Source organism: Anopheles gambiae, chromosome X (assembly GCF_943734735.2).
Source record: "Anopheles gambiae chromosome X, idAnoGambNW_F1_1, whole genome shotgun sequence".
Taxonomy (NCBI): Eukaryota; Metazoa; Arthropoda; class Insecta; order Diptera; family Culicidae; genus Anopheles; species Anopheles gambiae.
The window spans coordinates 3,587,433-3,659,521 of record NC_064600.1 but is presented as its reverse complement, the minus strand read 5'-3'; the positions used below and the strand labels follow the sequence as shown (position 1 = coordinate 3,659,521).

General features: G+C 50.1%; 1 protein-coding gene across 2 annotated transcripts; it reads right to left on the bottom strand.

Moving 5' to 3' along the window:
• Positions 1-41,740: 41,740 nt before the first annotated feature.
• Positions 41,741-70,883, bottom strand: LOC1272051 (homeotic protein ocelliless). 2 transcript variants are annotated; one of them, XM_061650233.1, is made up of 4 exons: positions 69,448-70,883; positions 51,083-51,427; positions 46,077-46,231; positions 41,741-43,126 (listed from the first exon to the last, which is right to left on the bottom strand). In XM_061650233.1, exons 2-4 carry the CDS (start codon positions 51,261-51,263, stop codon positions 42,002-42,004), a joined length of 1,461 nt encoding a protein of 486 aa, XP_061506217.1. In that variant the 5' UTR covers positions 51,264-51,427; positions 69,448-70,883; the 3' UTR covers positions 41,741-42,001. The 2 variants fall into 2 exon arrangements, with proteins under 2 accessions (XP_061506217.1, XP_061506227.1); XM_061650243.1 differs by having other exon boundaries at positions 51,092-51,427.
• Between the last annotated feature and the right edge of the window lie 1,206 nt (positions 70,884-72,089).

Below are 72,089 nucleotides of genomic sequence, written 5' to 3'. Positions count from 1 at the left end.
AAAGGAACGTCTCCCCCGCCTCTCGCTCGATGCTGTAAGCAAGGAAGACCCCGCCTCGACATGGCTGGCGCACGCATCGCTCGCTCGCGTTGCCTGGCTTGCTCCTTCTCTCGCCTTTTTTGGAGACGCATCATCGTTGCGGATGGTGCGGCGCGGCCATGTCGCTGCCTGGCGGGTGGCATAGAGAGTTGTGTTCTAGCCCGTCGCTGAACTCGCCATCGACGCAGCATGCGTAAGTGACGTTTATGCTGCATGCATTGTCGATAGCGCTGCGGCTGCGCTCGGGGATAGGCTGTGGCGACCGGCCCTCGGGAGCCTCACATGCCGGCGATGCAGCCGGACCTTTCACGCGCCAAGGTGCTCCACGCGTCCCCGCATTCTATGGATTGCTTGGTTGGTTTCGGCGGTCCCTCGTTGTCGTGATACCCGAACACAATACCACAACATACCAGTCCTAGGTTCAAGCCCCGTATGGTGCTAGTAGCTCAGGACTGGCTATCCCGCTATGGGTAAATCAATTAGTAACGTCAACTCGCACGACTTAACAACATGCTCGTCTTCGGTTCAATCCTCGTATGGGCTGACTATCCGGCTGCCGGCATGAACGCGCAGGGCGTTACGCCAAGATGAATAACAAAAAAACAGGAGATCCGTGCTCAAGAGTGGTTGAGGCAGGTAGAAAAACAATGGTTGTTGTGTAAAATAAGAAAAAGATAAATAAACTTTCTACGATCCTCCGCTCATAAGATTGATGTAGACAATACTTTTGATTTCATTTTTAACAGAAATTTCTTTTCACAGTGTGGCGGGAAGGAAGAACATTTACTTACAAAAAATGCATGTTGCTTCCTTCCTGTATGTCCTTCCCGCTCCCCCTCCAGCTCGCTTCGCTCTCGTTCCCTATTGTTTAGAGACCATCGTCGCTCCGGAACAATGCGCGCTGCTGCACGCAATCCACGCATTCATCTTCTCATCTCACCTCTTCGTCTATCACCCTTCCCGCTCCTCCTTCCGCTCTTGTTTGCCCACCATTTCCTTACTTTCTTCCCTTTTCTTTCCTTTTTGATTCGTGTTGGGTGGGGGGGGGGAAGGGGGGGAGGGGGGGTCGTATTGGCACTGTTTGCTGTAGGGATATTTAACAGTACACGTTAAAAAAATGGGGGGGGGGGGGGGGTGCAAATGATTCGCCAGCCTCGGGGCCTCAACGTCCAACCTTTCGGGGGCCCTTGTCGCTAGTACTCTGTCCATAGGCATACTATAGACTAGCGAACTACGGAGCCCCTAAACCGGCGGGGCCCCAGGTGACCACCTAGTCCGCCTACCGTTAGATTCGCCACTGCCAGTACGCAAATAAAGCGGCCGTGTGGGGCCCCCACTCAAAAGTAACATTACTTCGCAAACCTTCTCTGGTTTAGCATTCCTCATATAACTTCTCGCTCGACACATTCGTGTGACCGCTTAGGGCCTCTACACCTGTTAATCCGCCACTGGGTTGGGGGTCGACCTACCGGGTGGGAACCATCCGTAAACGATCCGGATTATTTGAGCCGACTCGAACTCGTTGCTCCCACGGGACGGGATGGTGGCTGGCGAACTACATACTGCACTCGCTGACCACATACCAGCGCTTCGTGGAGCCACGTGATCGATTGCAGTCCGTGGCCGATAAGACCCCACAGCTCCCTGCCATCTTCCTGATCTCTTTGTTGTACAGGTGATCTTGCCTCCCTTACGAGCCGAGGCTGAGCGCAGCAATTCAAGCTACATCCTCCCGTACAAAGTTTCTTCTTCTTTGACGTAACGACCAATACTGTGGACCGGGCTGTAACAGCTTCTTCTTTACCTTACTAAAACCACGTTATCGGATAGTCAGTTATTCATACCTGAGGAATGGTCCGGATGAGAATCGAACGCGTATAGCCTCGTAGGAAACGGTTTAATCACATCATGCGTTCTATGAGTCTGTGTGCATGCCAAATAGAGCAGCAGAATGACGTTTAAATCGCATTCTGCCGCTTAGTTTAAAGGGTATACAATATGCGGCATTTTATTGTTGCCCGTCCGTGTAAAATGTACCAAATCTACACACAACATCATACATGTGCTTTAGGTTCTTTTTAATTCAGGACTAAAGCCAGGGCTGTGTTGCTAAATTGTGTTGTTGTGCTAGCCAAAACGTTGTCCGTACAGTGTGGCACATAAACGTGCACGAATTTGTGCAGCATTGGGTGTGCCAGAGAAATTGCTTCTAACAATTTACATTTAACTAACTAACGGATCAGGAGGATGACGATCGTTCCCAGCCGATGCCACACATGGGAATAACAAGGAGAAAGAAAACTCCCTCACGTGCGAGAAAGAGCAGCAACAACCACAGCTTTGCGCCTATAACATGGTGAGAATGCGACGGGACACCATCGTTTGTGAGCGTGAGCGAAACAGAAGTCAGAACCATAATCTTCCCATCCATAATCAGCCACCATAATTTGTGTGTGTGTGTTCGCCCCATACAAATGGTATAATTTTTATTTTCGCTTGGTCGTAAATCGCGGCGAAAACCGCCTTTTGCGGGTTGGGATCAAGAACCGAAATTATAAGCTACGCAAACTGCAATATTTCAAACACGCATACAACACCCCAGCCGCAAAATCGGGTTTTCGCCGCGATTTTCGACCAAGCGAAAATAAAAATTATGCCATTTGTATGGGGCGAACACACACACACAAATTATGGTGGCTGATTATGGATGGGAAGATTATGGTTTTGTCTTTTGTTTCACTCTCGCTCACAGACGATGATGTCCCGTCGCATTCTCTCCATGTTATCGGCTCAACGGTATGGTTGTTGCTGCTCTTTCTCACCCATGAGGAAATTTTCTTTCTTCTTGTTTTTCCCATGTGTAGCAATGGCATTGGCTGCGAACGATCATCTTCCTCACGATATTTTAGTTAGTTAAAGGGAAATTGATAAAAAAATGGCTCTGGCACACCAAATGCTATACAAATTCGTGCACGTTGATGTGCCACACAGTACGGAAAGCGTTTTGTGACTAGCACAACCACAAACACAGTATCTTTGGGACACATTTTAGTAAACTTTTTCTGCGATCGAGCAACAATTAAATGCCGCATATTGTACATCCTTTAAATCAAAAGGCAGAATGCATTTTATCATAATTGTGCTACTCGCTTCGACATGCGCCCCGACTCATTAAACGTATGCTGTGATTAGATCAGTTCCTACGAGGCCAGACGAGTTCGATTCTCATTCGGACCATTTTTCAGGGATCAAGAGCCGACTATCCGATAACGTGGTTTTAGTAAGGTAAAGAAGCCGTTACAGCCCGGTCCACAGTATTACTCGTTACGTCAAAGAAGAAGAAATTTTGTACGGCAAGATGTGGGCTTGAGCTGCTGCGCTCGGCCACGACACGTGGGGGATGCAAGATCATTTGAACAACTAAGAAAGTAGGGAGTTGGCAGGGAGCTTTGGGGTTGTATCGACCACGGGCTGCAATCGACTACGCGGTTCTACGGAGCGCTAGTATGTGGTCAGCGCGAACGCTAGGTAGTTCGACAGCCACGACGACAATCGTGGGAGCATCGAGTTCGAGTCGACCCAAATGATCGGGATCGTTTACGGATGGTTCCGACCCGGTAGGTCGACACGCACCCAGTGGCGGATCAACACAAGTGGAGACCCTAAGCGGTCACACTAATGTAAGCCATTCGGATATGTCGAGCGAGAAGTTGTATGAGGAATTTTAAACCAGAGAAGGATTGGGAAGCAATTTTACTTGTGAGCGAGGGGGGGGGGGTCCTTTCCACTAATGCGGCCGCTTAGTTAGTGTACTGGTTAATCCACCCCTACCCGCACCTCACTATTGTTTGCCTTAAGGCTTACGGCAAATACAGTTTACATTTGTTATTCTAAACTATGCTAGCGGAAGTGGAAGGGATCGGGGGAGCAGGAAGGGTAATAGTCGAAGAGGTGAGATGAGAAGATCATAGCGGGGATTGCATGTAGTAGCGTTGACTGTTCCGAAGCGACGATGGGTTCTAAACAATGGGGGACGAGAGCGAAGCGAACTGGAGGGAGCATACAGGAACGGGGAAGACATACAGGAAGAGATCAACATGCATTTTTTGAAAATCGATGTTCTTATTTCTGTATTGTCCACATTGTCCACATCAATCTTATGAGCTGCGGATCGTACAAAGCTTCTTCATCTTTTTCTTATTTGACACAGTAACCATTGCTTTTCTGCCTGCCTGCCTCAGTCATGCCGGATAGTTAACCGTTGCTACGAGAGACGGTCCATACGAGGCTTGAACTCATGGCGAGCATGTTGCTAAGTCGTACGAGTTGACGTGACCTGTTACTAATTGGTTTACCCATAGCGAGATAGGCAGTCGTGGGCCACTAGGATCAAACGGGGCTTGAACGCAGGACGGTCATGTTGTTGTGTTGTGTTCGGGTAGTGCGACAACGAGGGGCAGCCAAATCCAGCCAAGCCTTCCATAAAATGCGGGGACGCGTGGAGCAGCTTTGCGCGTGAAAGGACCGGCTGTATCACCGGCATTTGAGGCTCCCGGGGGCCGGTCGCCACAGCCAATCCTCGAGCGCAGCCGCAGCGCTATCGTCTATGCATGCAGGATAAACGCCACTTACGCATCCTACGTCTGGCGAGAGAAGGAGCAAGCCAGGCAACGCGAGCGATGCGTGCGTCAGCCAAGCCGGGGCGGGTCGCTCCTCGCTTACAGCATCGAGCGAGAGGCGGGGGAGTCGTTCCTTTTTCTCTTCCGAACAGTAGTCCCCGGTAACTAGGATTAAAAGGGTACACCATGGTAGGTAAATCCTAACCTTCAATCCGGTGGGAGGGAGGGAGGGAGGGAGGGAGAGGTGGAAGAAGATTGAAGGGTTGTACATTATTAAAGAAAAATATAATGGAAAGACAATATGTGTTCAATGTTATCCCTCATTTTAATATTTGACCTTCCGTTGACTGTACCTAAGCATTGGTTGGTTTAACATGAGCGGACTAGTGCATTGAATGATCTTTTGTTTGATTTTTTTTTTTTTTGCACAAGTGCAACTAACTGCACTAACAAATAACATAAAACCAGAACGAAGCATGCATTCAATCGATCTGGAAAATAGCTCGAACGGTAAATCGATTCCATCCACACGACAACTTGCGCGTTGATCAAATCCAGATTCGAACGACGGCGCTCTAGCCAACGCGCAATACATCAGCGGCCAAAAAAAACGGGAAGGAAAAAAACAATCACCCCAAGTCAAGCACGCTCACACAAGGTCAAGCATTCGCCAATAACTGCTGGGAGAGTGAAGGAGGTGGGGAAGGACGTCAATGAAAACGCGTATGATCTGGTAGAACGGATAAAGAAGACAGCAGATAAGCGATATCACTCCCACCACTATCATATGAACAGCTGGTGTGATCGCAACTACCGACCAGGAAGGAGTAAGGGGGAGGGCAAGATTTTTTTTCTTGCCATCCATAAAATTTATTTTTTTGTGGCTGCTATTCGATACAACAACCCTGGGAAATCCGCCACAATTTTTGCCATAAAACCCGTCTAAAAAAGTTCGCTTGGTCGAGTAACCTCTTAAACCGGACGTCGTGTGGACGTCGGGTGGACGTCCACACGACGTCCACACGACGTCCGAAATCTTCCATTTTGCGGCTAGGGCATGTACCCTAGCCGCAAAATGGAAGATTTCGGACGTCGTGTGGACGTCGTGTGGACGTCCACCCGACGTCCACACGACGTCCGGTTTAAGAGGTTACTCGACCAAGCGAACTTTTTTAGACGGGTTTTATGGCAAAAATTGTGGCGGATTTCCCAGGGTTGTTGTATCGAATAGCAGCCACAAAAAAATAAATTTTATGGATGGCAAGAAAAAAAATCTTGCCCTCCCCCTTACTCCTTCCTGGTCGGTAGTTGCGATCACACCAGCTGTTCATATGATAGTGGTGGGAGTGATATCGCTTATCTGCTGTCTTCTTTATCCGTTCTACCAGATCATACGCGTTTTCATTGACGTCCTTCCCCACCTCCTTCACTCTCCCAGCAGTTATTGGCGAATGCTTGACCTTGTGTGAGCGTGCTTGACTTGGGGTGATTGTTTTTTTCCTTCCCGTTTTTTTTGGCCGCTGATGTATTGCGCGTTGGCTAGAGCGCCGTCGTTCGAATCTGGATTTGATCAACGCGCAAGTTGTCGTGTGGATGGAATCGATTTACCGTTCGAGCTATTTTCCAGATCGATTGAATGCATGCTTCGTTCTGGTTTTATGTTATTTGTTAGTGCAGTTAGTTGCACTTGTGCAAAAAAAAAAAAAATCAAACAAAAGATCATTCAATGCACTAGTCCGCTCATGTTAAACCAACCAATGCTTAGGTACAGTCAACGGAAGGTCAAATATTAAAATGAGGGATAACATTGAACACATATTGTCTTTCCATTATATTTTTCTTTAATAATGTACAACCCTTCAATCTTCTTCCACCTCTCCCTCCCTCCCTCCCTCCCTCCCACCGGATTGAAGGTTAGGATTTACCTACCATGGTGTACCCTTTTAATCCTAGTTACCGGGGACTACTGTTCGGAAGAGAAAAAGGAACGACTCCCCCGCCTCTCGCTCGATGCTGTAAGCGAGGAGCGACCCGCCCCGGCTTGGCTGACGCACGCATCGCTCGCGTTGCCTGGCTTGCTCCTTCTCTCGCCAGACGTAGGATGCGTAAGTGGCGTTTATCCTGCATGCATAGACGATAGCGCTGCGGCTGCGCTCGAGGATTGGCTGTGGCGACCGGCCCCCGGGAGCCTCAAATGCCGGTGATACAGCCGGTCCTTTCACGCGCAAAGCTGCTCCACGCGTCCCCGCATTTTATGGAAGGCTTGGCTGGATTTGGCTGCCCCTCGTTGTCGCACTACCCGAACACAACACAACAACATGACCGTCCTGCGTTCAAGCCCCGTTTGATCCTAGTGGCCCACGACTGCCTATCTCGCTATGGGTAAACCAATTAGTAACAGGTCACGTCAACTCGTACGACTTAGCAACATGCTCGCCATGAGTTCAAGCCTCGTATGGACCGTCTCTCGTAGCAACGGTTAACTATCCGGCATGACTGAGGCAGGCAGGCAGAAAAGCAATGGTTACTGTGTCAAATAAGAAAAAGATGAAGAAGCTTTGTACGATCCGCAGCTCATAAGATTGATGTGGACAATGTGGACAATACAGAAATAAGAACATCGATTTTCAAAAAATGCATGTTGATCTCTTCCTGTATGTCTTCCCCGTTCCTGTATGCTCCCTCCAGTTCGCTTCGCTCTCGTCCCCCATTGTTTAGAACCCATCGTCGCTTCGGAACAGTCAACGCTACTACATGCAATCCCCGCTATGATCTTCTCATCTCACCTCTTCGACTATTACCCTTCCTGCTCCCCCGATCCCTTCCACTTCCGCTAGCATAGTTTAGAATAACAAATGTAAACTGTATTTGCCGTAAGCCTTAAGGCAAACAATAGTGAGGTGCGGGTAGGGGTGGATTAACCAGTACACTAACTAAGCGGCCGCATTAGTGGAAAGGACCCCCCCCCCCCTCGCTCACAAGTAAAATTGCTTCCCAATCCTTCTCTGGTTTAAAATTCCTCATACAACTTCTCGCTCGACATATCCGAATGGCTTACATTAGTGTGACCGCTTAGGGTCTCCACTTGTGTTGATCCGCCACTGGGTGCGTGTCGACCTACCGGGTCGGAACCATCCGTAAACGATCCCGATCATTTGGGTCGACTCGAACTCGATGCTCCCACGATTGTCGTCGTGGCTGTCGAACTACCTAGCGTTCGCGCTGACCACATACTAGCGCTCCGTAGAACCGCGTAGTCGATTGCAGCCCGTGGTCGATACAACCCCAAAGCTCCCTGCCAACTCCCTACTTTCTTAGTTGTTCAAATGATCTTGCATCCCCCACGTGTCGTGGCCGAGCGCAGCAGCTCAAGCCCACATCTTGCCGTACAAAATTTCTTCTTCTTTGACGTAACGAGTAATACTGTGGACCGGGCTGTAACGGCTTCTTTACCTTACTAAAACCACGTTATCGGATAGTCGGCTCTTGATCCCTGAAAAATGGTCCGAATGAGAATCGAACTCGTCTGGCCTCGTAGGAACTGATCTAATCACAGCATACGTTTAATGAGTCGGGGCGCATGTCGAAGCGAGTAGCACAATTATGATAAAATGCATTCTGCCTTTTGATTTAAAGGATGTACAATATGCGGCATTTAATTGTTGCTCGATCGCAGAAAAAGTTTACTAAAATGTGTCCCAAAGATACTGTGTTTGTGGTTGTGCTAGTCACAAAACGCTTTCCGTACTGTGTGGCACATCAACGTGCACGAATTTGTATAGCATTTGGTGTGCCAGAGCCATTTTTTTATCAATTTCCCTTTAACTAACTAAAATATCGTGAGGAAGATGATCGTTCGCAGCCAATGCCATTGCTACACATGGGAAAAACAAGAAGAAAGAAAATTTCCTCATGGGTGAGAAAGAGCAGCAACAACCATACCGTTGAGCCGATAACATGGAGAGAATGCGACGGGACATCATCGTCTGTGAGCGAGAGTGAAACAAAAGACAAAACCATAATCTTCCCATCCATAATCAGCCACCATAATTTGTGTGTGTGTGTTCGCCCCATACAAATGGCATAATTTTTATTTTCGCTTGGTCGAAAATCGCGGCGAAAACCCGATTTTGCGGCTGGGGTATTGTCCTACCCTTGTGAACAGTGTTAAATGAAAGATGAGAAAGAAATTATAAATGTTTGTAGTTTTTTCAACGAAATATTGTAAAACACATTTCTCGAGACATGTTATGATTTTCTAGTCGGTACGACTTTTTCAACCAACGCGTCTTACCGTCGTTTCAATCGAGATCGATTTTCCATACGATCGGGCAGCTCGGTTGGTTTAAATTGGTGTGGCTTTGAGCACATCCTCGATATATTTTTCATTTTGCGAAATTCGGCTGCTGTTTACTCACGTGTAAATACGGTATACGTACGTGTAGACGCCACTACAGATCGCATTGAAACGTATTGAAATATTTCACATACCGCTCACGAAAGATTGCATGCAAGAGCCCCCTAGCCGCAAAATGGAAGATTTCGGACGTCGTGTGGACGTCGTGTGGACGTCCACCCGACGTCCACACGACGTCCGGTTTAAGAGGTTACTCGACCAAGCGAACTTTTTTAGACGGGTTTTATGGCAAAAATTGTGGCGGATTTCCCAGGGTTGTTGTATCGAATAGCAGCCACAAAAAAATAAATTTTATGGATGGCAAGAAAAAAAATCTTGCCCTCCCCCTTACTCCTTCCTGGTCGGTAGTTGCGATCACACCAGCTGTTCATATGATAGTGGTGGGAGTGATATCGCTTATCTGCTGTCTTCTTTATCCGTTCTACCAGATCATACGCGTTTTCATTGACGTCCTTCCCCACCTCCTTCACTCTCCCAGCAGTTATTGGCGAATGCTTGACCTTGTGTGAGCGTGCTTGACTTGGGGTGATTGTTTTTTTCCTTCCCGTTTTTTTTGGCCGCTGATGTATTGCGCGTTGGCTAGAGCGCCGTCGTTCGAATCTGGATTTGATCAACGCGCAAGTTGTCGTGTGGATGGAATCGATTTACCGTTCGAGCTATTTTCCAGATCGATTGAATGCATGCTTCGTTCTGGTTTTATGTTATTTGTTAGTGCAGTTAGTTGCACTTGTGCAAAAAAAAAAAAAATCAAACAAAAGATCATTCAATGCACTAGTCCGCTCATGTTAAACCAACCAATGCTTAGGTACAGTCAACGGAAGGTCAAATATTAAAATGAGGGATAACATTGAACACATATTGTCTTTCCATTATATTTTTCTTTAATAATGTACAACCCTTCAATCTTCTTCCACCTCTCCCTCCCTCCCTCCCTCCCTCCCACCGGATTGAAGGTTAGGATTTACCTACCATGGTGTACCCTTTTAATCCTAGTTACCGGGGACTACTGTTCGGAAGAGAAAAAGGAACGACTCCCCCGCCTCTCGCTCGATGCTGTAAGCGAGGAGCGACCCGCCCCGGCTTGGCTGACGCACGCATCGCTCGCGTTGCCTGGCTTGCTCCTTCTCTCGCCAGACGTAGGATGCGTAAGTGGCGTTTATCCTGCATGCATAGACGATAGCGCTGCGGCTGCGCTCGAGGATTGGCTGTGGCGACCGGCCCCCGGGAGCCTCAAATGCCGGTGATACAGCCGGTCCTTTCACGCGCAAAGCTGCTCCACGCGTCCCCGCATTTTATGGAAGGCTTGGCTGGATTTGGCTGCCCCTCGTTGTCGCACTACCCGAACACAACACAACAACATGACCGTCCTGCGTTCAAGCCCCGTTTGATCCTAGTGGCCCACGACTGCCTATCTCGCTATGGGTAAACCAATTAGTAACAGGTCACGTCAACTCGTACGACTTAGCAACATGCTCGCCATGAGTTCAAGCCTCGTATGGACCGTCTCTCGTAGCAACGGTTAACTATCCGGCATGACTGAGGCAGGCAGGCAGAAAAGCAATGGTTACTGTGTCAAATAAGAAAAAGATGAAGAAGCTTTGTACGATCCGCAGCTCATAAGATTGATGTGGACAATGTGGACAATACAGAAATAAGAACATCGATTTTCAAAAAATGCATGTTGATCTCTTCCTGTATGTCTTCCCCGTTCCTGTATGCTCCCTCCAGTTCGCTTCGCTCTCGTCCCCCATTGTTTAGAACCCATCGTCGCTTCGGAACAGTCAACGCTACTACATGCAATCCCCGCTATGATCTTCTCATCTCACCTCTTCGACTATTACCCTTCCTGCTCCCCCGATCCCTTCCACTTCCGCTAGCATAGTTTAGAATAACAAATGTAAACTGTATTTGCCGTAAGCCTTAAGGCAAACAATAGTGAGGTGCGGGTAGGGGTGGATTAACCAGTACACTAACTAAGCGGCCGCATTAGTGGAAAGGACCCCCCCCCCCCTCGCTCACAAGTAAAATTGCTTCCCAATCCTTCTCTGGTTTAAAATTCCTCATACAACTTCTCGCTCGACATATCCGAATGGCTTACATTAGTGTGACCGCTTAGGGTCTCCACTTGTGTTGATCCGCCACTGGGTGCGTGTCGACCTACCGGGTCGGAACCATCCGTAAACGATCCCGATCATTTGGGTCGACTCGAACTCGATGCTCCCACGATTGTCGTCGTGGCTGTCGAACTACCTAGCGTTCGCGCTGACCACATACTAGCGCTCCGTAGAACCGCGTAGTCGATTGCAGCCCGTGGTCGATACAACCCCAAAGCTCCCTGCCAACTCCCTACTTTCTTAGTTGTTCAAATGATCTTGCATCCCCCACGTGTCGTGGCCGAGCGCAGCAGCTCAAGCCCACATCTTGCCGTACAAAATTTCTTCTTCTTTGACGTAACGAGTAATACTGTGGACCGGGCTGTAACGGCTTCTTTACCTTACTAAAACCACGTTATCGGATAGTCGGCTCTTGATCCCTGAAAAATGGTCCGAATGAGAATCGAACTCGTCTGGCCTCGTAGGAACTGATCTAATCACAGCATACGTTTAATGAGTCGGGGCGCATGTCGAAGCGAGTAGCACAATTATGATAAAATGCATTCTGCCTTTTGATTTAAAGGATGTACAATATGCGGCATTTAATTGTTGCTCGATCGCAGAAAAAGTTTACTAAAATGTGTCCCAAAGATACTGTGTTTGTGGTTGTGCTAGTCACAAAACGCTTTCCGTACTGTGTGGCACATCAACGTGCACGAATTTGTATAGCATTTGGTGTGCCAGAGCCATTTTTTTATCAATTTCCCTTTAACTAACTAAAATATCGTGAGGAAGATGATCGTTCGCAGCCAATGCCATTGCTACACATGGGAAAAACAAGAAGAAAGAAAATTTCCTCATGGGTGAGAAAGAGCAGCAACAACCATACCGTTGAGCCGATAACATGGAGAGAATGCGACGGGACATCATCGTCTGTGAGCGAGAGTGAAACAAAAGACAAAACCATAATCTTCCCATCCATAATCAGCCACCATAATTTGTGTGTGTGTGTTCGCCCCATACAAATGGCATAATTTTTATTTTCGCTTGGTCGAAAATCGCGGCGAAAACCCGATTTTGCGGCTGGGGCCCCAGCCGCAAAATCGGGTTTTCGCCGCGATTTTCGACCAAGCGAAAATAAAAATTATGCCATTTGTATGGGGCGAACACACACACACAAATTATGGTGGCTGATTATGGATGGGAAGATTATGGTTTTGTCTTTTGTTTCACTCTCGCTCACAGACGATGATGTCCCGTCGCATTCTCTCCATGTTATCGGCTCAACGGTATGGTTGTTGCTGCTCTTTCTCACCCATGAGGAAATTTTCTTTCTTCTTGTTTTTCCCATGTGTAGCAATGGCATTGGCTGCGAACGATCATCTTCCTCACGATATTTTAGTTAGTTAAAGGGAAATTGATAAAAAAATGGCTCTGGCACACCAAATGCTATACAAATTCGTGCACGTTGATGTGCCACACAGTACGGAAAGCGTTTTGTGACTAGCACAACCACAAACACAGTATCTTTGGGACACATTTTAGTAAACTTTTTCTGCGATCGAGCAACAATTAAATGCCGCATATTGTACATCCTTTAAATCAAAAGGCAGAATGCATTTTATCATAATTGTGCTACTCGCTTCGACATGCGCCCCGACTCATTAAACGTATGCTGTGATTAGATCAGTTCCTACGAGGCCAGACGAGTTCGATTCTCATTCGGACCATTTTTCAGGGATCAAGAGCCGACTATCCGATAACGTGGTTTTAGTAAGGTAAAGAAGCCGTTACAGCCCGGTCCACAGTATTACTCGTTACGTCAAAGAAGAAGAAATTTTGTACGGCAAGATGTGGGCTTGAGCTGCTGCGCTCGGCCACGACACGTGGGGGATGCAAGATCATTTGAACAACTAAGAAAGTAGGGAGTTGGCAGGGAGCTTTGGGGTTGTATCGACCACGGGCTGCAATCGACTACGCGGTTCTACGGAGCGCTAGTATGTGGTCAGCGCGAACGCTAGGTAGTTCGACAGCCACGACGACAATCGTGGGAGCATCGAGTTCGAGTCGACCCAAATGATCGGGATCGTTTACGGATGGTTCCGACCCGGTAGGTCGACACGCACCCAGTGGCGGATCAACACAAGTGGAGACCCTAAGCGGTCACACTAATGTAAGCCATTCGGATATGTCGAGCGAGAAGTTGTATGAGGAATTTTAAACCAGAGAAGGATTGGGAAGCAATTTTACTTGTGAGCGAGGGGGGGGGGGTCCTTTCCACTAATGCGGCCGCTTAGTTAGTGTACTGGTTAATCCACCCCTACCCGCACCTCACTATTGTTTGCCTTAAGGCTTACGGCAAATACAGTTTACATTTGTTATTCTAAACTATGCTAGCGGAAGTGGAAGGGATCGGGGGAGCAGGAAGGGTAATAGTCGAAGAGGTGAGATGAGAAGATCATAGCGGGGATTGCATGTAGTAGCGTTGACTGTTCCGAAGCGACGATGGGTTCTAAACAATGGGGGACGAGAGCGAAGCGAACTGGAGGGAGCATACAGGAACGGGGAAGACATACAGGAAGAGATCAACATGCATTTTTTGAAAATCGATGTTCTTATTTCTGTATTGTCCACATTGTCCACATCAATCTTATGAGCTGCGGATCGTACAAAGCTTCTTCATCTTTTTCTTATTTGACACAGTAACCATTGCTTTTCTGCCTGCCTGCCTCAGTCATGCCGGATAGTTAACCGTTGCTACGAGAGACGGTCCATACGAGGCTTGAACTCATGGCGAGCATGTTGCTAAGTCGTACGAGTTGACGTGACCTGTTACTAATTGGTTTACCCATAGCGAGATAGGCAGTCGTGGGCCACTAGGATCAAACGGGGCTTGAACGCAGGACGGTCATGTTGTTGTGTTGTGTTCGGGTAGTGCGACAACGAGGGGCAGCCAAATCCAGCCAAGCCTTCCATAAAATGCGGGGACGCGTGGAGCAGCTTTGCGCGTGAAAGGACCGGCTGTATCACCGGCATTTGAGGCTCCCGGGGGCCGGTCGCCACAGCCAATCCTCGAGCGCAGCCGCAGCGCTATCGTCTATGCATGCAGGATAAACGCCACTTACGCATCCTACGTCTGGCGAGAGAAGGAGCAAGCCAGGCAACGCGAGCGATGCGTGCGTCAGCCAAGCCGGGGCGGGTCGCTCCTCGCTTACAGCATCGAGCGAGAGGCGGGGGAGTCGTTCCTTTTTCTCTTCCGAACAGTAGTCCCCGGTAACTAGGATTAAAAGGGTACACCATGGTAGGTAAATCCTAACCTTCAATCCGGTGGGAGGGAGGGAGGGAGGGAGGGAGAGGTGGAAGAAGATTGAAGGGTTGTACATTATTAAAGAAAAATATAATGGAAAGACAATATGTGTTCAATGTTATCCCTCATTTTAATATTTGACCTTCCGTTGACTGTACCTAAGCATTGGTTGGTTTAACATGAGCGGACTAGTGCATTGAATGATCTTTTGTTTGATTTTTTTTTTTTTTGCACAAGTGCAACTAACTGCACTAACAAATAACATAAAACCAGAACGAAGCATGCATTCAATCGATCTGGAAAATAGCTCGAACGGTAAATCGATTCCATCCACACGACAACTTGCGCGTTGATCAAATCCAGATTCGAACGACGGCGCTCTAGCCAACGCGCAATACATCAGCGGCCAAAAAAAACGGGAAGGAAAAAAACAATCACCCCAAGTCAAGCACGCTCACACAAGGTCAAGCATTCGCCAATAACTGCTGGGAGAGTGAAGGAGGTGGGGAAGGACGTCAATGAAAACGCGTATGATCTGGTAGAACGGATAAAGAAGACAGCAGATAAGCGATATCACTCCCACCACTATCATATGAACAGCTGGTGTGATCGCAACTACCGACCAGGAAGGAGTAAGGGGGAGGGCAAGATTTTTTTTCTTGCCATCCATAAAATTTATTTTTTTGTGGCTGCTATTCGATACAACAACCCTGGGAAATCCGCCACAATTTTTGCCATAAAACCCGTCTAAAAAAGTTCGCTTGGTCGAGTAACCTCTTAAACCGGACGTCGTGTGGACGTCGGGTGGACGTCCACACGACGTCCACACGACGTCCGAAATCTTCCATTTTGCGGCTAGGGAGGGCCCAACCCGCAAAAGGCGGTTTTCGCCGCGATTTACGACCAAGCGAAAATAAAAATTATACCATTTGTATGGGGCGAACACACACACACAAATTATGGTGGCTGATTATGGATGGGAAGATTATGGTTCTGTCTTCTGTTTCGCTCTCGCTCACAGACGATGGTGTCCCGTCGCATTCTCACCATTTTATAGGCGCAAAGCTGTGGTTGTTGCTGCTCTTTCTCGCACGTGAGGGAGTTTTCTTTCTCCTTGTTATTCCCATGTGTGGCATCGGCTGGGAACGATCGTCATCCTCCTGATCCGTTAGTTAGTTAAATGTAAATTGTTAGAAGCAATGGCTCTGGCACACCCAATGCTGCACAAATTCGTGCACGTTTATGTGCCACACTGTACGGACAACGTTTTGGCTAGCACAACAACACAATTTAGCAACACAGCCCGGCCTTTGGTCCTGAATTTAGATTTGGTACATTTTACACGGACGGGCAACAATAAAATGCCGCATATTGTATACCCTTTAAACTAAGCGGCAGAATGCGATTTAAACGTCATTCTGCTGCTCTATTTGGCATGCACACAGACTCATTGAACGCATGATGTGATTAAACCGTTTCCTACGAGGCCATACGCGTTCGATTCTCATCCGGACCATTCCTCAGGTATGAAGAACTGACTATCCGATAACGTGGTTTTAGTAAGGTAAAGAAGAAGCTGTTACAGTCCGGTCCACAGTATTGGTCGTTACGTCAAAGAAGAAGAAACTTTGTACGGGAGGATGTGGCTTGAATTGCTGCGCTCAGCCTCGGCTCGTAAGGGAGGCAAGATCACCTGTACAACAAAGAGATCAGGAAGATGGCAGGGAGCTGTGGGGTCTTATCGGCCACGGACTGCAATCGATCACGTGGCTCCACGGAGCGCTGGTATGTGGTCAGCAAGTGCAGTATGTAGTTCGCCAGCCACCATCCCGTCCCGTGGGAGCAACGAGTTCGAGTCGGCTCAAATGATCCGGATCGTTTACGGATGGTTCCCACCCGGTAGGTCGACCCCCACCCAGTGGCGGATTAATAGGTGTAGAGGCCCTAAGCGGTCACACGAATGTGTCGAGCGAGTCGATTTTACTTTTGAGCGGGGGCCCCACACGGCCGCTTTATTTGCGTACTGGCAGTGGCGAATCTTACGGTAGGCGGACTAGGCGGTCGCCTGGGGCTCTGCCGGTTTAGGGGCTCCGTAGTTCGCTAGTCTATAGTATGCCTATGGACAGAGTACTAGCGACAAGGGCACCCGGAAGGATGGACGTTGGGGCCCCGAGGCTGGCTAATCATTTGCACAACTCCCTTCCCCCTCCCCCCAGCAATTTTTTTCAGGTTTACTGTTAAATATCCCTACAGCAAGCAGCGCCGGAAACCACCCCCCCCCCTAGAACACCATTTACAGGGGGCCTCAACTCGTCTAATCGCCTAGAGCCCCCAATACCCTTTATCAGCCACTGCGTACTGGTTAAGCCGCCCTGCCCGTACCTTGTATACTAAACTATGCTAGCCTTATTAATCAGCAACACGAATCAAAAAGGAAAGAAAAGGGAAGGGAGTATGGAAATGGTGGGCAAACAAGAGCGGAAGGAGGGGCCGGAAGGAGCGGTTCGACTATCACCGAAGAGGTGAGATGAGAAGAAGAATGCGTGGATTGCGTGCAGCAGCGCGGATTGTTCCGGAGCGACGATGGGCTCTAAACAATGGATCGGAATGGACGAGAGCGAAGCGAGCTGGAAGGGGAGCGGGAAGGACATACAGGAAGGAAGCAACATGCATTTTTTGTAAGTAAATGTTCTTCCTTCCCGCCACACTTTGAAAAGAAATTTCTGTTAAAAATGAAATCAAAAATATTGTCTACATCAATCTTATGAGCGGAGGATCGTAGAAGGTTTATTTATCTTTTTCTTATTTTACACAACAACCATTGTTTTTCTACCTGCCTCAACCACTCTTGAGCACGGATCTCCTGTTTTTTTTGTTATTCATCTTGGCGTAACGCCCTGCGCGTTCATGCCGGCAGCCGGATAGTCAGCCCATACGAGGATTGAACCGAAGACGAGCATGTTGTTAAGTCGTGCGAGTTGACGTTACTAATTGATTTACCCATAGCGGGATAGCCAGTCCTGAGCTACTAGCACCATACGGGGCTTGAACCTAGGACTGGTATGTTGTGGTATTGTGTTCGGGTATCACGACAACGAGGGACCGCCGAAACCAACCAAGCAATCCATAGAATGCGGGGACGCGTGGAGCACCTTGGCGCGTGAAAGGTCCGGCTGCATTGCCGGCATTTGAGGCTCCCGGGGGCCGGTCGCCACAGCCAATCCCCGAGTGCAGCCGCAGCGCTATCGACAATGCATGCAGCATAAACGTCACTTACGCATGCTGCGTCAATGGCGAGTTCAGCGACGGGCTAGAACACAACTCTCTATGCCACCCGCCAGGCAGCGACATGGCCGCGCCGCACCATCCGCAACGATGATGCGTCTCCAAAAAAGGCGAGAGAAGGAGCAAGCCAGGCAACGCGAGCGAGCGATGCGTGCGCCAGCCATGTCGAGGCGGGGTCTTCCTTGCTTACAGCATCGAGCGAGAGGCGGGGGAGACGTTCCTTTCTCTCTTCCGAAGAGTAGACGGTAATATACAAGAATACAGTACAAAATGCATCCTTACTTGTAATCCCCGTTAGGAGGGAAGGAGGGAGGGAGAGGGGTAGGGGAGGATTGGATGGGTTTGAGCATTATTGATAAAAAAGTAATAAATGGAAAGACAACATGTGTTCAATGATAACATTCGTCATTTGAACATTTGACTTTCCGTTAAGTTTATTTAAGCATTGGTTGACTTCACATGTGCGTACTAGTGCATTGATAATTGTCCTTTGATTGCTTCTTCTTTTTTTGCACAAGCGCAACTAACTACACTAACAAACAATTTAAACCCCGTACGAAGCATTTATTCAATCGAACCAGCAAATAGCTCCAACGGTAGATCGACTTATACATCCACACGACAACTTTGAGCGGTGATCAAATCCGGATTCGAACGGCGGCTGCAGGCAACGCACAATGCATCAGCAGCCAAAAAAAACGGGAAGGAAAAAAACAATAACCCCAAGTCAAGCGCGCTCACACAAGGTCAAGCATTCGCCAATAGCCGCTGGGAGAAAGAGGGGAATGAAGGAGGTGGTGGGAAGCGACGTCACACAAAGCGACTGTGATCTGGAAGAACGGATAAAGAGGACAGCAGACAAGCGTGTTATCACTCCCACCACTAGCAGCCTATGAACAGCTGGTGTGATCGCCACTACCGACAAGCAAAGAAGTAAGGGGGGGAGGGCAAGATTCGTTTTTTGTAGCCATCCATAAAATTTATTTTTTGTGGCTGCTATTCGATACAACAACCCAAAATCAGCAAAACCACCCATAATTTTGCTGTTTTTCGCCGTGAAATCTATTTCAAAAAATTCGCTTCGTCGAGTAACCTCTTATAAGCGACGTAGCCCCGACGACGGGTGGACGTTCACACGACTTATGCACGACGTCGAAAATTTTATAGCATTGCCGGATTTTGCGGGTTGGGGGGAATTTTGAAATCCTTCAATTTTATGTCAGCTTTCATGAGCTTTAAATGCAATCCACGGAGCTTTAAAGCGCGACGTATATCAAACATTTTTTTTTTATTGCAGTTTAAGCTTTCGATTCCCAATGAACAATTTTGCCTTCGTTGTGTCGTAGTTTTCCACCGTACGTTTAGTGCACACTTGCCTGTACCGAAAAAGGGTCGACAATCAGCCATTATTTGGACTACGGAGCGAGATTTAGTCCAATTCGGCACACTTGCGCATGAAGTTACTTCCAAATTAGTAGTAAAATGGGTTTCGTTTTAAAGTTTAAGGATAAAAAGTTTAACATTTAAACGCATTAATATAATACCCAAAACAGTTATCAACAAAAACAATCAATATGGAATTAATTGAGCTGGAAACTTTGAAAATGCTTTGAAATTAAGATGACCAATCTTCTACATAAACCAGGATAAAGCGAGATTCTTTCACTCGGAAAAATCCCTGTTCCTCGCTTGGCACACAAAAGCGTTACATGCAGCAAGCAGCGCACTCGCCTCCAAACGACTTTCGAGCACGCAATGCGACGCAATGCTTTTTACCACAGTTACTGTTGGCCGGCCCACGGTCGTGCCACCTAGTCCTTGCCGGACGAAAAGTGGATATTGATTTTTCCCTCCCAAGCAGCGCCGGGCACCGGTAAGTATGTAGATGCAGATGCTAAAGAGTTTTACAACGTTGAACCGACAAAATGAAGATTGTTGAAACGAACGGTAGGTTCGTTGTCTGCAAACAATTTGTTTAGGATATGGTAGGTTGTAGAAATTAAAAATATCAAATTTATAAGGGTGTCGAGTGCCATGGGCATAGCGATTTTCTTTGTCTTGCATCAACTACTGGCTGGTTTTTTTTTGCTAATACAGCGATAGAAAAGTGTAAGAATTTGCTAGAGGTGTAAACTTTCTGTTTACATATTGGTCTGTTCTCCTTTCCACTCGACACAGCTTCGGTACGGCACTCACCAGCTCATCTGCAGGTGGTGTGGGCTCACAGGCAAACAGACCGGGGGAAGGCGATGAAAAACATTACTTTAGAAATGACAAAAAAATAGCACATTTTCCTCGACCACCTCCTCAAGACAGTCCCAGTGGAGCGCCGCGGTACAGGGAGGTGATGTCGAGTGCGGGCACGGGGTAGCTATTTTTATTCGCCCGGATGAGTTTTTCGTCCATGAGCTCGAAACTCGTTGGCACATGGCAGTGGTTGTGTACACAGGTCCCCGAGAAAGAACCAACTACTTGGCTCCTGCAGGCTGGCGTGGCGGTAGGACCTGAACCAAGAGGGAAGTCCTAACGTGAAACAATCGCACCCGGTGTCAATTCCATTTCGCTCCATCAGCGTTTTCCCGAGAACCTTGTCTTGTCGACGGTTCCCACCTAAAGCCCATCAAGTTTGTATCCCCTTCTTCCTCTTTTTCTAACACACACACACACTGTGGGTTGTTGCAGGTCTGTGGCCCGGGTCTGCCAAGAAATAGCGAGCTATACTGTGCACACGTGTGTGTGTGTTTGCTTGACAACAACGGCACAAAAACGAAGCAGTAGCTCAAAAAGGTCTCCCGCTGCTCGCGTGTGCCGGAATGTTGCCACTGGGGAAAGCGGAAAACCAAAACCTTTCCAGGCGGCTTCTTACTTAACCCTCCACTGTTGCCATTGTGTCCCTTTCCAGGGTACGCCGCGGTCGAGGAAAACGCGCACGAAAAAGTCCTTCGCCCCAGCACTGGTGAAAGCAGGACGAGTTTAGTGACAAGCTCCTTGTGTACCACCGCGAACCGTCGTGAGCGTATGAGAGAGACGGGGACAAGACAACCCATCCGCACTCCGCGCGTAATAGGTAATGACGTTCGGTGTGTGTGTGTGTTTTTTTTTCTCTTATTACTTTCTTATTTCTTCGCCTGGTGTAATCGAGTCTCAACACTGGCGAGTTGTCGCCAACAATAGTAACATCAATGACAGCAACACCAACGGGCAAGAAGACGAGCAACCGAGTGCCAAGTGCGCCACTGCAGAGCACAAGCGCCGCGGCCGCAAGAAGCACCCAGCAAGACCGGCGTCACCGTGTCCATCGGTGCTGAGTGGTTTCCCCTTGCGGCTGTGCGGTCCACCCAGGGTCACCCTGTACCCGTGCGTGGGCACTCGGCAGGGGGCGTGTCGAATGCGGCAGCCAATCGGAGCCCGTCGAGCAGCTGTCATCTTGGTAATGCTCCGCCCACTTCGCCAAACCGCACGAAACCTATCGACGGCTCCGCCTTTCCGGTTCCGGCTGAACACACACACACATAGCCACACTCGTTGGTGGGGCGGCGGGAGTTGGTATGACCCCAACCCGTACGCCTCAGCATCGACAGCAAGGACATTCGGGCGCTTTTATTTATGTGTTTTATTTCTGGAAGGATATGGCGTGGCCCAGGTATGCATCAGGTGAGGCCTGGGGACGTGGCGGGGGAAGGGTTGGGGATATATGCTGATAAGGCGACCATCACGATACACCTTTTTGTTTGTGAGTTTTTTTTTGTTTTTTTTTTGGCTCTCGCTTCGAAATTGTCAAAGCGGTGGGACGGTTTTTGGAAAACATTTGGAAACGAAAAATAAAAAAAAAAGGTGGAAGGTCTTATATTTGAATATTTATGACAAGTCCACCACCCCCAACTTCAATCTTGCCAACACGTCCAAGGTCCTGCTGTTACGGGGTTGGCGGGGTTTGTTTGCTTTTTTTCCCCGTTTCCGTTTGGAGCTCGCTCCACCGCGCTGCCGCTGCCGCGTTTCATTTTCCCTACCTAAAAGGTCCTGTTTTATATACATTTTGCGAAACAGACTAATGATTTCAATGAACTGAAAATCCAATTCAGGCTAGCTGACTCCCGTTTCGGCAGAAAGTATTACGAACGGGTATGTGTCTCTTTTTTTCCTTTCTTTATATAGCTTCCACTCGTTGGAAAATGTTCAAACCGTAAACGCTGGAGGGAGCAGGACTACTAGGAGGAAAAGAAGAGGACGGTTTTGCCGGAACACTATGGGCAGCTACAATTTAAAGCGAATCGTTAGGCTTCGTTCGTTGCAGCCGAATAATCTGGATTTCTGCAAAACAATTCTTTGTGGTATTTGCAAAACAACGTGACACAGGCTGCCAACAGCCCTGGGCTCAACGGTGGATTGACTGGATGATGTTTTATTTTAGTATGTCTGCACTGCAGCCTTAACTTTTAATATAATGTGATGCAGCTTTCTACATTTCTTTCTTAAATTTCTTTCAAGATATTTACACAACAACGCTCACAGTGCTGAGTAGTTACAGTGTTATGAAGCAGCCTCACCTCATGTGGGCCTATGCCTAAATATATGCAGTGGCGTGGGGACATGTGGCGGAAATGTCATTTCATGTGTTCTGTAGTTTTTGGCAAAATCAATCAAACATTCAATGTAGATAACCTAGACATTCATATCATTTAGTTTCAAATTCATTTAACATGATGTTTCTGTGTAGTTTTCCCCAAAAACTTTTTGAATATCGATTGATTTCAAGTTACTGTGTGGCGTCGAATCGGTGGAACAAATGTTTAAAAAGGAAAACAGACAACCGAAAAGCGTGGAAGAGTGTCGAAACTCTTTGAAACCCCCAGCGCCGCTCACGTAACGCTAGTTTGAATCATACAGTTGCATTAGCCTAATAAAGCCACCAGCGTTACGTAACGTCAATGAGATTGAACCCGATTTGGGAAACAGTGTTTGCTGTTTGCTCGCTTTACACGGAAATTTTAAAACACTTCTATGGGAGCGAGAGGGCGTTGTGACGTCAAAAAAAAAAAAACAAAACGCAACGTTCTAATAATAATTAAAGTGCACGAGAAACCTGTCAAAAACTGTTCGAAAAGTTTCTTTCTTCCTTCGTTTGCCTGTGCAACTCACTTTAAAAACCAGTGCTAGCGCGGGGGGGGCCGGCCGTGCAACGCGGCGTCCGCTGCTCGCGCCGCTCTTTCGCTGTAATTAATCCGATTTGAACTTTGACCTAGAATTTTAATCATCGCCCGCTCCTTCGGTGGCGACGAACCTCGCCTGGTGGTAATCAATAGCCCGCCGAAAGTTGCAAATTGCGTTGCGGCATGGACGTGCTTTTATTATTATACTTTTATTCTTTTTTTTTTTGTGTTACTCCCATCCAACACGGGAGCGAAACGGGAGAAGGAAAAGCGCCTCACTGTGGCGCGATGGGCAGATTATTGGCGGCACACGGGTGTAATGCGCTGGATAAGAAAGGGAAATGATTAGAACGGCAGGAGCGCAAACCGATAAGGCATCGCGTGCGGGAAAGGATGTATGATGTTCGTGAGCGGGTGATAGTGAAAGCGTAAGGAGGAGGACGAAATGGAGAGAAAGAGATAGAGAGTTGAAAGGAAAATTGCTATAACCACAACAGAAGTATGTCTGCTTTGCTGCGGCGCAAGTAATAACTCCCTTCAAACTCGCCAATATTATTTTCTTTTCGAAGGAACAAGCGGGAAAAACGGGGGTAGTGCAGAGCTTTATGAGTGTTTATGTCCCTCGTGCGTGCGTACGTGCGTACAAATGCACCTGCAGTGTGTGTTGGGAGCGGGCGGCGCAGCCTGGACAATTGCTGAAAGAACATGGACTCACTGAAAGGAACAGAATTTTCCCTACCATTCTTGTCAGCAACAATGTGTGGTTTCGTTCCTTTTTTCGGTTTAATCTGGAGGGAGTTATACTTTTTCTTCTTCTTTTTTCCTGTGCATCGGTTGCGGAGCTATTGTCCAACCATGAGCAGGCCAATAAAAGAAAAGACTACTCATCCTTAAAACCCACAACCCTCGAAGCCTCCCGTACAAATAGTGCTTAAAATACGTTTTAAGAAGACACACACACACACACACACACACACACACACACACACACATACACACTTGGTGACCATTTTCATTCCCGTCAACGAATGAACCACTATTAGATAAATATTGAACGTCAGGCTTTGCATTGTTTCGGGAACGAGCTGTGCGCCCGCGGCGACCATTCGTTCCGCTCACTTAGCGCAGCAGAGTAGCGGGCCGATGGAACGAGAAGGACGAAACAAGCAGGACCCTTGCCCTCTCGGAATTGTGATGCAAATGTCTCCGAGCCCAGCACCGGCAGCCGGCGGACCATTTTTTCACCTGTCCCGGAGGTTTCGCGGTCCTTGTCGGCTGCCAATGCTCGCGCGGTTCGTCGCCTGCTTTACAAAGCTACTGCGGCGAGCGAGCGCACGGGTTTTGAAGGTGCAACACGCTTTCAAAACTAAGAAGTTAAAAACAAAAAGACAGCTTGGAGAAAAAAAAAAACCTCCCTGGCAAAACGAAGGATGGAACGACCTACCTTTCGCTGGCTGATTAATGGCATCAATGCTTAATCAAAATTAGAGCGCTTCAAAACCGTTTCGCCTTTGATCGGGCCTTAGCAACTCGCAGCTAGATTTCCCACCGCAGCGCTGGACCGCTGGAAGGGGGGGGGGGGGGGGGGCCCGGGCCGAGCGGGCAATAATATGCGGTGATTTGATTTTCCGCGCTCCGGGCAGCGCAATCGACGGATCTAATTCGCGCAGCGGGCGGGAAATGGTCGCGCGGGCTCGCCTTTCTTCCGGGCGTTCTTCTGATTTCTCCTGATTAGGTTACGGGTGGGAAACCGAAATCAAACCGTTTTTTGTTTTTTTTCATCCCAGCGGTTTCTCGCCGATCCGATGGGATGGGTGCGGGACCATCTGACTTGGGAGGATGAGCTGACTACTGAGCAGCAGCAGCAGCAGCAGCAATGGTTTAAATCGAATTATTGTGTTACGGCCCCGCGCTCTGTTTGCCCGCAGACACACGCACCAGGCAAATGATGCTCCAACAACGTATGCTCCTCCTTTGCGTGTTTCAGAAAACATCAAAGCCAGAAAATCAGAACCAGCCCTGGGTATCGAAATCCGCGGGACGACTGTGTTCCGACCGAGCAGAAAGAATTCGATTTTCGAAGTATTTTACAGTCAATTTAATTTAAACAGGAGGGTTTCCTCTCTCTCTCTCTCTCTCTCTCTCTCTCTCTCTCTCTCTCTCTCTCTTGCGTTCCCTAGCCAGCTCGTTTGGCTTTGTTTCAGGTTGCTGCTGGTATGATTGTATGATCAGAAATGTTCCCTTTTCTTCGCGTACTTTCCGTCTTTGCCCGCCTGCTTGTTACGGGCTGGGTACGCAACGAATTTTCGACCCTAACTGGGCTAGCCTCCTCCCGCTACACATTTGCCACTGGAGGGATGGGGGGGGGGGGGGGGGGGGGTGGGAGACAGAGATACAGACCGAACCGAAACTGTTCAATTCGATTCGCAGCGACCTAATGAAGCGAGCTGAATTGCGATGAAAACAAGGGAAAACAAAACCGGGCTACAGAGTGGGGGAAAATGGAATTTGTTTGAAAAAAAGGGAGGGCAACCGCTGCCTGGCGCCTGGCGGAAGATGGGCACCACCGCTAATGAGCACGCCTCCCGGGGAGACAGACAGCAGCAAAGGGAGAGACAGAGAGAGACATTTTACAAGCTCTAAAGGCACGATTGGCGTACACGGCAGTACATCAAAGCCTGGACAGCCTTGGCGACGGAGAGGCGCAGCAAAGGGTTGTGAAACAGTTCCACCATCCATCTTTGCCAGCATTAGACACAGAGTGCTGTGAGAAGCCTGGTGCCGCACCTCCCGGAGCTCGTCTGGCCGGGCTGTAACGAGTGGAGCAGATTTGCTGCTGGTTGTTGCCCATGTTGCGCTGGTTCGATTACGCATGGAGGTTCCATATTTAGATCGGCCGTGTTTTGCCTAGTGAGCGTTCCCACTCAGCAAGCGCTTTTTCCCCAAGATGGCTTATTGCAGTATCTTGGCTACGTTCTTTGATCAATTTCCGGCTAGGCTAAAGGTAGGTTCTAATGGAAATAGTTTGACTGTAGCCTAGGAAACCAATTCAATCAGGTACATTTGTGATATCTTGCCTATATTTAGGTTATATGTTGAAGTTAGGACCTAAATATTACTTTAGACATGAAGTCGTAATCAAGTCCCCGTTAGGTTATGTGTCTTATCTTGACTAAGTAGAATAAGCACGAAGAATAAGTGTAGAATACTTTCTTCGAGAGTGATTGTATACTCGAGCCCTCTTCCTGTCATAGATTACACTTGTTTAAGCAGTCTTATTATCATTTTTGGTTATGATTTCAACATCTTTGTCGTTCTCAGGCTCTATTCACTATTATGGTATCGTGATCCTGCGAAGTCATCTTCTCTCCATCTTAGGTTCAGTGAACTTCTATGTTCTCGGCTCGATCTATGTTGCAGATGCGTATCTCAGTGTGGTGATGATGTATGTTTGCCGGGTTCTACACTTCAGGTCAATTCTTCTATATCTTCGGTTTTATCGTAGAACCCAATTCAGCTATTATATCAGATATTGTGTGATGCTCCGAGCGTCAACTTTATCCCTTCAAATTATTTCAGTGTTGTCTCCAGTGTCCAGTTATTCTTGCATACTTGAATTTCTGAAAAAGTATCCAGCGTACTAATGTTTACATCAAAAGATATCTTTTCTTTCAAAGTATGTGACCATGCTCTTCGCTTACGGAACAAATGTAAGACATCCAAGCAATTCCATCGGTTTTACATTAGTTCAACAGCTCCATGAAATCACTCAGTACATTCAAGAGAATCTTCGAGTACTTTCAGTAGAAACAGAAGGCACTTTGATAGAAGATCTGAACATTAACAATATTTGTCTAGAAATATATTAGTCTATTCTTATATTCAATAACTGGAAGTTTGACTTCAATAGATTCTAGTGCGTCTATTCGAATGATTGATTTGCTTGGGTATGCTACCATTCCAGAGTTCGCTGGGACTCTGATGTCATAAGATTCTTAAGAACTCACCGAAAGCCTTGAAGATAACTGTCCCAGATCGTTACGTAACCGGTAAAGCATACGAGCTTGCTGCTCGTTAAAATTAAATAACAACACTCCGATGCGAACGCACTCGTGCGCCTGGAGCGCATCAGCCGGATGCCAGAAGGATGCAGAGATAAACCAAACCATCTCACTAATTAGTGAGCAGCAAAGCGCAATGCCCTCCGCCCACCGGTCCGCTAATGTCGAATGCCGCATGCGATAGCAAATCTCGCAATCATTTTTCGATCTACAATCAAAATCAATGCATCGCCCGTTTGCATGCGTCACTTAGCGATTAGCCCCTCGTGGCCCCTCGGCTGCGCGTATCGCCGGCAACTCCGGTCGCCGGTGGCAACTGCAGCAGTAACTGCGGCAGATGTTGCACATTAATTAGCGACGCAATTTTCAAGCTTCTCAATCCGAGCTCGCCCCCGCCCCCTCCCTCCCTAGGGCCTGGTCGCAATCGTGCGGCAATGTGCGTTCGAGTGGGCCGGCTCGATTACACCTCCCATGCAAAACAGGTGATCCCCTAGCGGGTGGATTCTAATTCTGCAGCAAAATTCAATTCGTTACGCTCATTTCCGAAAAACCCATCGGCCCATCCCACCGGACGAGAAAGGCGGGAGGAAGACACCAACAACAACAACAACAACTACAGGAAAGAAAAAAGATAGTTTACGCAACTCTCCTTTCGCTCTGCCCGAATGGCTAGCTAGCTCTGTGGTGCTGCGTTGCCTGCCAGCCTGTGGGTCCCGGGTGACGAAATTAAATGAGTTTCCAGCAGCACACACACACAAAAAAAGGATCAAATCGGTGAGCGCACGCAACCAACGGTTACCGGCATCGGACGGTTTCCCTGCCCAGGAGACGAAGGAAGACAAAAAAAATAACAACAACCTTTTATCCTTTACTTTACTCAACCAGGCTTTTCTGTGTAGCACACACACACACACACACACACACACACACACACACACACACACACACACACACACACACACACACACACACACACACACACACACACACACACACACACACACACACACACACACACACACGTACACAGAGCAAGCGCAACTTTTCCATTACAGCCCTCCGCTGGCTGCTGGCTGCGGGACTGATTGGCAAAACCTGGAACCTGGCGGTGGCTGGTGTACTTTGCCGCGCACTTTTTGCCGCGCCTGCCACCACGCAACCGGCGAGAGCCGGGCAGGCGGGGCAACCCTACCGGGCTTTTTGCGAAGAAGAAACAAATTGATAGTCGCCTCCGATAAACTGGCAGGCAGCGGCACTGGCGACGGCCGCAACAATTGCTCGCTTCCCATCGGCCGGAGTTGAAGCGTGTCCCAATCCTAAAGCAAACTATTTGCGCCCCGTACGCCGTGACGTTTTTCCTTCGCACGATGTGTCACACAGCAGCACACACACACACACACACACACACACACACACACACACACATGGGAGGATGTGTCACTGTTATCCTGTTTTCAGCCCTGGCGCTTGTTGTTATTTCTTGCTGTGCTGCTGCTGCTGCTGCTGCTGCTTTCAGCGCCCAGCATTTTCAACATTCCTGGCGCGCTTCCAGCGCACCCCGCCAGCATCGGGGCTGATGATTCGATAATTGAAAGCAAACTCAAGAGGGGGAAAAACCTCTCTGTATGTGTATGTGAGTGGGCATGAGCGGAATGATTTTGATATTTATAGGATTTTCCGGAGGTTTTCCGGCAAGGGCAAGGTAGTGGTAGTAGTTTTGCCGCACCAAATTGGGATGATGAAGTGAGCTCGGATGGTTTTCACCCACCCCGAGTAAATAACATTATTTTTTTTAACCCATTTCCATCCTACCGGCCGCACTGCCGACGGTCGGACCAGGGGGCGGAAAGGGGAAGGGTAATGTGAATTCCCTGCGTGCGGTGTGTGGCTGTTGGGCCCCCGGACCCCGATAAGGTTGGCCTGATTTGACAAATATTTGACTAATAAAGACGATGATATGGTCGATGATAGTTTCTTTGCCGGCTTTTCTTTTCCCCCTGCTTGGAAAAGCGTATCCCTGTGTGTGTGTGTGTGTGTGTGTGTGTGTGGGAGAACAAATTTAGGAGGGCGCTTGTCTCGGCGGTGGATGCTGCAGTTTTGACTTTTCGAGAGGGGTGTGTTTGCCTTCTCGAGGCGTCACCGCCTTGTGCTAATGATGATGTTTGACGATGCTACCCGGCGGAACTAATCGATAAAGGCTGTTCCGATTTTTGTTATTTTTCTCCCTGCCTCAGCTACTCCCACGCACCGTCACACCCTTTTTGTTGTTGGTGGTTTTGCTTTTTATCACGGCTCCGGGGTGAGCCAGGTGGACAATGAAATTGGCACATGAATATTAACCGGCGGGCGCGGGAGTGGTAATAATAAATGCGTAAACACTTTGGAATTACTTTACTCCCCTTTGCTGAGGTATTTGATGTATATTTTCCAATCACTCTCTCTCTCACACACACACACACACACACACACACACACACTCATTGGAGCAAATGGTCAGAGCGAGGTTTGCAACAGCAGCATTAAATAAAGCCATTCCCGTCACACAGGCACGCAGGCACCATGAAAGCCCATCTGATGGCATTTCGATCAATAATCGGGATGTAAATTGAATCAAGCTTGGATTAATTTTTTTGCACCCGGTACGGGAATGCTTTAAAGCGAGCGAATTCGGTCGATTGCAAATGGTTGATTCGGTTTGGGCTTTGGGCCTGAGTTGGCGAGTCATCAAGACATCAAGAGCCATTTTTGTTGGGGGGATTGGCGATGCTGAGTCGCATGTGCCTTTAGACGAGAATACATTCCAACCAGGAACGCTATTGGAGCTGGACGTTCATTTCCTGTTTTTTTCTTGGATCTTGTAGAATTGGAAATACCGAAAGTGAGAGGCATATAAGATCTATAAGAGGCTGTCAGCACGCTAGTTCTGGTTGGTTGTGTACTAGAGATGGGTATAGTTGGCACCAATCCGCAGTCGACTCTGATCCAACTCCAACTGGGAGGTAGGTCCGCCTAGCATTATCCAGAGCTTATTGGAATCGTCTGGAGCCGTCCGGAGTCAGAGTAATCCGGAGTCGTCCGGAATCATCCGAAGTTATCCGTAGTTGTTCAGAGTTGACCGGAGTCCTCTGGAATCGGATTGGAATCTGAGTCGTCTCAGAGTTGTCCGGAGTCCGAGCCATCCAGAGTCCTCTGGAGTCTTAAAGAGACGTCCTGAATCGGTCGGAGTCTGAGTCATCTGGAGTCGTCCAGAGTCAGCTGGTGTCGGGATCGACCGGAGTTGGCTAGAGGTGACCGGTACAATGTTATTGGCTCGCTTATTTAAGAAGTGCACGAGCATTACGAAAGAGGAAAAAAGATTGCCATAATGTTAACTACGGCGAATGCCAGGCGACTCCGGACGTCTTTGACACCAGATGACTCCAAATGACTCCAGGCCGTGATGCCGATTTGGCCAGCGTCGAAATCGGAGTAGCAATAGCCATTGTCGGATCGGAGTCCTGAATGCGTTCCAGAAAGCACACAGAAAGACACAAGCATTCGACATAAGATGCTTCCCTTGTATGTAAATGCAGCCGTAAATGTAAAATGGAACAAAACAATCGTTGAGTGAAGAATAGCAAAACAACTTTCAATTGCAAGAAAACTCTGGTGAACACAAGTCAGCTCAAGCGCCTTTCAATACGTTCCAATCGTTCGTGAACATTTCATTTCTTCAAACATCCTGATCATCACTACTTTATGGCAGTTAGGTTGCTGGTGAGCTCTTTTTTGGATGAATTGGACGTGATCATAATGTATCAAAATACTGTCCATGGGCCTTGCAAGGAGTTTCAGTACGTTAGATTTTAAGTCATGTGTTGTAGGGGATCCTCTCCATATTATTTAGGGAGCAACTTCTACTGGATTTGTGTACCACAATGTCACAAACAGGATGTTTGATCGATAGGAAGCCATCGTCCAGCTTAAATTCATGTGGAATATGAAAACTATACTCAGTATAGAATCCAGATACTATCCAGATATATCCAGATATATAAGAAAGTATAGAATCCAGATACTTCAATGTGCTGATAAATGAGAATGTGCTTTAAGAAATGTCCGCCACTTTTACAGAGATATTTGCATCTAATGTAATATATCTACTGTAATTCTGCCTATTATGTATCTTCAAATCAATCGTTAGGTCTTCTCGCCGAAAGCAAGAATAGGAAGCACTACCGGTGCCAACTACCGTTGTCACCTTATCTGCTCTTCATCTGCTGCTGCTCATTAAGGAAATTTGTATGCCCTACCGGAGGACAACAAAGCATCGCACGGGCAAAACCCGGGCAAGATTTATCTCTAGCTCGTCCTTATCAATCTTTGGTTCGCAACCGTGCCGGGGTTTCCGAGCTTCCCGAGCTTTCCCGAGCTGCACGATAATCGGGAGCCAAACGAAACCCGTCCCGCCCGCAAGAGACATCTATTAATTAATATTCCAATTAGGGAAATCAAAAATGGAAAACATCAATACAGCGGGGGAAAAAAACAGAACAAAGCTCATTGTGCTGTGTGTCGTTGCTCCGTTTCCTTCTTGCTGTGTGATAGAGCTGTCACTTGAGCGGCGTCGCAAAGAGAACAACGCAAACTGTGCCACGTGCCGGCAGCCGCCGCCGCCGCCGCAACCTGAAACGCATTCGCCCCCCTCCTTCACACGCACGCCAAAAATAAACGAGCGCGCTAATGGGCACGGGAACGGCACCGAAAAATTGGAGAGGCGGTGCTGCTGGTACGCACGCCAGGATACGTTTTCAATTTGCTGTCGCACTTGGCGGTTGACCAGGGACGACGACCCACGGGGTAGGCGTAACCGGAAGCCCCGTAACCTGGTAGGACGGGTCGCGTGCCGGGCCTTAAAGTAAACGATTAGCATTTTTGCCGTCAGATAGTGAGGACACACACACACACACACGCGCGTTTTGTGGGTTATAGCTGGGCCGAGGGAATGCCGTGCGGGTTGGCAAAAATTAATCATAATCGTATTTCTTATCTGCTAAGGCGGAGAGCAGCGCGCATCCACCGCAACACGCAAAAAGGACCGGAAAGCGCAAGGGGAATGATGATGATGATGATGAGCCTCGACACGCGCCCGAACGGCTGCCGGGCCTAATAATCAAGTGCTACCATACAAGTAGGCATAAAACCACCAGGCCACACACACACACACACACGCGCACAGATGAAAAGTGCACAAACAGTGGCTTCCCGTTGGAATTTTTATCCCAACAATCTTCTCTATTAAAAGCCGAAAAATAACTAACTCCCAACGACTTCATTCGACTTTTTGGCAGGGAGCCCTCCTCAGCCATATCATCCCCGACCATGCACACACACATACACCGGCACAGGATAGTGGCAACAACAAACAGCTCATAAAACTTAATCATCCGAACATCATTCGGCCAACCAACCCTTGGTAAAACGCGGGGCGTGTGCGGAACCGCCTTTTGCTGTGTTTTGCACTGCAACCTGGGGCGTGTATGTTGCGTATTTGAGGTTTTTGGTCCAACCCGGCTCACTGAACTTGCCTGGGAGTTAATTATCCTTCCCATTGATGCGCCGGTTCAAGAAGCGCAATAAAGATGTTGGTGGGAGTTGTCATTTCTTTCGCTCCTTGCTGGTTAAACGTCTTCATTAAGCGAAACGCAATTAGTGTGGCAACTTATTGCCAAACAAAAAAAAAAACGGAGGTTGCGCCGCTTATCAGCCAGCAACCAGCAACCCTCCAGTGGGTTGTACAGTGTGCTTTAACGGCACTGTAAACTTCTTAGCGCATTAGCGACTCGAATATGACCTCGTAACGCGTCGAGCGCTCTCCTTACAGCGTCACTTAACACCTACTTCTCAACGCACAAACGCCCGAAATAGGACCTCCGAAATAGAGAACGATCCGGGTAGCAGGGCCTCTTCAGCACGAAACAATAAAGGGCACACACTTTCAACACGCTTGTTTGTGTCCCGTAAACACACACACACACACAAACACATTGTGAACTGTCAAAATTGACGATCCCGAAAGAGATGCCTTTGTGGTTTCAAGTTACTTGCTTGCCTTTTTTTTTATTGTTGGTACTTCTTTTTGCGCCTTCTCCAAATTGGCCATATGGCTAGGGGTCTCGATGGCGTTCGAGCAAGTCATCTCAAGAGCACCTCCTGGTGCTGGTGCAATAGATGCGCAGTATGCAACGGTGTGGCGCATTGGCGCTGTGTACTGGGAACCACTTGAAGAGCCGCATTGTGTCGATTGTCGGTTTGGGAAGTTGGTCTGGTCTGGAGTCGAAGGGGATTTCAGATTTTCTGGAGTTGCTGAGAGTGCTCACTCAAGAACTGGCTGTTTAATTTCTTCAAGCGCGTTCACTTTTTGGCATTAAGATTGAAGATATCACTGCTCCAAAAAAAAAAACCACGAATTCTCCGGAATCTTCCGATACATACTTTTCCGACCATCACCACCCATCAGAACATATCCTTGCTACCCGGCCCTACCCATCTGAACAGCACCAGGAGCTTGCCTTTGCCATCGGCTACTGCTTAGCTCACTTTTCGGTCAATTATGCAACAATCTGCGCACAAGGTGGCCATCACGGCGGTGGGTCACCCGCGATGCCACAGCTGCTGCTGCAACTTCCAGTAGCCAGCCTCCCGAGCCGGCTACCGTTGGCGTTAAATCCTCTAATTTATCACCTCCGCGTTAAGCTAGACTTCCGATTTGGCCTGCGGTTTTGACGCGCTCGGTTCGTCGCTTGCTTCGCTACGTTTTTACTTTTGTTTAGCTTCCTCCTTACTGTGCAGCTTCCTTTTTACAGATGACGTGCGCGTGTGTGTGTGTGTGTGTGTGTGTGTGTGTGTGTGTGTCATACTGATTTCTTTTTTATGTCCCTTTTGTTCAAACTATATTATCGAATCGGCTGCTATTTGTAGCGTCAAAGGGTCCAACAGTTCGGAGTAATAAAAAAACACACACACACACACAGCTCGAAAACCCTTCCCGGCGTCCCACGGCTGCCGAAGCCGGAACTAGTCACTCTGGTATCGCCACCCGGGGAAGCAAAAAATAAAGAAACAACCAACCTCAACTTAAACGCTCATGATTGTTGATTTATTGCAAAATCTTTTCCCGAACGGTTTTTTTTTTCTCTGGTCGATGTTTTGAGACGCGTTTGCGTTCGCTTTTGTTGCGCCCGTTCGTTATGATTAGTTCCTAAATGGCCGGGCACCGCTGGGTTCCCTATCGCGTCATAGGTATGTGTCATTCCATTTCTCGTGGTCGTGCTTGTTTTTCTTTTTTTTTGGGTCTTCCTTTGCTGTCCTTCCCCCATTTAACCGCGTCCATCGCGATTGCGGTGGCACAGTGTGTATTCATCGTGCGCTGCTGGAGGTGGCGAAGGTGCTGCAGGAAATTGAAGGAATATTTTACACCCTCAAATAGCCGACCGAGCCCGATCAGGGTAAATATTAATAAAGCGCAAGACGCGCTGCCAACAACAACGACAAAAAAAAACGGAGCAGCATCGGACGGGATCGTCGAAGAATGGCGTAGAAAATGTCTTAAAAAACGACCCGTAAAATGAACCATCTAGCGACTAATCGTTTCGCTTTATCAAAACAGTGACAAACGATTTTTCGTCACCATTGAGACGATGTCGGGGAATTTTTGGGATCTGAGGAGGGTTTTTTTTTGCTTTTAAATGTTTCATTTCGGGCTCAATTCAACCGCGCTTCCTCTGCCCCCCGGCCAAGCGTCATTTCGTTTGCCGGCGATATGAGGCGGACCTGAGGAAGAAATAAATCCCTCCTCCTCCTCCGCAACCGCCCGTACGACCGCCGAACCTGAGGCAATAAATGTTAGATTATGACCGGGCGGAAAAAGGAAGAGAGCCCTTTTTGTTCCTGTCCGTGACAGAAAGGACACAGCACAAGGTGGGAAGCTTCACGGTTTGCCTGCTCAGCGGCCCTCGGTGGCAAACGGCAAACTGCCAGCCAATTTGATGCGATCCCTTCTGGCCCCTGGAGGTCTCGGGCGGGCCACAGAGGTCGAGTACAGAGTGAGCTGGAGAAAAATAGACGAAAAGAGAGAGAGAGAGAGAGAGAGAGAGAGAGAGGCCGAGATAGTGGGAGCACAACGGAAGATGAAACACATACACAAGATGAAGAAAAACTGTCATAAAACAGTGGTGCGCAGGCTCTAAACAGCTCCGTTGGATTTTTGTCGCTCTTGTTGTTGGTTTTGTTGTTGCTGCTGTTGGATCGTGTGACCGATCCGTCGCCCGGTCTGCTCTGCTTTCTTCCGCAATTTGGGAGCGACGTTTGCGTGTCCCTGTGTTTGATTATGACCCAAAAAGCTAAAACGAAGGAGCAAAAAAAAAAACAGACAGAACGGCCACTTCCTTCCGCACCTACGCCGTGGTTCCCACGTTTGACAAAAAAAAAACGAGCACAGACAAACGCTTGGGCGAACGCTTTCATCTGTGTGGCTGTGGGACCGTTCGTACCGCGCACGGATGTCACGGTTTTGCGACACGGTCGTGCTCGGCGCATCCAATTCGTAATTTTACGCCTTTCCGCAAATCCTTCACCTCCCGGGGACCGACTTTGGAATGTTGTGCTGCTGGCCATCGAGCTAGCTAGTGATAATGGTTTTTTGGCGGACTAAAGTGTTTTAAATGGTCTCTAACACCACACCATTAACGTGCAGTTGTGTGCAATTGGAGGAAATCAGAGGGATGATTCTAGAGATGATGCTTTGTCTTTCCAGTGTTCCTGAACTTCAGTCCTACTCTTCACTACTGGTCCGAGTTCGAATTGGAACGAGTTTCGTGTGCTTGTAGTGTTAGAACATCCGGATCCTTCTGTTTAATAGTTATTGCATTGCAAGGAATAGTGCCTGTACTTTAAGTATATACGAAAATCTAGATCTAGACTAAGATGGAGATGTATATCATCAGGATCCGGTTGCCACAATGTACTCCAATATACGTGGAATAACGAAAGGCAATCTTCAGACGGTCTATAGACATCCAAGACATTTACGATCCTAATGAGAATAGGGAACATCTACACGGTTGAACAAAGTATGAGTCAGATAGAATGGGTTAAAACTGCACAACAAGTTATTATTGTTATACTATCACCTCGCAAAGTCAAATACTTGCGTTGTGGAGAGCTATTCATTCTAGTTCGTTGTTGTTTGGCGGATATTGTTGATGTCGCTTATGTGCGAAGAAACACAATGCCATCGAGTATCTCTCTGAGGATTTATTATGTAAAGTACCTTTGTACCGATATAACCTCACTGTTCCTCATAATAGTGTAAGATGTCCTTCCTACATAAGAGAACATTGTTCGAGAACAGACCATACAAAGCCGAAGTAGAAGGATTTGAGGCCATTTGAGGCCCAGCAGTTTTCTATGTCCGACTTGAAACACCTCCACTTCGGGTCTTTATAGAGAGTATCAGACCCGAGTATCTGAACAATCCTAACGATACATTGGGCTTTAGCAAGGGATTTTACAACAACATCCAGTTCGAATAAGATAGGTCAGTCGCTAAGGTAGAGATGGAATACTACCATCCCAAGCACCTTGACAGTAGCTCACAGTGATGCGATGACACGATAATGAATATCTGAACAGGATTCGTTATCAGCTTTGCCTGCAGGGTCAATGCAAGATAAGTGCTGTTTAGCAAAGTAGCTTACCAGACCATACTGAAATATTGGAAGAGGTTGGATCCATTGCAAGAGACAAATTACCATCACAGGCTTTCAGGTTCATCACCAACGAAGGTTGCTGATTTTTGGTCATTGGAGCATTCGGCGAATCTTCAGAAAGTGACCTATTCCAGTCGAAACGATTCTCGCAGGTCGCCCCAACAATTCCCCAATGCCAACTCCAAAGCGCTCCGAGTGCACTACATCAAGCGAGGACTTCCGCAACAAGGGACACCCTCGCCCCGTGTTTGGGGAAGATTGACACTTCAGCTCACAGCTGAACACACGCACCTCACACGCAGCCCCTGTGACGAGGCGGGACAAGGTGGACGAAGCGGCGACAGCGTCGCATGACATCACTGACGCACTGGCGCACTTATCAGCGCACAATTCTCGGCCAGCCTCCGGGGAGGTCGGGCGGCGACCGGGCGCGCTGTGTTGTTTCAAGCCGCCCGCTCGCAGATAGCTGCATTCCGCCGCCGGTAACTCCGCCAGCCACCAGGCACCAGCCACCGTCAGCAGTCCCGGCAGTCGGCCCATCATCGCGATCCACCGCTCACCCAATAACAATAAATAAACAAATGCTTTTTTTATGGAAATTTTAAAAGTCGATAAAACGCTTCCAGCGCCTTCAGGCCGAGGGGTCGAAAATTGACGAGTCGCCGACGACTCCCTCCCCTCTCTCCTCTCGATCTCTTTCTTCCCCTTTCTCTCTTTCTCTGTCACCCGCATTGCAACTGATCCGTCGGTTGGTTGATTCTTGCCTCAACACCCCTTTCCCTCAACCATTTGACAATCCAGCATCTTTGCCACTCCCCTCCCCCCCTCCTGGGGAAAGGAACCACTCAGAAACCACTCTAACTGCCACCTGAGATAAAGCGAAAAGAGAAGAAAAAAAAGGGTAGAAAAGTGCCCCAGCACTGTGTGTGTGTATGTGTGTGTGTCGCCAAGATATTTCGGTATATGCCGGGTGCGCCCTGGACACTTTTTTGTTTGCTTGGTGTGCAGAATTTCTGCAGCCCGGCGCCGTGACTATGTCGTGCACGAGTGTGTGTGTCTCCGTCCATGCATTAGGCTTCACATCTCAATGTGCACGACGAAGCTAGGGTGGGGGTGGGGGAGGGGGGTTTGGCTAGAATAAATAAATTCACATTAACCGTGCACATGGATTTAGTGTTGTGCTTTTTTGTGTGTTTGTGGTTGCTGTTGTCTTCCTTCCATCATTTCACAAGTTGTTGCTGCTTTTTTATCTCTTTTCGGGGGGTTTTTTTTTAGATTTGATTTGGCACGGGCACGAGCGCCGCCATGCCGCCCAAAAGCATGTCGATCTCTCTCTCTTTCTCTGTGCCGCTGTGCCTATCGGTCTTCGGCACGAGCTCCATAATTGTCGTTGAATAATTTTGAATTTTAGCGATAGCGGCGACACGACACTAAACAGCAGGCAGGCAACAACAAAAAAGGGGGGTTGGGGGGAACATAAACGCACAACGCACAGGCAAACGCTAGCACGGGTGGCGGCGGCATGCCGAAAAGGCCCCGGTCAGAGAGATAACGCAGCATGCGAAAACAGCCCATTTTGAGGAGCGCAAAAGCTGGGCCGAGGTCCACGTCGGGCGGGGCCGAGGGGCACTGGCCGGTTTGGTTGCGCTAAAAGTGGATACTAGAAAAGGTGCTTTTTTTTCTTAGTACGACCAGAGAGAACAAGGGGAGAAAGATAAGGAAACGGGCAGGTGGATGCGCGACCTCCGGGCAGGCTGCGCCGAACCCAGTGACAGTTGGCGAAGTATACAATTTTTTTGTTTGTTTTTCGGATGCCTACAGGCAAGTCATTCGAGAGCGAGAAAGACGAAACGCACTCGATTACGTGTGTGGTTGGTTTGTTTTTTTTTTTAGTTGTTTGCTCAATATATTTTTATATCATTTTACCCTTGTTGAGATAATATATAGTTTTTCAATAATGGTTTTTTTTAGAATACTATGTACAACGAGCGACCCTAGTGGTGTCGCTACAGCAGTGGGACTCTGAGAACGTATGCGGGAGAGAGAGAGAGAGAAAAAGTAAGAACGATAGTGAGTTCGCGGATATGACAGAATTGCAGGGTTTGCCTGGATGGTTTTCGCAGCGATACCGAACTCAGCAGTGTGAGTGGCAGACAAATGGGAGGCCCTTTTTTTATTCTCCCATGTACGTGTGCGTGTGTGAATGTGTGTGTTTGAATAATTTTTGTGGTAATTGCGATGAGATGTTCCAACTTCTCGCAACCATTTCGGCCGTCCCATCTACTACGATACCCATCCCCATTTTCTCCTTCCTTCTCTTTCTCCCGCATAGTTCCATCTCCTGTGTGCCTAGTTTGCCCCAAAACGTTAGCTATCGCGCACGGGGGACGCACTGCTTAAAACCATCCTGGCACATCAGGATGTATGTTTGTTTTTTGTTTGTTTGTTTGTTTTGTTCGTTACTTCCTCCGCTCTGTTCTTTACACGGTGAGCTCGTACGCAATTAGCCTTTTGCCACTGCACGTTACCCCCGGGGCCCCACACCTTCACATGCACTCGCGTTCGTTCGGCCCTCTTCCTTCCCCTTAATCCTTGGCTTTATTTGAATTCGCTTTCTTCCTTGCTGCGCTGGTGTCGTGTTATTTATGAATGTATGGTTGTTGTTTTTTTTTCACCGTTTGCGTGTTGATGCGCTTTAGTCAGGAAAAGGAAGGAACCAGAGGGAAGGGGAAGGGGGAGGGGGAGTGGATGAAAAAATGGTACCATTAAGATTTCTGTGTGTGTGGGGTTTTTTTAAATACATTCTCAATTTATTCCATATTCCCACATTTACAAGCAGACTCTTTTACCCCTCCCCCATCTCTCTATGTGTGTGTGTGTGTGTGTGTGTGTGTGTGTGTGTGTGTGTGTGTGTGTGTGTGTGTGTGTGTGTGTGTTTTGTGTTGATGTGTACGTTTTTTTTTAGTAGCGCCGAACGCGCTTGTTCACGTGATTTCGGGATTCTTAATTTAACATGGGTTCGTTTGTAGTGGATGTTTTTTTTTTTGCATTATTACTTTTATTTCTTTACTTTTCTCATTAACATTCGCTCCGTCTTGCTCGAACACACGCACCCGGCCGCTCACTCGCACGCTTTACTACGATACTAAGCCATGCCATCTCCTGCCCAGGCCTGCCAGTCACACATTCACACCTATCGCTTACACACAACGTTCACGCGTACAATGGAAAAGTGCGGGATGATGAGGACGAGGGGAAGGAGATATATGGGGGAATATTGTACCTAGCCCTAGTGAGATAAAGAGAGAGAGAGAGAGAGAGTGAGTATGAGAGTGATTTTTGCATACTGTCGTCATGTTTGCTTGCGTTTGCAGGTTTGTTTTCGTTTTAGCGTGATAGCGCTCGTTGCGCTCGTTGCCACGCTTCGACAGTAGCGTCCACTTCTCCCCTCCCTTCCCTCCCTCCTCTTCGTGACGTGCCCTGAACGGCACCCGAAATGCACTCTTTCCCGTCCGGACTGCCGCGGACACATACAACCTTACATGCTACCCGAACTTAAATAGTGGTACGATATACAGTTAAAATATTTTAATTTGCAATTAAAAACTATGTATATGTGTGTGTGTGTTTTTTTTTTTTATCTTTATGTACTACCTAGAGCCGTATTGAGTGTTGTTTTTTTTTTTTGTTTTGCTTCGTTTTTTTATATCTTTTTTCTCCACTTTTTACCGCTACGCCTACAACCCAAAAGCCCCTGCGTAAAAGCAGGGCCTTCTGGTCCGCTTCTGCCCCCTTGTTGCTTTTGCACGAAACAAAAAAAAAACCAACGGACGCTCGACCTCCCCCTCATACCCCCAAGATTTCGAAGGTGGCGAAAGTTCACGAAAGGATGGAAAGGACGGGCGTTTTACCCTTCCCAATTGGCAGAGCGAATCGGGTACCAACATTGCACAGCTTCGCTTGCCGCTTGCAGTCCGATGCAAAAACAAACAAAAAAAAAAAACAAAAAAAAACGACCAAAATAATCCAAACTCTCACACCCAACAGCGGCAGGCGAACCCTGCCCATCCTTTCTCTCGCCGCCGTGACGCTCTCAGTGCTGCGCTCAAGCTCATGCTCGTGGTGGTTTTTTGTTAATTTAAAAATCATCCTATACACATTTAATTCGTAATGGTTTCTTGCCTTACATACCTAGGAGGTAAAAAGGGGGCGAATGGATTTTCCGCAAAAGGTTGCGATGGGAGGGGAGGGGGGGGGGGGTGGATGGATTGAGTATCCGGACTTTCCCGACACTCCCGGCGAATTGGGTCGGCATCGGCGGCCTCACGCACACGCACTGAAATCGATTGCGCTGGGGTGTGTTGGGGGAAAGTAATGGAGAGGGTTGGGTGGGGGGGGGTAACGCATCGGGCTTTAGTTTTCTACTTCTTCTTCTTCCAGTTTCTTCTTCTTATTCTTATTCTTCGTATTCTTTTTCGTGAAGAACGCACCACCAGACCATCATGGGTGAGATGGCAATACAGCGCATGTGTAGCCAACAGAAACAGCACAGAAACAAAAAAGAAGAACGACCTCCTCCTCCTCCTTTTCCCCCATCCCGCCTAACCCACCCGGCCACACGCGGGCAGCTACGAAAATACTGATATGAACTATTTTGATATAACATTTGTCTACTCTTGCGCCGAGGGTTTGCTTCTCGCATCCGTTTCCCGATCGCTTCTGCTGTTGTTGTTGTGTAGTAGTAGTAGTAGTAGTAGTAGTGGTGGTAGTGCGGTATCCTAAACCTAAACCGTGCTCCACCATGGCCTGGCTCAGAGCTGTGACGAGGTCACACTGACACGCTGTAAAGGTTCATCCTACGGGGAACAATGCATCGTTCGCCGCTTCGCACCGCAACACAGCACCGCAACAGGGAGGACTAGCTATGGATGTGTGTGTGTGTAGTAGTGAGTACTGTTGTAATGGCGTTTGAGTAGTAGTAGCAGCAGCGCTGTTCGACCCTCTGCTCACTCACTCAGCGCGGTTTTGATATGATCTGCTCGTGTTAGCTCACCGGCAGTGGCAGATGCCTGCGTGCTGCGTGTATTCCACTCTTCAAGAGTGTGTGTGTGGGTGTGTGTGGCGTGTGTTGAAGCTAGTAGAGCCGCCGGTACAGGTATCCTCCGTCGCCGCGGTGTGTGTGTGTGTGTGTGTTCCTCAGTGACCAGTCCTTTTATGTGAGGGATTGTGTGATATGGGATGTGATCGTCGCTCGTCGTCGCTGCCTGTCCAGCCAGCCCGCTTACACCATGTTGACGTACTTGTCCTGCGGGTTCATGTAGTCGAGCCCGTTCGGGCTGAACGTTTGCGTGCCCATCGGGCCGGCGAGCGCGGACGTGGACGCGAGCCCGAAGTTGGCGGAGGTGGTGTAGCCGGTGTGGCCCATGTTGTAGTTGCCCTGGTTCTGGTTCTGGAAGTAGTCCATCTGGCTGTAGTAGGACGGCGTGTTGTAGTTGTTCGGGTACTGCTGGTACTGGTTGTGCCAGAAGTTGTACGTCTCGTGGTTCGGCACGTACGACAGCGGATTGTGGGACGTCTGGGGCGTGATCGGGGGCGACGGCGTCGTCATGATGGAGGAGTTCGAGCCGAGCGGCGTGAGATTGCCGGCGGACGGGCCGTTGCCGAGCCCGCCACCCACCCCGACGCCGACGCCGCCGAGCCCCCCGTTGCCGTTGCCGCCAACGCCCACGCCGCCGCTGCCCACGCCGCCGCCGCCGCCGCCGACGCCGCCGCCGACCGAGCTGAGCGACTGCCCTAGCCGCGTGTTGATGTTGACGTAGGCGGAGGACGAATGGTGCGCTAGGTTGAGCTCCGAGTCCTTCAGCAGGTCGTACCCGGTCGGCTTCATGCCAGAGGGCTCGTTGCCGCCGCCGCCGCCGCCGCCACCGGCCGGCCCGTGATGGTAGGACGAGGGTTGCTCCTTCTTGCAGATCACGTTGATCGGCGGACTGACGGAGGTCGACGGTGTGATCGGCAGTATCGGTGACGCGTTGCTGTGGCTCAGCCCGAGCGGCCCGTTATGGCTGGGGCCGGCCGGGTTCGACTGGCTGCCCGCACCGCCGCCGCCATTGCTGCCCGTGCCGGGCCCGCTACCGTTGTGGCTGTTGTTCATCGGCGTGTGCTTGATCGTCGGCTTGTTGTTGGCGTTCACTATCGAGCTTTTGGTGCCGCCGTGGCTGCCATTGTTGCTGCCGGTGCCGCCGGACGAGCCGGACTGGCTGCCGGACGGTCCGCTGTTGCCGCCGGACTGGCCCGAACGCGCCGAGCCGGTCGAACCGCCGCCGGACGATTTGCTGCTGTTGAGATTCGAAGAGGACTGGTGCTGGAGCTGCTGCCGGCACTTGGCACGCCGATTCTTGAACCATACCTGGGAGGAGGGAAGCAAAACAAGAAGAAGAAGAAGAAGAAAAAAACAAAGCAAACATCCATTAGTACTGCCACTTGTTAATCGATAAGGGGGAGGAAAAAAAAAAACGAGCGCCCGGCACAGTGCGCTGTCAGCAGTGGTGCGGCGGGCTGCTGCCTGCTCCGGATATTAAATAGGGACGGTCCTGCGGTGAGCTCCTGCTGTGTGCGGCCTGGTGCGCACTTCAAACAGATAATGACTCTGTAATCACTGCTCACGGGGCCCACAGCCGACTCCCTCGCCCAATGGCACAGTAATAAAGTGAAGTGAATCGCAACAAATCGCGCAACCCGCCTGTGCCGTACCCCAGGGACGCACGCACGCACGCGCTTCCACTCCAGCAAGGGTGGAAATCAATTTCCCTGCACTCTACACCGCCCCATGCTTGCGACGGTGGAGGTGGTTTGGAATTACATGCGCTCTAAGCCCGTGGAAACTCCCAGGGGGGGGGGAAAACATGGACCGGTAGGCTCCGCTTTTCGATGCTGCGAGACGTTCGTCGTTGTCAGTCGAGCGGAAAATGTGTTTCCCACCCAACAGCTGCCGTGCCGGGGAAGACAACAAATGGTCCAAGCGGAAGGAGCGATTCGCTTGGGACACAAAAAAGCGCACCACAAAACGCCCCGGTCATCCGAGCCTGGTACAACCCGGACTCAATGGAACACTCTAGGACCTCGGCCCATGATAACGACAACAGCAACAAAAAGTTTATTGGCAAACGTGCACAGCGGGAAGAAGGTGCTGGTTCCGGTGTCCTTCCCTGCTGGCTTTGCTTTAGCTTCTTCTTGCCACTGCACTCCCATTGATCGATGACAGCCCGGTCAGAAGAAAGAGCCCGTGCAGCCGAGCGCCCCGAGATGAAGCTGTCACGCAGCCGCAGTTTGTTTGGTTAGGGCTTGCCAGGGACCCCGGTGTTTGGGATCGATCGATTCGAAACCGTCTTTGTGCGCGAAGGGCACAAGCAAACGGATGTTTTTGGTTGCGTATTTTACGAGCGGCCCGGGCGCAAGCGCAAACATGCAAAAACAGGGCCCAGCACCCGTAACAATGCGGTTTGTTTGCTCTGACTGTCCGAAATTGTTCGGTGCAAAATAAGGTAGGCAAGCGAAAAAAAAAAAAAACAGGGGCCACAGGAAGCGGAATCGATAACTCGGTGCACATCTATCGAGCGACCAGAGCACAGATGTTTGGTTTGTTTGCGCTGTGTGTTCATTGCTGCCGTGACAATGCGACGGCTGAATGCGGACATGCGAATGTGTGTTCGCAGCTGTAAATGATGTTGCAAATGGTACTGTAAACATGACGTGCTTACAGCGGAAGTAAATCTTTAGGGCTTTGTTCTTGTGATGCTGCTGGGAAATGGATAAGTGTGGTTGGGATTGAGTCATCGTACCAACAACACGACAACATCCGACCCGCCAGCATTGTCCAGCGTTATTTGGATGCTCCTTTCGCAGGAGCCTGCTGACACCCCGTTGTAAGGTAAACAGTGATTTTGCTCCAGAGGCTCCGGGACGTTTCAAAAGGTAGGATCTTTGCATTCAAAATTGCTGGATGAACATCTTCTTGCTTCTTACTGACATGCTAATGCGAGTTATCGAGTCCAACTAAAAGCACCAACTAAACTTTTAGTAACTGTGGTTACATTGCAACTCAAAAGACAGGATCTTTGCTGCCAAAGTATCCAATAGATGGTGAGAGCGCTTCAAAAGATATATTTCATTATTTCTGAAGTTCCTCATGGTATATCTAACCAAAAAACTTCTAAACTGTCTTCAATGTATTCCTCGATGTCGCTCTCATTTGCATTCAAACGCTTCGAAAAACGTGCCAATTGAAATGCCACTTATCGCAAGCAAATGTTTATGCCACCGAAAATGATCTGTTTAAACACATTAACCTTAGCACAACGCTACAACGCTAACGTTAACCGTGGCCAAAGCCCACGGGGGGTGTGCCGCTCGTGCGTGAATAAAATTATTACAGCACAAGGGCTGATGCGCCCGAACAGATAGCGGGCGCCCAGAATCTGAAACTAGATTCAATTTTCCGCACCGTACTGCGGCGCATTTTCTTTTCCCACTCGCCGAACAATAACAACGACCAAAACCCATCGCACCAACCCCCCCACCCCCCTTGCCACGGCTCGGAAATGGATTTTCACGGTGCGGCGACAGTCAAAACAAAACAGATTTCCTTTCCCCCTTGGTTTTTGGGCCGTTTTCCGGGCTTCTTGCGCCGGAGGAGGGTGTTTTTGCTCGTTGTGTTAGCGCCCAATCGCCCGAGCGTCACTCAACCGAAAGTAGCGACCGAAAACCGCGACGGCGAATGAATACCAAATCCTTGATTATCACTCCATTATTTACAGGGGGCCCCTCGACTCGCTTTTGCGCCACGGGTATGCGAAGAAGCAGCATCCTATTTCCAAACACACGCACACCCTCGCCCCTGCGGGAAGAAATCGCACGCGCCCGCACCCCGTTCCCGAGGGCAATTGATTTAAAATTAAAATTAAATCAACAAACTCCGGCTCGCACACCGAACGGGCGCATAAATGTTTAATTCGCCACAAACAACGCAAGCAAACAGAACCGAGCGGCGACCGGAGAGAGAGAGAGAGAGAGAGTGGGTGCGAAAAGGCCGGCGGGGAAAATGTGTCACTTGACACCGAAAGTGCCACCTTCCGCAACCGCCGAACAGTGCCGGCCTGCAGTGTTGTGTTGTGTTCGCATCGCGTGCACATGTTTTGCCGCCGGGAATTTCCCACCCGATATGTGCCCGGGTGCCCAAAAAAGGGGTTCCTCGTTCGGTTTACGGTTCGATAGAGTTGTCGCCGAGTTTTATTTTTTTTATTTATATTCGCCTTTCTTCTCCCTTCGATGGTAGGATTTTCCACCTCCCCAACACTCACCTGTACTCGTGATTCAGGAAGATTGATCTTGAGTGCCACCTCCTCGCGCATGAAAATGTCCGGATAGCGTGTCTTGCCGAACAGGGCCTCCAGCACGTCCAGCTGGGCCCGGGTGAAGGTGGTCCGTTCGCGGCGCTGTTTTCGCGGGTTCACACCTAAATGGGGGTTACCGGGAGAAAAAAATAAAAATAAGAAGAAAAAAAAGAAACGTTAGAAACTGAACTGAAACGCTCGATTTGGGTTTTGTTAGACGAGGAACGGGGGTTGTGTTATTTTTTTTTTTTTAGGAAGCTGGATCTAAATTGTGAGGAATGGAGGGGTAGGGAAAGGGGAGGCTAAGCTTACACTAGCTGCTCAAAACTAATCGTACCGAATACTGTATCTGAAACGCAAAAAAGGGGGAGAACTGAACACCGAGAAAACCGAGCAAAACAGAAGACGAACCTTAAGGAATTATTAGGATAATTTTTGTTTGTTGTAGAATTTTGCGTTTTTTTTTTGCAGTGACAATCAGTAAAAAAAAACAAGATTTAGATAAAGAGAGACTGAGGTGATCGTACAAAACAAAAAAAAAATCGCGCTATAATTTTGACAAAGCTCAGTGTTGACAGTTCGTATGAGCAACTAAAGACTTGTGACGGAAAAAAGCGGCATTAAAACAATCTTTTGGGTAGCTCCACAAAAAAAAAAAAACAAACAAACAAAACTTCAACACCACTACTACTCCACGAGCGTGATTGGAACCCGCAGTGAGTGTCGTCGCAAGAGCGCGGTACACACGCATCCACGTACGCCATCCCATCCTCCCAGGCGGTTTTGAACGTCCTGCAAGAACACACACGGAAGCAAAGTTAGTTGGCTGTAAATTGGAGAGCAAGAAGAGAGAAACAAAAAAAAAACAAACAAGCAGATATCGAATACACATACGGACGTATGTGCCAGTCTCGCTCACATTACCTTGCAACCCGGTCGTCTGTCTGTCATTCCTGTTTAGCTACAGCTGCACAAGTCAGGGTGTAACAGCCGAACGGTGGCACTAAACAGCTAACAGTGGAATATTAAATCAAATGCATTCATAACGGAAAATCGAAGCGGAGGAAGCAATAAAAGGTCCCGTGAAATTTCCCCCAGTTTCCACTGCAAGTGTTGCCGATGGTACAGCTGCTGCGCCGTGATGTGTCAACGGGGAAGCCAGGGGCCGCCATTTAAATCGTCGGGCAGCGCGCGCGGACTGCGCACACCACTTTGGTCCTTCGAGCCGGATCACGCAAAGCGGGAAATAGTTGAGGGCAAAAAAACACAGCAACAGCAACGCGCACACACGCAAGAGGGAAGCACCAATGACACAGAAACAGGCACAAACACACATACGAACACATACACACACACACACATATATAGATGAAAAATTATGCGCTTCGACAAACGCGCTCGAGGTCGGCTTGTTTTATATTTGCTCGGGCACGAGCGTCTCCGCAGCCGCAGATGTGTGCGCAAAAAAGGTTTGACAAATTTATTCCAAATCACGCGCGCAGTGTCTCGCTGTATGTGTGTGTGTGTGTGTGTGTGTATAGCTTATCTGAGGGGCAAACGGCAGTGCACAGGAGCCGCAGCAAGAGCACACAAAAACGCATACATGAGGGGCGCCCCAGGAAACAAGACCCCTGATTTATTGCTCTGGCACGTAGAGCGGCGCCCCGCTTGTGCAGCGTTCTGTGCCGTGTGTGTGTGTGTGTGTGTGTGTGTGTACAAGAGACACCTTTCCAGCGGCAATGGCATGGCGAAACGCTGGCCCAGGAGGGCTGCAAAACAACGCGGCAGCCAACCAATCCAGCCCTCCAGCGCAAGGGGCGCGCCTCGCCGGATGCTGCCGCCCGTGTTCGGTTCGGTCGGCAAAGCCCGTCGGCGGCCCGCGTCACGTCACAAATTTTACAAAATGGTGTCCGTCCGGAATCCGCGCCGTCTGTCTCTTGCTTCTGTTTCTGGCACCGCAATTTCGCCGCTTTTTGTTGTTGTTGTTTTTGCTCTCCGTTTCGTTCGCCGCTCGTCTTTGTTTGCGCTCTTGCCCTGTGCGCCATTCGCCGGGCGCAGTTTGGTGTGGCGCCAGGCAGCAGCAGCAGCAGCGCCATCTTTGCACCGACACCGTGTATACAGCATTATCGAGTCTTGCCTGCGTACGTCGGTGCTGGAGGATGTTTTGGGGTTGTGTGTGGCTGGAAGCACGTTGAGCAGGCAGGAGCAAAAACAACAACAACAAACCACGCTTACACACCCAGACAATCCAGTAAAGTGAGAAAGTCGGGCAGGCCACGCGGACAGTGCGTGTCGTGTCAATGTTTGCCTTTCCATTCGAAAAAGTCATCACTTGTACGTGTGCGTGTGCCTGAGTGTCCCAAAAATACTCTAGTCACGTGTGTGTGCGCTGCGAGGTTTCCTCCATCCATCCACACCTACTCAAAAAACAAAAAAAAGAGGAAAAGGCTCCGTGTCCCTGCGATGTGTCTTCCCAGTTCAGGGGGCTTCCCTCGCCGCCCGCATTCGGTAATTGATATGTAAACACTCGTGCCAGCGGACGGCGAGCGCGCTAGGAAGTGAACCTGCACGGCATTCGGCAGCGGCCGGGAGACTTTTGACTTTTCGTCAGCTCCCCTATGGCCTGGCCAGGGGCTCGATTACAGCGCGCACGCAAGGGAAACCTTTTCCCGACACCACGGCTCTCGTATTGCACCCAGCCGAAGCCACGCGAAGCGGCGGAGCTGTGTTACCTTTTTTTCCGTCTGGGCAGTCGTTTGGGGGCGGGGGTAAGGTGGTCGTTTCGGTATTAATTAGCTGAGCCGCGCTAGAATTTCTCAACGCAACAATGCGCCCCGGGTTGGATTTGCACTGCCGGGATCGATTAGACGATGGGTAAGGAAAAACCTTTTCCCCCCGCAAAACCAGAAAGGGGGCGTACAGGGGAAGCCGTACGACACAGCGGGGAAGCCCCACAGCGCGGTCGCGCACTAGTTTCCTTTCGTGCCCAAAGCCAAAGGTCACGCCGGGTTCATTCGCCGTGGGGCTGGGCAGGCGAAGGCTTCGTGGAATTATCCAACCGACGGGTGCACGGTGTGGACAGCTACACAGGTGGAAGGATGGTGTTGATGAAAACAACGACAATATCGTAATCATTACGAGCCGCTCCGAAACCGTTCTAGAATCTCGGACGCGCGGCGTGCCATTCCACGGTAAGCGGTTTATCTCGCTCGCCACATCTTCCTAGCATCCCGGGACAGCTGCACCGGCCCCAGCGACTTCCCAGCAGTGTTTTAGGAAGCTGCCAGTGTGACACGTTTTTGCGCTACTACCACCAGGTGCAAGCGAATCGCTTGGGCCCTTTTGGAGAGCAGATTTGAAGCAGTTTGTTAAAACACAATCCTACCCAGCCAGCTCCATTAAGTCGCCACTGGGCATGTTCCCGCCGATCCATTAGAGAACAGAAAAGGGAAGAGAGAGAGAGAGCGAGAGAGGGCCACAACCTAATGAGCATCCAAACAAAAGTAAAACAAAAAAAACACACACACCAACCAAATGAAACGTCCAACAGCAGCCGCTCGTCCGGCGGGGCGCAGCCGACCGCGACGCGAAAACTTTTCGTAATGGCCGGGCTTCTCGTTTCATTAAAATTTAATTTGTCACTCAAGCGCAACCTCTCTCTCTGGTGGAGCTCCCAGAAGAAGAAAAAAAAACAACAACAACAACAAAAAACTACCACAGCCAACGGACAGTGATGGGGCGATGGTGAGGTGCGCCGGCCGTTGTTCTGCCATCTTAAGGGTTCGTCGCTTGCCGCGCGCCATTTGCTGTCACACTGTTTCATTTGCGCGCTGCACAGCATTGCACATTTTGTCCGCGGGTCGGTCGGGAATTCGCTTTTGATGAGCGTCTGCCAGAACACCATCCCCCCCCATCCCCCCCCCCGTTCCCCCTCATTCCCCGGCGCGACCAACCGAAATGGAAGCAAATGGGCGGCAAAAGCCTTTGTGCTAAGTCTCGTCCCATTCCAAGAGCAAAAGAAGAAGAAGAAGAAGAAGAAGAAGAGCCTCCGGACGCACCGACAAAGAGAATGCAGAGAAGACACACGTACACACACACACAGACCAAAAAAACCCCGAACCGAAACAGAAACGGGCAGTTGACGGATGAATTATTGTCACGGTGATCACTCGAGCGTAATTTTGGAAGCGCGCGCGCGCACCCAATTCCGTCCCCAGCGTTCCCAGCGTTCTTTTCCAGGGGCGGCTTGCTGTTGTTCCTCCTCGTGGAGGGGGAGTGGGGATCTTTCTGCCTTCTGGAGTTTTTTTTGTTTTTTTTTTCTTCTTCCGTTGCTAGATTCCTCCCGGCCTTCAACTGTGGAGTCGTCTTCTCGCTCTCTCTTTTTTTCCGTTTCAGATATCGGTGCGAAAGAGAGCGTACGTACTACGGCCAACTACGGCCAGCTACACTGCTGTGCTGTGTGTGTGCTGGAAAATCTACATTGGAGCACAAAGGAAGGCGGTGGGAAGTGCGGCGGGAAGGGTAAGGGGAAGAGGGGCCCCTGGGGGCTCGCTGAGCTGCAGACACTTCTCTACCCCTCTGCCCGCTACCCTAAGGCAAAAACGGGACCCCGACACTTGGACTACGGAATCAATCATCCGGCAGCGCTGATGAGACGCTTGTCCCGCTTGAACCGCGCCAGGGGCCCCGATCGGGAAAGGGGAAAGGAGAAGTGCCTTGGGCGAGCCGCCGATCAGACGGAAGCTGTAAACGCCCCTTAACGAGGCTACCAGTGTTGCGCCAGCCCCGGGTACGGGGCAAGCCTCGGTAGCTTCGTGCCGGCCTACAGCCTGCCTAGAGGGTCCTCAGGAACAGGAAGGCTTTACGGGAGCAAGCAAAGCTACTACGGTTAGCGTGGTGTTGTGTGTTCTACAGGGCGTTTGTGTTAGTTAACAGTAGTAGTAGAAGTAGAGTAAAAAAAAGCGAATATTTACCCCACATACCTTGCGGAAATCCTACAGCATCTAGCCCGTGGGGAAGACCGAACGGGGCTAACGATGTCATAGGCATTCCGGGCGGTAAAGGTCCATGCGGATGCGCATGGTGCGGATGGTGGGCGGACCCGTACCCGTGCGGGTGCGGCCCGAGATCGGACGACTTGAGGAAGCCGGCCATCAGGGCCTCGGTCGAGTGGAGCGCCACGGTGGATGGGTGTTGTTGACAGTAGCGACCCCCAACTGACGCGTACTGGTGCGCGTAGCTGCTCACGGTGCCGGCGTTCGCGGTAACGCGTTCGGTAACGGGCTGTTCGCTCTCCGGTCGTTGCGCTGCGTCTAAGCCTGCCAACAGAGAGGGAAGGAAAGAGAGTGAAAGAAAGCAATGAAAAGGTTAGTTATGGAACGCAAAAAAACATCAAACACAGTAGTGAAACAATAAGCACTGCAGAAACACACACACACACACACACACACACACACACGAGTAAAGCTCTCTCACAATACAATAGAGCAATTTCACAGGAATTTGGAAATCGCACCCAATAAGCGTGAGGCTCTAGAAGGAGCTTGCCCGCATTTCGCTTTGTGTGGCACCGTCGTGCAAAGCTGCTTTGCCACTGGGAGTGGTCCGACCGACCTTGACCCATCCCCGTGAGTCCCCGGGATGGTGGATAATCCATCCCGGGGTCCTTTCGCCTCCTGCCGATGCACTAATCACTAATCAGGCAAGCGGGGCAAAGGGATCCGGCCCTCCGGGATAATCTTTCCCGTCCAGCGGTTCGCTGCAGAACTGTCGGTTTCGGGAAAGCAAATCTTGGTTGAGGTTTTGTTTGTTTTCTGTGCGTGTGTGTGTGTGGGTGGGTGTGTGGGTGTGTGTGTGGTAGAACAGAAGCCCGACAGGTACGGGGACAACCTTCGGGCGGTACGCCAAAGCCAAACATAAATTGAACAAAACGAGCGAACCGAGTCCCCGGGACGAGAGAAAACATAAATAATCCATTAGAAAGGTATCGAATGCCGGCAAACGGTTTTTCGGGGGTGTCGTTCGGAATATTCCTGGTCAGATCTTGAGGCCTAGAAGTTGATGGAGAGAGTGTGTGTGTGTGAGACAGTGAGGTTCAACGACAATCTACATTGAATCATCGGCAGAATCTCACCCTCTTAGAGGAGATAACGCACTGCCTAAGCCGCATTCCATTCTCGCCTCGCGGGGTACGCATCAGCCCTTTTGCGTTTGCAATCGATTGGAGTAAGCTTCATCGCTTCAATCCGAATTCCACTCGGCCGTAATGGAGGGTGAGCGGGCGTGAAAAGCAACCCAGTTAAAAAAAAAAAGTCACCTCTACCCCCGCCGGTAATGATTTGCCGCGCTTCTTGCAGACACATATTCTCATTAAGAATTCGGAAAGAAATTCCAGCTGACGCACACAGCTTCCGAAAGCGACCACACCAAGCGTTCACGAGCGGTGTGGCATCGGAACGTGCCTGTGCCGGTGCCCGTGACTGTGACAATGGGACGCGCCACATTCATGCGACCATGTCCCTTTTTGCGCCCGGCATCCCCGCCGGGGCCGGCCGGGACGTTTGTTTTCCGGCACGTTCCGTGCGTTTCAGTTTTGTCAACTCCCTTCGGGTTCGTTGTTGGTTCCCTGTGCGGGTGGTGCAGCGCAAAAGCAAGCGACGAACCCGCACATCGACCCAGGCCCAGGTATGTGTCTCATGATCGGATGAGGAGCAAAGAGAGAGAGAGAGAGAGAGACACAGATAGAGAGAGAGGAAACAGCTCCCCACAGTAAGCCGACAGTGCAGTGCATTGATTGAAAGCGTAAATATTATGGTTATTTGCTGTCGCTCTTTCTCGCTCCCCCCGTTCTCTTTCTCTCACTAAGGGTTCGCTGTCCGCTCTGGTGGTGAGTAAATAAATTTCATTCAATTAGCCGCGCGAGCTCGGAATCGTGTGCGAACAGAGCATGAATCAACATTATTTGTGCCTCCCTGTGCGGAGACCGTGTGCATGGAGGCGACCGTCGCTGACAACACGCGGCCCGTCCGTCCGGCCGGTTCGTCGTTCGATACGGTCAACGAGACCAGGCCAGGACCCTGTTGGTGTTGCGGTGAGTGTCATCTCGTTAGAAACTGACAGCTCGAGCTGCGCTTCAAGATGCCCGAGAGCGGGTTCGGCCGCCCGCCCCGGGCCAGTTACCAGTGTGCGTGTGTGTGTGGTCCCCTTTTTCGGGACAAAAGGCGTTGCGGAATTTTCAACCAATCCCCTCAAACCCCCCCCCCCCATACCAACCCCACCAACCGCTCGCTCACCTTCCATTTCTCAAACACATTCCGGCCCCTTGGAGGGAATGGTTGTGTCATAAATCGTCTTCACGGGCAACGGCGCCTACCGCCCGCTATCATAATTGCTGACCGATCGCGTTAAATCACCGCGCGCCACCGCCCCGCGCGTTCCCAAAAACAAAGTCGCCGATGATCCGAACTCCGACCGACAACGGCAAAGAAAAGAACAAACAAAAACAACAACAGTCACGCATCCACTTGAGGAGAGAAGAAAAACACACTCGCGCACACACACACACACACACACACACACACACACACACACACACACACACACACACACACACACACACACACACACACACACACACACACACACACACACACACACACACACACACACACACACACACACACACACACACACACACACACACACACACAAGGCATCCCTTTTGACCTTTACTCCGCGCGGAGAATGCCGCGGTCTCGCGCGCCAGGGAGTGAAAGCCTCCGCAGCAAACGAGACGAACGAGCTGCGCGGCGGTACAGGCGACGAACCTTCGACGCAAACCCGCAAGATAATCACTTAATCAATCTCAGGCCCGCCTTGATCGCACCCCCCCCCCCCCCCCCCAAAGCGGCTGCTTCCAAGCGGGGGAGGGCATCTGGGAGGGGGTGATTTAAATCGATGTAATATGAATCAGATAGCGGACCGACGATCCGGTCGGCCGGCCCGGGCGGATAAGATAAACGATCACGCGGGAGAGATCTCCTCCCGGCCGGAGTGGAAGTGGTGCCGGAGAAAAGACAAAAAAAAAGCACGCCCAGGGCGCGCTACTGGGCGGCACCAACCCGGTGTGTGTGTGTGTGTGTGTGTGTGTGTGTGTGTGTGTGTGTCTGCAACCGATCCGCGCCGCACCGTAATCGATACGATCGGTGCTCTTAAAGGCGCCTTGAAGCGCTCGCACACACAGACACACACACACACACGGCGAAGACGAACGAGAATGCTCACTCGCGGTCATTAATAAAATTAAGAGATCAAATTAATTTCGCCTAATCTGATCAGCCCGCAGATCAAACATGGGTATTTAGGGGTGAGTTTGTGTTGCTGTTGTTGGGGGCTGTTTTTCGTTGCTGTTGTCCTGTTCTGTTTCGTTTGGCCTTTTTGTGTTGTTGTTTTGCTTCGTTCCTCCCCCGGGAGCTTTTTTGTTTTAATTTATTTACAAAACAAAGTGTTGCCACGGAAAGCACACGCGAGCTGGGATGATTATTCTTCCTCTGCTTGTCTGTTACGGTGCTACCTTTCTCCCGTGTCTTTTTTTTTTTTTGGTTTGCTGTGCTCCGATCGAAATCCGTAGCGTAGCAGCCAAAATTGTTGTTTTGTTTTTTTTCGCTGATCGGAATGGTTGCATAATTTACCAGGCGCCGCCTGTTTGTTTTCTAAAGCATCCAGTGAGAGAGAGAGAGAGAGAGAGAGAGAGAGGGGGGGGGGGGAGAGGGAGGAAGGAAAAAGGGTTATCGCATGCTCCCCCGCCTTTCTAATGCGTTCCACTTTGCATATCAGGGCCAAACGACGCTGCTGCCTACGCTGGCTCGTGCAGACGCAGGAGAGTACAACAAAATGCACTCCTCAAAATGGAATAGAGGATGAGGTGGGGTGAAAGAGAAGATGGGGAAAGCAGAACACGAGTTCAATTAAGGGGTGGTAAAACAAAACAACAAAACCGATCAAAAGCCACAATCGTTTAGGGCGGAAAAAACAACGAGAAACTATTTATGACTCATCGCGCCCCGAAAGCGACGAACCCCCGGGGAACGCGCACGCACATCTTAATCTGTGTTTTTGTGGTCTCTTCTTTATTGGGGGTTATTGGGGGGGTTTTTTTTTGTTCACAACGAGCTCATAAATTGGTAAACTCCCGGTAGAGAGCCATCTCTGGCATTCAACATCAATCGCGTAATGTAATGCGGGTGTGAATGTGATGCTGTACCCATCCTGGAGCGTGTCGTGCGCGTTGTGTGTTCGGCTCACTGTTGTGCCGTGAAAACGCGATCCATTCTTAGGATCTTTTTGCGCAACCGTGCCGGAGCACCGGCTAGCAGTTCGAACCAGCGTCGGAAACGGTACGCGCTCGCTCCATTCCAGCGAGGGAGGGGGAGTAGCGAGAGAAGCGGGGGCGGATTGCTTATCGGTTGAGTCAGAGCAGAGCCCGGCTGCGGTCAGGTTATGTTAAAAACCGTTCGAAAGGCCGGCCGAAACACCGAAACGAATCAATATAAAATATTCAACCGACAGGCCGCCACCGCCGCCTCCATCCCACCGCTTTCTGGGGCCTCTGGGGCCGGCTTGGCCGCCGTGTGTCGTTTTGCTTGAGTGTCGCTTGAAATTCCAAAATTATCAAAACGACCAGACGGGCGCGTAATCAGGCAACGGATCCGAAGTGACACCATTACATTCCGGACAGGTTTATATGCTGCGCGTCCGTCTGCCGCAACCTGCCTGCCTAGACAACGGCCTCGCGTTTGTTGCCTTTTCCTTCCCTCTCTCTCTCCACCAGGGCCACACCGGCCGGGCGCTGACTCCTCCAGTGGCCCTTATTCGATCGATGATTTATAACCCATCTTGTCCTGCGCTTTCTCGCGCCGCGCTGGAAATTGCGCCTAGGCTGCAGGCCGCGCTCCTACCCATTGGATGCACTATTGACAACAAAACTAAACACACACACACACGCGCGCCTCTACCTGGTGACCCGCCCGATACGTGGACGCGGACGGTGGCCCAGACGCTGGTGGTTTTGGAAAGGATAAGAATTTATTGAAATGTTGTGTATTTGCGGTGGTGGCGGTGCGGCTGCCGTTCCACACCGACACCAGGCCACGAAGGCCAACAGCATCCGTGCCCTCGCAGCGCCTGTGTATCCGCGTGTGTGTCTGGATGTGTGTGTGTGTCTACCTTCACGGTGTATACCACGAGGCCACGGCGGGGAGAAAAAGTGCCGTTTCGTGTTGTTTCGATTATTCAAATGAAATCAATCAAAACAAGTACAGCTTTCTTCGTTCATTTTTCTCATCCCTCTCCATTCGGAAGGGACCGGTAGTGGTTGGTGGTCGGTGGCGTCGGTGTGGCGTCGTCAACGTCAACGAGATCGGGCGGCAAAGAAGGGGGCCGAAGCCCGCCAGCTCGATGCAACTAATTGCATTAATTAAGTTTGCTTACATAAGCGGGCATAAACGAGCAGCATGATTGAGTAGCTGAACCTCCTCCGCCCGCTTCGCTCCTTACCCTTACAACCGCTTTCCTCCTGCCTTACAGATCCGAGATAGCCCAGTCGCTTGCTGTCTTTCAACTAGCTCCCGTCTGTTTGGTTTCCGTTTCGAGACTAGTTTCTGTAATTGTGTGTGTGTGTGTTTTCTTTTTCTTTTACAGTCGACAAAGACCATTCCAATCCGATCGAACTAGGCGAAGGTGACAACATCAATCAAAACGCTTCAAACTGAACGGGGGAAGGCGTAAAAATGTAAAACAAACACACACAAAACTTGTACCGTGGGCCGTGTGCAACCCCTAATTGGTGCGATCCTATCGGTGCGAGCCAAGGCACATACACACACACACGCATTGGCGGAATTTGGATTTCACAAACAGAAGAAAACAAACCGAACCAGATTCAAAACATTCCATCGAACAGGTGAGACGACCGCCGCCGACCTAGATCCAGCTGGCCCACATCACCCACAAGCAAAGGGGGGGGGGGGGGGGGGGGGGTACGTGGGGGAGGGGTAGCAGAATCATCGATCAGGAAGATGTAATCATTTATCACCCGTGCAAGCCGCTGGACAGCAGCAACAGCATGTGCGCTCAAGGATGGTAACGGCGAGCGCCGGTTCGCCGCCTGCCGTGTCGTTTAAGTCACTGGGCATAAAATTCACAAAAAATGCGTCAAAAAGCTGCGAAAAAAATGGGGAAAAATTGAGAAAGCATACCTTTCATCCCAGCAGTGCTCTGGAGGCGCTAATTATGAATGTTTACCCACTGCTTAATGTTGGTTCGTGGTGGCGATCAAAAATCCCCCCCCCCCCCCCCCCCAAATAAATACGGTTTAATCCCGATCGTCCGAAATGTGTTTGGCTACTAGATTTTGCTCCCCTCCAAAGAGCCTCCCAGCTCCCCAGCCGCGTGGCACAGCAAACAAACCGGCCGCTGAACGATTTGGCTACCGATTCCGGCCCTGCGGCCAACGTGTGAGAAAATAAACGAGCCGCCGCGACGCGCTACTGCCGACGGGCGGACCGAAAATGTACTGAAAAGAAGAGAAAATAAAAAACTCCATTCCCGAAACGGGCAAGATTTCTCGTCCCAGGCTCCCGGCGGGCTATCGCCAGCAAACAAAGGCGTCCGCAGCACGCTCACCAACACCCCCCTCCCCCCTGTGGTGAGAAAACGGGCAAAATATGCAAAAAAGGCAGCTACTAACTTTGCCGCCGGAGCGATTCGGAAATAGAGACGCACACACACAGCCCCCCCCCCCCCCCCCAAAAGAGCAACCCGTTACCACCGAGTGCTACCTTATTTCCCCCCACCCTCACCCAGCCTGTGATTCCATTCTTCCACCACCCACCTCCCTGTTCCCGCCTGCATGCGCATCGTGGGCAGGCGAGGCGATAAAAAATTTGTATCTTCTAATCTTGATATTGGCCGTTGATTATTTTTACGATTATTTTTATACATCCAAACGTCTTCGTTTCGGTGCCCCCATCAGGTTCTTTCGCTGCGTTCCTGATGTGTGTGTGTGTGTGTGTGTTTTTTTTCTTCTTCGATCTTTCCTTTCTGTCTGCGGGCCGGGAGGTTTTGGGAGCTTCGGTGCCCGATGGTGTGTGATTGTGCCTGCCTTCAGCAGCACATTCCTTGCCGTTTTATAATCGAAAAAATATTTTTCTGACACTGCTTTTGCGCCCAACCCCGCCCCCGCCCTTTACGCCACGTGTGTGGGGGTGTTTTCATAGGAAGAAAAAGAGAAGAAAAAAGATTTTCATACAAAAAACAACGCCCGCCGTTCGTCGTCGCGCTCAGTCCCAAATAATATTTAATAATAAAAATATCCAATTATGGAAACCGCTCGCACAGCTGCGCGCGCCCCCCCGCTAGCTGTCTTCGCTCCGTTTGCTGTTAGCTCCCTGCAGTACGGGGCAGAAGAATTCTATTCCTTTCCGCCGCCTGTAAACCACCCGCGCTTCGGCGCAAACACAATTGGCGCGGCAGCAAAAAAAAACAAAAATCAGCCGCGGGGCAGATTGTGATCTCATTAGACATTCGCACCTTGCGTAGCCGGCGGGAGGGCCCCACATGGCCGGGCGCGCAGCATCTCACACGGCCGTTGACAGTCGGCAGACTGGTTGGGCCGAGAGCTGGGCGGCGGCGACCGAACAGGGCGACGAACAAGCGACGAACCCTCCACCCCGAAACCGTCCGTAACCGATCGGGCGCAATAAAAATATTTGCTTCTGTGTTCCCGCCCGCTGCTGAAAAATCCCTCGCTGCAAGCCGTCCCCACCGTATCAGTGGGAAGGGGCAACTTTCTGGGGTCGGTGGGTGTTTTTTTTTTTTTTTTGTATTCCCAGAAAGTTATTCATATTTTTATTCCACTCGCCCCCTTTTCCCCGTGGTGACGAACCACAGAAGAAGGCATCAGCCTCTGGCGAAGCTTCGTTCTACCAAGCTCGATTCGATCCGCCGTCCGGGACAGGACTTTTGCCTTTTTTCCTTTTGCTCCTACCCGCTCGCCGGGGCCTCGTTTCACTCGTCTATCTAGAAACGAATGCGCAGGCCCCCCCCCCCCCCCCGGCCGGAGAGATGATGAAGGAAAATATGAATACGGTAGCGTATAATATCGTCATATTTTTCATAATTTATATCTCGTTTTTATTATTATTTATGTATACGGTTTGGCCTGCCTACCGTCGTCCACGGACCATAGTAGGTGGAGGGATGCTGGAATTGCCCGAGAAGGCCATGTGTTTGTGCGTGTGTGTGTGTGAGAGAGAGAGAACAAAATTCTTCCTTTCGCTGCTCGTTCTACGCATGCTTTTTTTTTGTCGTCGCCCCGCTGCCGCGTAAAAGAAAAATCTTCATCCCGAGCGGGGCTCCCGCTGTGGGGAGCGGTGCGCGTGGTGATCAAGCGACCAGGTAGCTGCCAAACCTGGCTGACCCAACTCAACCACCAACCATACACCCCCCCCCCCCCTCCACTTCTTAAGCATCCTGGCACAGCCACCGAAACCAGTTTAGACCGTCCACCGGGGCGTGATAATAAAATAAAGTACGCGGCAACGAGCGGGGGAGCCCCGGCCCGGGAAAGGATGGCCGAACATTTTCCATACGACAGCTACGACCGACAGGGGCGGGGGGGGGGTAGAGGCGGACGGTGAGGTGCGATCGAAAATCAACACGATATGATCGAGTGTCATCCACCGGGGCGTGATTGTGCGGGGGGGGGGGGAGCACAGGCCAAAACTTCCCTTTGATATCCGCCGACGCCGCCCGGATTCCTTGATTACTGTTCGCCCCGCAGCCGCGAAGCGCTTCGATGCGCGCGCTCTGAATGCTGGAAGATTATGCAAGCCAAAGGGGGGGGGGACTGGCCGCGCGGGTGAGCGCGGGTCACAAATGTCAAACACGGTGGGGCCCCGAAAAATTCGATTATTTTGCCTTCAGAGAGCGAGAGAGACACACACACACACGCACGTACACGTTGAGGGGGCCGCTTGGGAACACATTTGGCCATTTTCCATTCGCCCATTTGTCTTTCTGTTCCCTCCGTGAGGCGGGCCCAGCAAGACCAGAAGTTGGTTTTTGAAGTGTCGTTACCGGGACGGTTGGCCAGCAAGGGGCATGAGGGTGGGAAGAGGCGAGAGGGGGGGGGATGTACAGGTTGCGAGAGAGAGAGAGAGAAATGATGATTTTGATCATTTTCGTGCTTAATCGTTTGAGATGTTCTGATGCTTTTTTGGCTTTTACGGTTGTTGGATGTTTTTATTATTATTTTTTTTTTTTGCGCTCAATCTATCCCATTCTTACAGTCCGTGTGCTCCAAGTGGCTTCAACATCACCTTCGGCTTTAATTTTTATTTACTAGATTTAAACGCGTAAAAACTAAGTTAAAGCTTTTGATTTTGCAGTATAACAGCAAAAATTGTGGTTTTAATAAAATTGCACAAACCAATGCGGCAAATACAGACCCTTGCTGTCTTGTAATATAAGCTCTATGAATACATTTTTGATTAAAAATAGTTCACTTAATATTTGACGATGGTATGTTTGTTGTAAGATTTTAACTTATCTTTAATTTAATTTATAAATACAGAAATTTATACATTTACGTCCCGCACTGTATGCAAGAAGTTTTGATCTTTTTTTTTCTTTTGAAAAAACACATTTAAAAGATGAGTTTTTAAACTTTTCTTTGTCCCTCCCCCCCCCCTTCGCTCACTAAAAACGCTTGTTTTCTCACCAAAGATTTCCTTCCTCGCGCTCTCTCCTTTCCTCCCCACCCGCACTGCACATCAAAGGGCCCAGCACCGTAAGCAAAGTGTACCGAAATCCTTATGATTAAATTGAATGACAAGCGAGAAAGGCGGGTTGCCACTGCCGCCGCCCGGGGAAACGCGCCGTTGTGGCAAACGGGAGCAAGTCTGATCCCACCCGTTTGTCGCCCCCACCCCCCCACCGCCATCTTTGTGGGACACGGGATAAAATAAATCGACGAGCGCAAAAAACAACCTTCCTTTTACCTCGCTCCCCTCCCGCTGGGGATGCTGCATGTATTCATTTTTCCAGCGTTATTTTTTCTTTTTTTGCTTCGGGAGTAAAATATCTAATAATTAAGATTAATTTAAATGCAATTGATCAACGGAATGCCCGTCGGAATGTGTGTCTCTTTCTCTCTCGCTCTCTCTCTCCCTCTCTGTTTGTCACTACCAACGGGGCACTTTAATTTCAGTTTTATTCACACACACACACGCACACACACACGCATACACAGTTCTGGAAAAAAGGTCCTCCCGCGCTTCCACCCTCACCCTCATCCACCCCCCTTTTCCGTGTGTGTTGTGATCGAGAGTTCACCAACCAACCAAAAACCGTTCGCCCATTGCCACGGAGTGGAGCCACATTTTTGCTGCTTTTGTGCGTTGCTGCTGCTCCTGTGTGTGTGTGTGTGTGCACGCCTATGTGAATACATAATATACGGCAACGGCGGTATAAATAAATATTTATGATCCCGCGGTCCGGCTACTGAGGATTATAATTAATTATGTAGTTCTGCCTTTATGATTCAGATTCGGCATATTTTCTTCGCTCCTCGCTCCCGCGCGCGATGCATCCGCTTTCTTTCGCCACCCCCCCCCCCCCCCCTCCCCTTATCCAAAGCAGCCAACAACAAAAAATAGAGGAAGAAAAAAAGGGGTTCTGTATTCCCTTTCACCTCGGTGCGCGGGTTTGTTTCGATCCACCCCGGGAGCCTTTTATTTGCTGGGAGCGTTACACTTTTAGCTTTAGCTCACAATCAAATGCGAGCAGGTTGCACCGGCGATATACGTGTGTGTGTGTGTGTCGAACATTCCAAAAACCCATAAAAACCTTTCTGTCTGCTTCCCGAACGAACGGGATGAGAACGTAATTTGTTTTGCGGCGAAATGTGCCCCACAAGGAGGAGAACAAATGTGAAGCAACTGTAGCCGTACCTGATTGAACAGCGCTGCTCTACGGTACAAATGAGTTGTGAAGCGCCTGTTTGGTTGTAGAATTTTGTTTGCGGTAAAATCATTCAACTCGGCCCGACCGCTCGTAATAAAACGTTCGCGTAGCAATAAAGCTCGTACTCGCTCGTTCAACAGTTCCCGCACGCACAGGCTTCGCTTCCGGTCAGCTCAAAGGGTTCATCAAGCAATCCCTTTGCTGCGAGCGATGAAAGCATCGCCAAAGCAGCGGCGGGAAAGTTCAGCAGCGCCAAACAAAACCAAAAAAAAACGGGGGGGTAAAATAAAATTGCGCTAAATTGCCCCCCGCCGAGCGGAAGCTAGTTTTGGGGCCGAACAAATTAGCGGCGTGCCAAAAAATTTCCCGCCGGAAGTGGCCAATTCACGACGGTGCGCCAAACGGACAAACGAGCACGAGCGAGCGCAAGAAGAAGAAGAAGCCGAGAGCCAGCCCCGTCGGGATGAATTTTGCGTGCGCCGCATTTCGCACCCGAGGTAAGGCAGCGGACACGCGCCCAACGCGTTGCTCCTTTCGTGTTACGGACGCTCGCTGCCCGAAGCGTGCAGAAAAGGAAATTTGAGCCGGCTGGCTAGAGATCAGCAAACACCCGATCGATTACGGGAAAGCGGCCTCACCCGAGACGCGGCACACCCGGACGGTGTCAGATTTGTTCGGTACGGGTCGGGTCGGTGCCGCCTTATCGGTGTTGCATATCGATCGAGAGGTTTTTTTTTTTGCACAAACAAGTAACGAGAGGCCAAGCGGTTCGGGTGTGAAGTGAGCATGCAAAAAAGAAAATGAAGCGAAGAAAAAAAAAGCAACAAAATAGAAGGAAGAAAGAATTTGCCCATTTGCCTGCTTTCCACCCAAAGTGGCGGTACTTTGAAGCATCACTTTCCGATACAGCGCGCGTGCAAACACGCATAGAGCGCAGCGAAACAAAGCACGGCAAGCCGGCAAACGGTGACAAATGTAAAACAAGCCGCGTTTGCCGCCGCCTGCAAAAGTTTAGTAATATTTACAGTTGACAACCAAATTCGGGGAGCTTTGGTTTTGGGAAGCCGCACCAGAAGGCATGGAAACACACACACACACACACAGCAAAGTGCGCAAAGTGGAGAAGTTCTAACAAATCAGCAGCAGCAGCAGCAGCAGCCGATAAGGCGCGCACGAGCTCGCGAGGGTTGGCAATCGCGAAAACAGAGAACAGAAAAAAACGACAACGAAAGAACACGCTAAAATAATCGAAATGGTTTTCGAACCCCGGAAAGGGAAGGGTAAAGCGGGGAAGGGGAGGGAGCGGCGATGCGCAATCTGCTAATGTTTTCGTCCACCTACCCCCCCCCCCCCCCCCACACCGACATTCCAAACATTGCTCCATACCTCGGCTCCAAAAATGACACAAATTAATAAAAAAGAAAGGAAAGACTTGCCCGCACGGGGAAGCGACGAACCCTCCAAAAAGCCACCGAGCGAACAAAAAACGATAGCACGGGACAGGGGGATCCGCAAATGGAGCTCATCGCTGGCCGTGCTGCTGGGTGGCAGCCGCAGAACGGCACAGGACCGGCCAAACGGCTCGTGGTCGCACCGCCGGCTCGTGATTGAAACACAAATAAATAAAAGTTCACCGAAATCAAGCCGCCGCCGCCGCCGCCGCCGCCGTGGCTGCTGCCGCACGATTTGTAGCGCTTTGCGCGATCCGCCGAATAAGATAGTCCACCTGCGCACGATGCGGGCAGCATTGGGGCACCCTTTTGAAATAGTGGGCTAGCAGTGGTGGCTTCTCTGGTAGAACTGTGGCATCAAAAAAGGTCTAGGCGACGGCCTACACACTTTGATTTCTGCCCTATTTTGCACACTTTCACAACGCAACAAACTCACAAACACACAGCCACCGGTGCACACTTTTGTCACAGAGTCACATCACTTTGGTTTTAACTTCAGCATTCGCCGTCGGTTTCGGATTTGGAGAACTTTTCGACCGTTACACACGGACATCACAAAGCATAAAGCACTGTCGCGGACGAGCCACTCGCTCTCGTCTCGTGTTTTATCAGCCATCATAAAACGCTCATAAATATCCCGAACACCATCTCGCAGGCGCGCGCTGCTCGATCGCTCCCCCGACGGCCCGAACAGTCATGTAAAAGCCAAACGGGCAGTGCCGAAGAACGCAGAGCGCAGTTTTACGACCCGCGCGAGTAGGGCAGCAGCAGCAGCAGGTTGTTACGTGTTTGCTGCGAGGGTGTGCCTAAATTGCTTGTACTACAACGGCGGGCAACAAGCAATTTGGTGCATATGTGCAATAAGGGAAGCAATAAATACGTCAATTGCCAATTACAGCTTAACCTCACCCAGCAACGATCGCCTGGTACAATGCGGTTTGCCGGCGTTTCGACGCTTCTTTCCAATGCCGCAGTTTTCCTTCCTTAGTCAGCGTACGTGAAGGTAAATTGGGCACGAAAATAAAGCAAGTGCAACGCTCCGCGGTACGCGTGCACAGTTTTAAGCGATTGTTTTCCGGGTAAAATGCAGCTCAAAAAGGAAGGAGCCTGATTGCATAGTACAGATATTACACTTACACTCCATTTGCTTGTGAGCGTGTGCTCCACTACCTATTTGACATTTGACAGCAAAACAACGGAAACCTGCCGCTACGGGCAGAACGAACGACATCAAGCGACGAACCTCGTTTTATTAAACCGAACGAAATTTCCCAAGTGCCGCCAAAGATGGAACGATAGCCACGCAAGCTTCTTTTTTCCTTTTGCTGCATGAATCATCGCGCGCAAAAGGTGCACACCTTCGGGTAAAGTGAGCCTTCGATCATCTTCGCCTGCGGCTACAGACAAGCGGATCAGGGGGGGGGGGGGGGGAAGGTGCAGGAAACAAAATAAAAGCAGCATCGAACACGAATCAAACGATCACGGAGCAGTGCGGCAAGGAAGGAAGGGATGAGCAGGGGAGGGGGCGTGCTGGCCGAAGGAAGCCAAAGCCAAAACAACACGCCAACAAAACTCGTACAACGGAAGTGTCAAAAATGTCAACCCTGTCAAGGCGCAGCCGAAACCGTCGTCGTCGCCGTTTGGGACTGGAAATTCTAAGTCACTCTAGATTATCTGATGCTTTTCGGGTTTCTCTTAATGCCGGTGCTGCTGCTGCTGCTGCCGCCGCCGAGGCTATCACACCCTCATTCGCCCCTACGCTTGAGGGGCAATCAGCAAAATGCGTCGAGTCGACAGTTGAAATCAAACATATTTTCCACCACCACCACCACCACCACCGTGGATCGAACGTACACCACAAAAAGGAATTTCGGCCAGAACGGCTAGAACCAGACGAGGGAGTCGCCCGCGCGCGGTTGGCTTTCAGAAGAAAGAAAGAAAGAAAGAAAAAAACACGCTGCACATCGCGCAGTGTTTCGATTTGTAAACGACTCATTTACACGATGTTAATAGATCGTGTCGCGCACAGTTTGGTGTGTATGTTTTTTTTCCCCTCCTCCTCCTCCTCTTCCTCCCTTCGCTTGCTTCCTTGTCTTCTGCCACTCCTTCTGCCTCAAGGATCGATCACGGCTACGGTACGGATCGTTTACGGGCCGGCCAGAGTAGCGGTGCGGCGCGGGGATTTGTTTTATAGCGGCCACTCAACGTCACCAGCGTCGGTCAAACCGCGCTGGCCGGCTGGAGTGGTGACTCAGGTGAAGTGCGGTCCCCCGAAGTGCGGTCCGCGACAGCCGCGGGAACAGGAAACACGGGCAAGCACGGGGTGGTTCGGTGTTGCTAATGTTTTACAAATAACCACGACACGAATGGGGGGCAATAATCTCGAACACATTTATAAACTTTCCTGCGGGACCTGCGGCTGGAGCGACCTCCCTCTCCTTCTCCGCTAGCGAACGGTGCCTCCCTCGCCCCTCCCCCGAACGAACCATTATGGGGGCCTTATCGAACGGGCAACATCCCGGGCCGCGCACATCCACACACCAGCATTAGCCATCAATAAAATAGCGAACGCGGTGCGATATTTCAAACGCTTTCTGCGCCTGCCATAATGGCGCAGGCACACGCTAAAAGCTTCGCCACATCTAAATGTAATTCATCCATTTCGGGGCAGGAGCCCAAGTGTTGCCGCTCGCCGCGCGGGGGTCTCTGTCGCGGCGGATGACTTTTTGGAGATGATTCTATGCTCCGCTGCTTTGGGAAAACGGTTTTCAGAAGCCCTCCCTCGTTTGACGCTGAAGAGCAGCAACATGGGAATGACATAATTATGCAGCCGCCGCCGATAAGCAGTGCATCCCGTGCGACCAGCGATGGAATGGTGTACGGAATCTTGAGAAGATTGCGAACTACAACCCAAAAAAAAAAAAAGAAACAAAAAAAAGGAGAGCAATAACAATCGCACTGAAATTGCGCTGAATTGCCCGGCGATGGCACCAGCAACTGTCCCCACACTGTCACAGTGCCTGGCTAGACGCCCGACTCGTCAGTGACGCCAGTGACGGCGACCGCACGGCGGCTGCCGGAGACTCCAAAGATCCGGCGAGTCTTCTTCGCTCTCGCTCTCGCCGCAGCTCCGGGCGGATCTTAGCGTTCGTGGTTGTTCTTGTGCTCCAAGTCTTCTGCTCCGGGTTGATAAAGAGCACTTAAGCATTCATAAAGATTTGTTCTTCGTCGGTGTCTTTCTTTCTGTGGTGATGGTGGCTCGTAGGGATCCCAACAAAAAAAAAACAACCCCACAAGAACATCGTAGCCTACACAGCAGACCAGTTGAGGTGGTTTCTTTCTTGCTGTTTGTTTGTTTTTTTTTTGCCACAGAGCTCCGATTTTGGGCGTTTGAAGTCATCAAAGAGGTCAATACTCACAGCCCGAGACGTCGATTCCAGTATTTCTCGATTCGTTAATTTGCCCGTGCGGCTCGTTTCGTTCGAAATTGAAACTCGCGCAAGTCGTCGCCCGGAGCGCACCCACACGCCTGACAGACACGGCCAGCGGGGTGAGGCAAACCCGAGGCCCGAGGAAATCAAAAGCCACAAGGCTCTAATCTTGCCAGCCGTCCGGAGGCACGCAACGCGGAGATGTGCGGGCGCGCGCGGTGTGGTATGACACATGACGCGTTTGACGCCCTGTCAGCCGAGCTCCAGTTTGAGGCCCGCGAGCGCGCGTTATTTGGACGCACGCGGACGCTTCCGAATGTTCGCGGGGTGTCTCCATTCATACCTTGCGCCCGGCTGGACGGGCAGAGCGAGGGCCAGAAGGGTGAGAATTGATTGATATTTCATTGATTAAAAATCTCGACCCACCAGGGCCCACAGCCAGCCCGAGATGAATTGAATAGTTTTCCGTTCGTTTGGCTTCCTTCTTTGCCGTTTCCTTCTCCCGCGCTATCTGATCGTTTGCCTCTTCGCTTCCAGCTTTCGTTGTGTGCTGCTCGCTGGCAAAGGTTCAGCTTGGGGGTCTTAGAACCGGGGCATTACCTTCCCGCCGCCGCACAATCATACACACGTCACGGCGATGACGAAAACGCACCACGAATAGGGTCCCTGTATTTTTTGGACGTGTCCATTCATCGTTTTTCAATCGGAACGGACCACATAACTCACCCGCAACGGTGCTCCCTCCCGGTGCCCCTGGTCGCACGATTTGGGCGAACAGGTAGCAGCAGCCCGGGCACCGGCAATTGCTAAATTTCTTCTTTCGGAAAGCACGGGGCAAGCCGAAAAATAGCGTACAGAGTTCGTGCGTCCCCGTACTCCGGCTGGCTAGCGACGCAAACGACACGGGACAAAGAAACGGATGCAGCGGATGCACCGGACCTTTGGGTCCATTGTACGGAATGTGCCGGGGCCCGGGTTTTTCGATTCCGAAGAGCCCCGGTTTGGTCCGCTGTCGGTGGGAAAGTAGCGCGCTGCTGCATTCCCTTGCAGCAGGGTGTAATGATGATGTAATAATCGAGCAACTTGTAACCGAACAGGTTCGGGCAGATATATTTCGCCCTTTTTGTTGCTGTTGCCGAGAAAGAAGCTTCTAGGCTGCTTTGGGCTTGTGGGAACTAATCCGAAAAATTGATGTTTTGAGCGTCGCTACAAAAATGGTGTTCTGTTGACCGATTTCTAAAATAAACAGACTTTTACGAAGAAAATCCCAGAGTGCAGATCGCTCACATATTCTGGTGTCGATGTTGGACTTTAAGTACGACGGCAATTCTACCGCTCGATAACTGAATCCAAGTCTCCAATGATACTCCAATATCCCAAGCACACAAGTACCGTCGGACATTAACTGGTCAATGTTGAGACTTATTTTACACATGAAATGATCACTTCTACACGTAATTATGAAAATGTCTCAGTAATGGGCATCTTCCATAATTTTCCAATTCCCAAAGCCCATGACTACTGCAGGACGTTAACCAAACAATACTTGGAGTTTAGCTTTCTAAGCTTATTACTACCGTCGGACGTTAATCAGCCAGTGCTCAGTCTTGCTTCATGCGTCAAGTGATGACTCAACTCCCTCCTGTTACCTCACGACATGATGAAGTCTTCAAATTCCTCAAGCTCAAGACTACTCAAGTTGCTTACGTCAAGGACAAGGAGTTGACCTCATTCAGTAATATTTAAATCCTGCAAGTGTTGCCGAACAACGTGCAGATTTCTGGAATTTCCCCAATGCTACAAATGCTCCAAATGCCCCAAGACTTGCGCTGGACGTAAAACAAATAGTCCGGCGGTGTCATTTTGTACGTCACTCGAGGACTCGACCTCCTCCAGTAACTTTAGCACCCCTCGATACCCCCAGGAAAGATTAACTCAGGCTTGCAAAGACAAAACCTTGTTCAAGATGCCCGATTTCTCGGCATACCTGAAGTATGCCGTCGGACCACAGGCAACCCTTCCGTGACAACCCTTCGCACGGTAACCGATGTCTCGATCTGCACGGACCACCGCAAAAGGTCCTCACTCTTTTCCCAAGTTCTGCGTCAATCTTCACTCCAGCCACTGCTCCTCCAATGCGCACTGTGTGGGTCCGAAAAATTGATTGTTGTTGCTTCACCTACGTACGGAAAACGGGGGGCAGGATCACTTCACGCGAAACATTGCCAAACATTGATTGTTGATTGTTGCTCACACACCGATTGCACGCATTGCTCGCTGAAGACCGATTGTTGTATTCGCGGCGAATAGTGTCCCTATGACTCCAACACACTCCCGTCGGACAGCCCAGACCTATCGCCCTACCGCCCGCTCCCCAGCGAATGCGCGTGTGTGTATATTTGTTGGTTTCTCTTCTGTCACGCGTGTACTCACCTTTAGGCAGCGTCGCTGTGATGGCACTTTGATAGTAGTGTATGTTGATTGGATCGTAAGCGTGGCGGGTTGGCGTTCGGAAGCACTCCAAAACCCCCTCAACACCTGTGTCCGGGTGACAGGCAGCGGGTGTCTTGCCGACACCGCTCTTGCTGACCCACAGGAACACACACACACACACGAAGACACACGCGCACACTTAAGCACCGATTGTTATCATAAGCACCAGCGTAAGCACTCGCGGAAAAGTTAGCCGATCCAGCATTGGATGCAAGATGGAACAAACACCGGCGCACGCTAAGTTCACTGCAACATCGATAAACCACTGTACGCACACGAAGAGGAAGCAAGGTGTCCGCGTTGACTGTGTTGCTTTAACTGAATGCTTTTTGTGGCACCGTTTCAGGCCTCAGGACTTGTCGGGCTGCTTTCCGGACGTTTGCTCCCTTTCGAGGTTGCGCGCCTGCTGCCCAAGGTTGGTTGAATTGATTGTGGAACGCGTGTTTTATCTGCTTGGCAGGGCTAGATGAGCATGTGTCTGCCACCTGGTTCGCGCGGATATGTGTGTTGCTGCTGGGTATCGCGCTAGTCACGCTCGGACGTCTGGTTTCCTGCACGACCGAACGCACGCTGTCGTCGCCGTCCAGCAATTCCTCTCGACTCGGTGAGGCACCAAACCGTGCCACACTCACCACACTTACACGTGCACATAAACACACACACACACGGGCACACGGGTACAAGCACACGTACACTCACTCACTCACGGTGGGGACACTAACGGAGCACACACACGCACGCACGGAGGATCATTCAAGGGTGCGTTCGTCGCCTTCGACGACTTCAACAGCAATGGTTCAACTGCTCACTGTGGGGCCTTTTTTTTTGTGGCAATTTTTTTTTCTCTCTCACACCGCGTTCAGAGCACGCACGCACTAAGGGTCCCGAAGGTTGGCTTGGAGGAGCTTTACGAGACACCACGCTACAACGTTCACGAAACGCTCACGCACGAGAGCACACGCTGGCAGCCTTTCTCACTGGGCGCGCAGACGGCGAAACTGAGCAGCGCGTTCGCACGGACCCACGGCACGAAACCGTCGTGAAAAGTGGCCCTTGTTACTGCCTACTTCCTTTCCTTGCCGGGAGAGCAGACAACCCCGCTTAAAACACACAACAACAAACGAACGAACTGTGGCCACTGACACTGTTTGCAGGGGGGGGCACACACACTCGGTTTTAGCGTTTTGCGCGCAGAAAACTGCCCCGTACGGTATGGTGTGTTGCTTTAATTAAACAAACAACAATAAAAATGATAATTAATGTTAATCCGCTCGGCACATGTACTCCTGCTGAATGGTCGCGTCGAACTAAGTAGAAAAACAAACCATCCCTCATGAGCTTGCTGCTGCGGCGGCTGCTGCTGCTGCGACCGGGCCCGACTGGTATGCCACATCGGGAGCGCGCGCGCACTTACTCACACCAACGCAGGCAGCGGTGCCCGTCCCGGTACGCACACTAGCGCGCCGGCTGTGCCGCGAATCGTAGGCCTTTCAGGCAGCTCGTTCAGGGCGGACACCTTTTGCTGCCCACCGTGCTGTGCAGCGCGTCGGGTCGGTCGTTTCACTCGCACGGGAAACGGCTTGGGCCGCGTACGCTAGCTCCGTCCCGCTTCGGCCAGCAAAACGTAACGGATTCGTGTGCGTACCTTTTGCCACTCCTCCTTCCTGCTCTTTCGCACGCATCGCGTGCGGCCCAGGACCAGGCGCTCTCGCTCGCTCCCCGGGACCAGTGCTTTCATTTTTACTTTCCGCTACGCACGTATGGAAACACAGTTCGCTTCATTTTACTCGCTTGCTCACTCTCGCTCTCTCCCTCTCTCTTGCGCTCTGTTTTGGAGGTGAGCGTCTCGTTTCGGCCTTTGCTTCAGCTCCGAGGGAGCTACAGCGCTCGCTAGCTGATGGAGCTACAGCTCCAGCGCTCCTGCTTTTTTTTTTTAATTTTTGAGGGGGCACCTACTGCGCTACTGAGGGGTTCGCTCTTCTGCGCATGCAGCGTTTTCAAGGGCCGCACTGTTACGCAGCTGCACAAAGAAAACCACCCCACCGATGTACGTACACAATTAGAGTGGGTGAAAACTGTCAGCATCAAACCAAAGCCCTCTACTACGCCCCCCCCCCCCCCTCCTCACCCCAATGGAACAGGGGCATCGATCGATAGCGGGGACAAAACAAAGAAAAGCATTCCAGCACTTGGTGCGCATCCTTTGCCCTCGAGCCCGAAACGGGGAAAAGCGCTCGGGAAAAAAGTCTTACGGGCAGGGTTGAGCAAGTTCACAGGCAGAATTTTTGCATCAGAATATGCGAACAACTGGGGCTAGATTATTTTATTTTGCAATTACTTATTTGTTTCTTATTTTATTTGTTGTTTGCAAACGATACGCGGTCGGCAAAGCTGCCAACTTGAATTGGTTGAGATTCGGCTCCTTTGCACTCTGTACTCGCTCTTGAATCGATCAATAAATCTTGCGAAAATGCTATCCACTTCTCTGTACTTGCGTGTGTATGTGTGTGTGTGTGTGTGTTTGGGTGTAAGTCTTTGGGGATGTTATCAAACCAATGTTTCCAATATTGAATGTGTGTGCG

Coding starts and splice junctions, on each gene's coding strand:
- LOC1272051 (XM_061650233.1), bottom strand. CDS start 51,263: ATGGCCGGCTTCCTCAAGTCGTCCGATCTCGGGCCGCACCCGCACGGG. Junction 46,232..51,082: donor ATTTCCGCAAGGTATGTGGG/GTAAATATTCGC, acceptor ACCCCCATTTAG/GTGTGAACCCGCGAAAACAG. Junction 43,127..46,076: donor TTCCTGAATCACGAGTACAG/GTGAGTGTTGGG, acceptor CCCTCCTCCCAG/GTATGGTTCAAGAATCGGCG.